Source organism: Manacus vitellinus, unplaced genomic scaffold (genome assembly GCF_001715985.3).
Source record: "Manacus vitellinus isolate BGI_N305 unplaced genomic scaffold, ASM171598v3 scaffold_2_pilon, whole genome shotgun sequence".
NCBI lineage: Eukaryota > Metazoa > Chordata > Aves > Passeriformes > Pipridae > Manacus > Manacus vitellinus.
This window is the reverse complement of record NW_021940208.1, coordinates 13400903-13472991: the sequence shown is the minus strand read 5'-3', so window position 1 is coordinate 13472991 and position 72089 is coordinate 13400903. Positions and strand designations below refer to the sequence as shown.

The 72089-nt window shown below is 36.6% G+C and overlaps 1 protein-coding gene across 1 annotated transcript; it reads left to right on the top strand.

Annotated features, from left to right (window-relative positions):
- The first annotated feature begins 14092 nt into the window (after positions 1-14092).
- Positions 14093-57066, top strand: PSPC1 (paraspeckle component 1). Its single transcript, XM_018071054.2, is given in 10 exon segments — positions 14093-14227; positions 14229-14489; positions 16053-16354; positions 18471-18566; positions 19603-19799; positions 24888-24972; positions 25888-25996; positions 43972-44029; positions 48021-48190; positions 51324-57066. Coding segments are annotated over 10 exon segments (1599 nt in total). The 3' UTR covers positions 51510-57066.
- The last annotated feature ends 15023 nt before the right edge of the window (positions 57067-72089 follow it).

Sequence of the window (72089 nt, the reverse complement as noted above, 5' to 3'; positions counted from 1 at the left end):
TGGCAGCTGTAAATTACTGTTGCCCCAAATCAAACTATATATTTAGAAACTTAAATATGGATAGAAATAGTAATTCTAGATTTCCCTTAGAAAACTGACAATTTTGGGGGGATCTATAATGTGACTGTACAATTACCACACACCAAAAACTCCTTCGCCCTGAGATTAAACAATGGACTTTCCATGTGACACATTCTATTGTGAGAAAGAAACTTTACTTGAAACTGTCCCTATTTAAGTAATTTTCACTGTGCTTTAGCTCAGAATCATTCTTGTTAATAATCTTTATACAGTGCAACTGAAATTGTTACTTGGGTGCTTTCATCAAAACTACAAACCAAACCAAAACATACAAATTAAATCCAGTTGTTGGTTTCTGAAGACACACTTCCTCTGCTTGATTGTCAATGAGCAGACAGAGCTGAGATCCACTTTTTGACCTTTGATGACATTATGCACACAAAGAGGTGCTAGGCAATAGTTCACAGAAGTAGCACCTCTCTTGGAGAGTTTGCAGGCTTTCAGATGAGTCACAACAAAGAGGAAGTCGCTCAAAACTTGCTCATTGGTCAGCTTGACCAATGTCTTTCTGCACATGCCCCACTTGGTGACTAGTTTATTATTCAGAGGCCATCTGATATTAGCATGTCAGGTTCTCTCTCAGGGGTGTAATTTTTACCATGGTAATTAGTCCTAGGTAACCTTCGGGCAACCTTCCCCCCTTCTCCCCCATATCCCTGGACAGGTGGTGATTCATCTTTGACATTAACACACCATTGTCGTTCTTGTGGTATCTTGTGATTCTCCAGTTTGAGGACCATAGTATTGGATCAAAACTGTTGAAGTCAGGTGATGCAGTCCTGAGCTCATACATCCCCCACCCCTCCACCCCCCGTAATATAGAAATAGATCCCTCTGAAGTAGTGGATGCTAAGATCTAGGTACTACAAGGTATTTGGCTGTCACACTGTAGTGGCTATAGTGCTATATAACTTGAATATTTTAGGTTGAAGCAGTTTTAAACCACATACCAGTGCTGCACCAGGATTTTTCTCTCCATCATCTGGAATTCAAAAATTCAAAGTCTGTCCAACTTTTCAAGTCAAACAAATTTAATAAAAAAATACAGGACTAAAGATAGAATATAGATGAAAGCTTAATTGTGCTGCAACAGTTCTACAGCTGTAACGGTACACAGTTTCTATAGGTAAGAGTGAACCAATTGAATTGCATATTTACCTACAGTCAACAACAATGTATTCTAGTGAAGTAATCACAAAACTGGGAGACATGTACCAGCTCCATCTGAGTAATAAAGATGTAATATTCTGCCACTTAACAGTCAATTAAGTAACCACAGTTACTTTTTACTTTGCAGTTACTCCCAGTCAGTATCTGGACGGTGAGTAGAAGTGGTTTGGTAATTGTAACTAAGAAGAAATGTGTAACTTTGAAAGCCATGCTGTCTGGAACACTGGTATTTGGGATACTAGGTATGTACACCAGAGTGTCTTTCTAGTTGATGGATAGTTTCGTGACCAGTTCCATATAGATCTTTAAATCTGTTGAATGGAGACAAATGGAAAGGCAGAACGCATGCTCCTATAAAAATGTCAACGTTGACAGCAGCATCTAGTCTCCAAGAAAAAGCAGGCTGATGAATGTTCTTCCTTCACCATTATTTCACTGTGTAGCACAACTAGCTGACGATGTAGTGGTGATCTCTAAACCACTTTTTACTGTAATTCTTGTCATTCTACATCAAATAACTTTGCATATCAAGAAGACCTCTGTAATTTCTGAAGGTATTTTTTCACCGAAACTTCATTCAAGCTTGATCTCTCTGTACCATTTATCCATTAATTTAAGTTACCTGGAGAGCAAGTTTTGCATTTATATGTCTTTCCACAAGTTTAGAAAAAGAATATTAGTTGCCTTTGATGGCCTTACTGCACTCCTCTGTATAAAGTGAGCTTTTCCCATACTTCTCCAATGTACTCAGTTTTCCTTTTTGTAGTGTTTGCTCCTCTGATCCTCAAACGTATCTGTTAGGAAAAGTAAAAGATTCATACCAGAATATGGAATATATATTTTTAATTCTTTAATTAACCAAAACTTTTATCACACTCTCAAAAGGATTTGCATCTGAGGATGCTGGGATAGGTTTCCCTGGAGTGATTTTGAAATCCACAAATAATGTTTTATAACAGGAAATACAGTGCTTCTCACAGGCAGCTCTTCTCTAGATTAAACATCCACACTGTCTGGATGGACCGCAATCTATGTTCACTGATTTATGTGTATTTTTCACCCATTTTGCACAGTATGGTCTTCTGAAAGTTCACTTGGCAAGAAACAGTTCTTACTAAGTATAAAGTGTGAAATCTGGCAATAAAGTTTTAAATTAAACCCAGCATTTTTCAGCCGACATTCTGGCAACTGCTGCCTTACTAAACACTATCAATTTATAGCCAATATTATGTGTAGTCTTACAGACATGTCCACCACCATTTTTTCAGAGCAACGCACTCCCAGCCACTGAGATACCAGGTATCACAAGGCAACAATGGTTGGGCAGGGATGACTGCAACACCTCTGCTGAGGATATGGTGAATGTGGTCCATAAAAATGAATAAATTGAAAAAGAAATAGACAAATTACATTATTATCTTTCAAATGAATTGTCCACTGGATAAGTGTCCTGTAAGAGCAAATACACATTGGGGAATCCATTCAAGTCACCATCAAGGTAAGTGATGCTTAGTCCTGTTGGCAGAGGGGATCCTGCCTTGGGAGACAGCTCTTGGTCCTGACATGTCCAGGCATAAACAGATGGATCAGTGTAGAGTGAACATCTATTTACTATATACATAAGAAAGAGAATATACTTATTAATATTTCAATGCTCTCTTCTTGTGTACAAATCACTTATAGGATTGTGTAAATCAATTACTTTGCCTACAAGTTAAACTGATTGCATTGAAGGTTATCTATGCCATGTGTAGGCTTATTCCTAAATTCTGTCCTAATATGGAGATGAGGATTGTTCAGACTTCTGCACTGTTGAAAACCACTGGGACCTCTATCACCACATCCTTCCAGCATCACAGGCAGGGATGTGCTCTGTTGACGACCATTTCCCAGCACTCCCAGAGGCGAAGGCACACCCTGTGCAGAGGTTGAAGCTGCAGTGTTCAGCGCCCTCTTTAAAAATGGCATCCAGTTCCCATAGTTCTCAACGGGAATGAAGCCGCCGTCGCCCCCAGGCCTCCATTTGGAGAGTGTGGCGGCTCTGTGGCCGGAGGGTGGGCTGGGCTTGCCAGTGTGGCAGGACTGTGAGCTTGATCCATTGGGAACAATGGCACGGGGCTGGAAAATGGCTGAACAAAACACATCAGCCTGAGACCTCAGGAAGAAGAGAAGGCATTGTGGAAGGGATCAATTATTCATGAGTTTCTCACAGGCGACTTTATGTGCCCGCCTCTGCTGATGGATAAACCTCCAGCTTTAGTGGAAAATAAAGTAATAATTAGACAAGGAGTTTGATCATGAGTGCTAAATAACTATTTTAAAAGGTAACCCATGGTAGCACATTTTCTAAAAAAATGATATGAGCTTAGAATAAAAAATGTGCAATGCTATGCAAGGCTATAGGGATGTAAAATAAAGTAGAGAATTGCACATGTTTTGTAACACACGCATGAAAATGCATGAAAGTAATTCCCACTTCAAAATCAACCTTGCCACTTACTGCAAGTGCAGCTAGATCTCTTGCTGTTTGTGTAGCCCAGCTCCTCCTCCCAGCTCACTCTGCTGTCCATTCCAATACTGCCAATTTTTGTGCTTATTGCAGCATTTTTTTCTTTTAACACTGTTCATCCTTCTGTATTTTATGGGAACATTCACTGATTCCTGGAGTGGAGGGTACTCGTCTACAGCCCGCGCCAGAGAAAATAGCTTCAGCCCTCAATGTATTTTGGTATTTTGGCCAGCCATCTCCCCATCATCCAGCACTCTGTCTTGGGCATCTCCCACTAGCAGCAGAAACCAGAAGCAGTGAGGGTGATGTTGCCATGCTGATAAATGAAGACTTTAATCCTTTCAGTGCACTTGCTCTGCAGGTTGACACATACTGGTTCCTCACACTGGTCGCTGTAAGAGTAGAAGACCCTTCCATAAGATTTATTATGAGGAGATCAAGGCTTATTTTGCTTAGGAAGACTTTCCTGCCTGGAAGAGGCAACTTTCCCAGAGACAGTTTTAGGTGTTTTCTCCTCCTGCATTCCAGAAGAAAACTCTCCCTGGTATGAGAAAAAGACAAGTCTTTGCAGACTAGTTTGAAGGTCCCCACAGAGGAGGGGCCAGGGATGTTAAAAGCCCTAAGAAGAACAGGGGGCATGTCTTTCCCCAGGCCCAGTGTTTGAAATGCCATTAAGGTTAACGTTCTTTAAGTCTAGTGCTCTTGACTTTGGAAATAAATTTTTATACAATCCTTCCACTACCTGGCATTTTGGGGGTACCATGATGTTTTCTTACTTCACAGTCATGCATCTTCTTTCTTATTCCTTCCACATAAGGGCAGATTATGTTGCATTTGGTTCTCTATCATCTGTGTTCTAGACTCGGCCTTATCTGTCTTGATAGGTGGGCTGGATGCCACTGTTCTCCAGTTATTTTCCTTTCTATCCCTATTATTGACCTGTATCTGTAGCTTTCTCCTGTAACTCATATGACAGTACAGCTTGGAAAGATGCCTTTTGCCATTTTTCAGTGTAACAAAGTGACAGTTGGACTCACCAGATGCTTTGTTGTGTGTACCTAACATCAGGTCTGTTTCTCTGATTATAGCAGAGTCCTCTTTGCCTTATCTTAATTGAAATATAATCTTCATGATTCTTCTGCTATTCTTAACTGAAAATAGGGAAACTGTTCTCTAGTCAGTCTTACCAAGGCAAAGCTAATCAAAGCTAATCAGTTTAGTCCCTGAAAGAATGCACCTTGATGGATCAAAATTGCCTAACAGCACTCCAGGTCTCTACTTAGCATTTGATATTCAGTCTTGCAGCTGCCTTTATGACCAATTTTGCCTGTGCTCAAATTCTATCCAGTGCAAAACCATTTACATTCTGCTACAATGTATGGTACCTTGTCTAAGTGTGACCACCAGCCAGGTTTAGGTGACCTAGTCGAGGACCAATCATATAAAGATTCCACTTGGTCATGTGAGAAAGGAAGAGGAAAAATAAACACAAGGAGATGATTATTTCCTAATTTCTTTTGATCTATGAGAAATACTGAGAAAGGATGCATTATTTGACACGGAGAGCTCAGGTAAAAGTCATCAAGTTATTGAGTTACTATAAGCAACCTTCTCTCACCAGGTATAGCAGGCTCAGGGATAGCAGTATCCCTTCACAGCTGGACCCCAGCCAGTCTATTTTCTCTCTTCATTTTAGGGCTTCATTGATGCCTGACACGCCTTAGAAAGTGTGTGCACATATCTGAGGACACTCTCCTCACTGTGTTCTGCATCCATCACATTCAGCACAGTGTGTCAGGATTGGGCTAGTTTGAGAAAAAGTATCTCAAGGGCTCTGGCTGCAGTTCTCCGCTGAGTATCCACCAAATAAGTTCATCTGCAAAAAGCCAAATTAGCGACTGTGACCCTATAGTTTCAGGTTTAATTATGTTCAAAGGAATTGGACACAGGACTTTGGACATTCTAGGAACCTAGAATGCCACTGGGTTCCAGGTGCTTCTGCATCATCACATTATTTTCAAATTTCATGCTATTTCCCATATATACTAATAAAGGCACTCATCCCTAGCCAGTAGGCACACATCCTTGGCTAGGATCAGGCACGTGTGTGTCCCACTGTGCAAACACTCTGGGCTGATAGGTTTGCATGTAGTTTGCTTTGTACATTGTACATGGCAAAGTAGGTTGCGTGGACAATGCTTCTGGGAGGCATCAAGTGGTCATGTGAGCTGATTTGCAGAGTTGTGGTGGGGTATCTACATTTAATTTTTTTTTTTATTCTTTCCAGTCCTGTTCCTACAAAGCAGTATATTTGGTCCCTTGATGGATAAAAAGAAATGACCACAGTGTCCCAATTTTTCTCAGAATTGGAACACCTAATGAACATCACTTGCTTTGGGGATTTGTCCTGCTCACATTCCTGCCATAGGATATCTGGGATTTTGTGTGCGATAATATGCTACTAATCTTGGGAATTTATATTTGAAGAGTTCCTTTCATTTGAGAATTCAGAGTGCTAAAAAGTTAATTCATATTACATTACATTACCCTTGTGAAGCAAATAAACATTTTTCCCAGTGAGGAAACGGAGATATTAAGAAGATCAAGATTTTGCAGTCTGTATGCCTTATAGACACCTATATAAAAAATGGCCTTATTTTTGCAGGTAGTAAGTACTTAAGGCTTCCACTGATTTTACTCTCTAGCTTTTGTCACGTGCTTTTGAAAATAGTCACTTAAATAAATGGCCCTGGGACACAAGATGATGTGTTAAATGTGTTCACATAAAGTATCTACCTTTGTTTGGTCTGACATACAACCAGAAACCCTAGTTTAACTCCCTTTACAGTCCTTAATATCAGGAAAAAACATACCAAGGAAAAAAACAAACCACACCCCAAACCAAAAAGGAGCTTATATATCTGTCTCATCTAGAAGCTGGTAAAATGTGCTGTTTATATCTTAAATTTCTATATGGGAGAGCCCAATTCCTAACAGATTTCTTCATTGCTGTGCAATGAAGCAACCTTGCTACACTACAGATTTAACCAGTGACTTGCAGTAGCTGTCATCCAGTGTGAGTAGCACCCAGGACCTGTGGGAGCAGCTTATTCTGCCCTGTAACTAATCAGTCACTGGTGCGGGGAAGCACTCAGGGCAACAGTTCCTTGCTACTAGGCTTCAATGGGATTCCAACAGGAATAGAAGCTGGCTGGCTACAGGAGGGTTGTCTTTAAGTGCAAGAGGTTTTCTTTGAGACCCTGCTATCACTGCAAGGCTGCCTGACTTGCAGGCATGTAGAGCAGTTTATTGTATTTGCTGAATGAGCTAAACTGCCCTTTCATTTACTTTGAGATTAAAGCTTGCTTGAGAGAATAACCAGGGAGCCTGTGGACTTCTTTATTCTGATCTGAAAAGAGATAAAATGGGCTATACCAGACTATTACCAGGCTATGACACTGGGGGAAAAAAGTGGGTCTACATTAAAGTTTTCACTGGGCTAAAAGATTGTTGTTAATTTTACTATCATGATTCAGTGTGTTACATTTCTCAGCTGCCTGCCTGGTAGCTGAGCTACCTTTCTTGACAAGATAATCTTACTTTAATCCTAAAATGAGCTGGGAGCAAGAAATATGTGCTCCTATCTCATTTGCTTGAGTTTAGCCTACTATTTTAGCTCAAGTCCACTTTGATGGGCAATGTACCAGAAAGCTGGCAAGATTTGCACAAAAGATGGCTGACAGAGGGATAGAAAAATTTTAAACTTCAGCAAAATCTCCTCAAATTCCTCAAGTGAGGGTGTCACAGGGACAGACTCTTTGTCATGCTCATGAAGATGGATACCTCCAAATTCCAAATAGGGACGGAGATAGTACTTTAAGGAGTATTTCTTCCCTCCCTTCAGGTGAAAGGAAGCCTCTAACAGATGCTGTTTGAGATGAGGATGGAATGGTAATACCACATTTATTAACTACCAATGCCTGCTAAATAACCTTTCACTTGCTCCTCTTCTCCTTCTCCCTTTATTCTTTTAGCTGGATTAGTTCTCCCATTCTGTTCACATGTGGCTGTATAAGCAGCAGAGTAACGTGTTAAAAAACCCCTGCAGTAAGAAATAAAACAGGGACAATAAGAAATGTCAGGGGAAAGAATGGAGCAGAGGTTCTACAGACCATTGGAAGTGCTGCTGCTGGGCATAGCCACACTCACACAACCTAGATTCTCAGAGTTTTACAAAAACAATAAATATCTAGCAAATGTTAAAATCTGATCTATGTATGGTATAATTTTAGACATACACCTGAACTAACAAATACCAAATAGCAATTATAGCAAGTTAAAAACAACTTAATGCCAGCTTACGTAATATGAGATTAAACTTAATTTTCTGATATCAATTTTAATTTATCAACATTGAGATAATTGAGATTTTTTTTTTTAACAGTAAAACTGTACATCTGCTATTTACATCTACTTCCTAGACAGGTCAACACTTTTCTCAAAAAAAATTTGGTATCCACTACCTGTCAAAGATAGTACAATGAATGAGACAGGCCTTGAGGCTTCTCTGTTATGCCAGTTCATGAATTCCTGTGTGTTATACTACAGACAAACCATATTCTACCCTAAAAAAAATAATTGAAGTTAAATATTAAAAAGTGTGTCAAAACAATGTTTCAATTCACCAAACTTGTTCATTATTTCATAATTTTTGATTAGGTAAAATTTTTAGGTTATTGAGTTTTCAAGATGGTAAAATATTTTGACCTGTAGAAAATGCTCAAAGATTATAAATACTATTTCTTTTCTAGCTGTAAGAATCATTGACAAATATGAGTGAAATCAAAAAGGTTTAGGTAAAAGTATTACATGAACTACTGAAAACTGAGTTCACACACTCCCAATTCAGTTTAAACTTCTTCCCTTGCCAAACACAAAACCCAATCCTAGAACTGGAAAGCAAAAATAAAGACCACAAAGAATGTTTCATACCTTTCTAGATCATAGTCACTCTTCAGATTACAGAACATTTTCAGCCCCAATGGTATTGTGGAAGAGTGAGTTGATTCACAGAGAAATAGCCTTATGTTCCAGTCTGAAAGGAAAATCAAAAGAAGAAATTACTGCACAAAGAAGAATCGTGTAAGAAAACTTACAGAATATGTTAGCTAACTGAGAGGATACAAATAATCAAATGCAAGAAATGTATTTTGCTACAGATTGTAAGAGAGATGATTTGAAGTAAAAGACAACAAAAACCCCAGCCATTGGCCATCTACCACATCCTACTGAATCCCCAATTGAAGCTCTATTGCCTGATGTGCTGACAGCACATCAAATGATTGTTTAGAGATAAATTAAGGGCTGAATATATTTGGGGAATGCTTTAGGGCTTTAACTTCCTGCTTGCCCTAGTATTTAACTGTCACTCTTGCACAGAATAGGCAAAGACAATATGCTGAAAAATATTCAAAAAGGAATGCATTGTATGCTTTGGTTATATTAGTGGAGAAAGTAGCTTTGGAAAAATCAGGTAACTTTTATCGAGCTTAGAAGTCCATCTGGCAAGTACAATTCCACAGACAAATCTGTTTTCATGTATTTTCAGTCCTTGTTTCCTTGAGAACAATGTTGTTTTAAAGAATAATACTGACTACACATACACGGTTAATTCTGAAATACTAGTCTTAATTCACATTAAAAAAATCTATTAATATGGCATGCATTTAGGTGGCTACTAACCATATTAAGTTAGGATTTATAGATTTTATAAATGTGATTCATATACACTTCAATCCACGTAAAAACAATAAATCTATGTGGTTGAATTATACTATTAAGAAATGAGGACAGAGAGAGGAGGGTTTCTCATCAAGTTTAAAAATAGAAAATCCAAGCCGTGCTGTCCATCTGGGACCAATAAGATAATATTATTGTAGGGTTTTCATCTTCATTTTCGCTTGGATTATTCTATTAAAGTTCTAGTGATAATTCCAGTATTTGTCACCAGATGGCACTGACACGACACTTGTAACCACTCTTAATACTCGATTAGTAACATGATGAGGTCATCTTCAGATGATTACAAAGTATGCATCACTATTTCAGATTGCATTAAGCAATGTTCCTCCACACTGCTATGTTTATACCATCAGGCTCACTGGCACAGCTATGACAGCTAGTATTTTTAATATTCTTAGCCAATTGAACCTTGTAAGAAAAGCTCAGTAGTGGAGACCAATACCTACCTACCAAGCTAAATTTGTTCCGATCCTGCCATGAGCAAAACTGAAGGCAAACGCTGCCTTTAATGGCAAGAGATGAAGAGCAGCAGCAGCTCCCACCTACGTCAGGTCATGCACAGAGGTGTACCTCAGTTCCCTAGCCTTGCACTTTGGAATAGGATCCCAGTCTCAGGCCATCAACCACTACCTATCCTACTCCAATCTTTTTCAGCGCAGAATTTTGTGCTTTCCCTTGTTTCCCTTCTCCTCTCACATGGATCAACCTCTTCCATGCCCTAATTTACCTCTCAGTTCTAGTACTCCCTGATACATTCTGTCATTATCTACCACTGTAGCTTGAATTACAAGTACTGATCCTAACTGTGACTCATTGCAGATTTTAGGAAGCAAAAAGAAATAAGCTGGGATTGCAGAGATGTGTTGAGCAGTAAGCTACAATTGCCTTTTGAGAAGCCATCTTCACCACTAACATAGCTGTCAGGACTGCAGTGTTGGCATCCAGGCAATCACTTTGAAGTTGTTCAAGGGTAAACACAAATAGTTTGGGATTTTTATTGGCAGATCAAGATGTGTAGCATTTACAAGTTTGCAGCATAAAAAGCTGTGATGGTTTTCTCTTTGAGGTCTGATGTCTCCCTGATTTTCAGCAGGATGTTGATATTTGGTAGAAGAGTAATGCTATGATATAGAAAATTAAAAGCTAGGACAATTGCTTCTGTCTGTGTCTCATATGGCACATAGCTAGATGGTGTGTGTTTTGGCAAAACACTCAAATCTCTTGACAGCATGAACACTTTAGCATACACCAAACTGAACTTTTCTCTGTAGTAGACAAAATGAAAAATATTGGTGATTTTCAAAATTTTGCTCCTGTTTTCTGCTCAGATTACAGAGTGAAAACAAATGACCATGTGATCACAATTGTTACTCCCCCACTCTTCTGCAATTACTTTCATGCAGTTCAACTGCATTAAAAGTATTAAATATAACAATAGCAAACTTACAGAGAGTGGCTGGAACAGTCTAGCAGAACTCTTCCCATTATATGAATTGGAATTAGTAAAGTCATAAAAATGTCAGTGGATGTTTACAACAGAAGGAAAGCATTGGAACAAGAACTTCAAGAGTCCCATTTTGTTTACTTTCAAAATGTTTACTTATTAACTGGTGGAAGTGGCAAGGTGTGACAATCATCAAGCCACAAAGACTCTGGGCAGTAAGGGAGATGAACTGTGTGGGGCTGTTCTGATGAATAAGTAAAATGTAAAGTGATATGTAAACGAACATGAGGAAGTGACTGAGCATAGCAGATATCCAGTTCTTTTTGTACATTACCCTTAAATGTTTGACTGTGGGGCATGTGCAAATAGCTCCTCCACAAAAAAGTTTAAACAGGGCATGTAGGTGCATTATGATTATACTGTGAATCTGACTAATGAAGATAACGTATGAATCCATGAGCACACAACAAAATAGACAAATTTTCAAAAACATTAATGATTTTCTTGTTTCTGGGGAATTTTATTGCTCTATTTTACTGCATTATCATTTTCAGCCAAGGAAAGGTAAGAATAGTGTGGAATTTGTAAACACTCCTTGCTCCTCCTATTGACTTTTTTATAATACACATGAATTTATGGCTGTATATTTAGATGGTTACAGCTTTTATTACTAACCTGATTTGGAAATCAGTGTTTGAAAACCATGACAATTTTATTACATGGCACTGGCAAAAACTTATCAAGCAGATAACTTCACATCTCCCTTTTCTCATCTACTGATGAGTATACCTCTACAATGCATAGCCACATAATTTCTAACATATGTTTCACTCCCTTTACATGTTTACCCATTTTAGAAAGTTACTGGTTTGTTGTAAGTTAGTTCTTTTCTGTCTTAACACTTGTTATTGAATCCTAAATATATCACAAACCACACCTCTTTGGACAGTCAAGATGATTAAGCTTTAGGGACTTTAATACCTCCCTCACGTTCCTACACTGCCTGACTTCCTGCCTTTGCTATGAGTAGATATCCTTCCTCTACTGATTTTCAGAGCTTTAAATCTAGGTTTAGCTTGATGCCCTACATCTGTGAGTCTGCTTCAGGAAGAGGTGGGCTGATAAAGCTGGGAACTTGTTTTTCTCAGGGTCCTGGTACAAGATCAGAGACAGAAGGAAAAGAACTGAGATCTTTTTTGTGCCTCAAATGGAAAAACAAGACAGAGGAACTGAAATATTCTCCAATAGACAAGGAAACCCCTGAGCAACAGATTCATGCCTGTTGTAGAATTAACTTGTTCTTGAATATCATGCTTAATATTGGTTTCTCCAAAGAACAGTATATGCCATGCACTAGCTGAAGTAACTATTAACATCATGAGATGGTTTAGACTTTTTCAGTGCTATCATTGTACTAATGAAACAAATAATATGGTTATTTTCTCCTTAAGTCTTGCTCTATTGGCCAGGAGTTCCCCTATGTGATGCAGTGCTACATGGACACCCAAAGTGCTTATGCTACTGTGTTGGCAATTACTGAGCCAAGAATGGATTATCAGGCTTTCTATGAGGCAACTAGCAAACTAATGAGCTCTTTGTCTGATGAAACTATGCTCCCATTGAAATACTGTTTGAAACACACAGATCAAACCAGGCAGCTGGGCATCTCGCAGGTGAGCAGGAGAGCAAACTATAGTCTTGTGCTTCAAATGAGAGATATATGTAGTCTTTGCTACAAGAAGGGGTGCCCAAGGAAGGATACGTTTTACTTCACACCTCTCAGAAGAAAGTCATCCCCTTTACAATGAAAGCTGTTGCCCTGTAAGAAATTGTTCCAGAAGCAGCAGACATAACAAGGCCTCTCTTCACTGAGATTCGTCTCCTACATCTGCCTCAGTGTACATTTTTCCTGTCCTGTCCATCCGCAGGTCCTCCCATGCTCCACTGCAGTGCCCGGGTGGTCCTTCCTGCCCTGCATCAGAAATAGTGTGCCCAGCAGGACTAGGGAAGTGATTGTCCCCCTGTACTTGGCACTGGTGAGGCCACACCTTAAGTCTTTTGTCCAGTTTTGGGCTTCTCATTACAAGAAAGACATTGAGGTGCTGGAGCATGTCCAGAGGAGGGCAACAGAGCTGGTGAAGACTCTGGAGTGCATGTCCTATAAGGAGCAGCTGAGGGAGGTGGGGGTGTTTAGCCTGGAGAAAAAGGAGACTCAGGGGTGACATTATGGTTCTCTATGACTATCTGAAAGGAGTCTGTAGCCAGGTGAGAGTCAGTCTCTTCTCCCGTGCACCTAATGACAGGATGAGAGGACACAGTCTTAAGCTGTGCCAGGGGGGGTTTAGTTTGGACATTAGGAGGAATTTCTTCACAGAAAGGACGATTAGACATTGGAATGGACTGCCCAGGGATGTGTTGGAGTCATCGTTCTTGGAGGTGTTTAAGAAAAGACTGGACATGCACTTAGTGCCATGACCTAGTTGGCATGTTGGTGTTGGGTAAGAGGTTGGACTCCACGATCTCAGAGGTGTTTTCCAACCTAAGTGATTCCGTAACTCTGTGATTCCCAGGGCTGTCCCTCCAGCCGCCTCAGCGTCTCTCGTGTCACGCCTGCCTCCCTCCCAGACACCCCACCAGTGCATCTCACCTCCCTGCCTTTCCCTCGGGACAGACCCCATCGAGGGGCTCCTCTGCCTGGGGACCGGCTGAAGAGACCATCGCTCTAATATAACATGGCTGCGCCAGCGTCTGCTCTCCGTGCGGGCGAGTCACGCACCGAGGGAAAACCTCCGGCGGGTTGTCCCCTTCAGGGACAGCGCAGCCGCTGCCACGCCTTGCCTCGCGGATCCGAAGACGGACCGCCAGTGAGCGATGGGGGACCGACCGTGAGCCGCGGGCGGCCAGCCGTAGGCGCAGCACGGCCGTGAGCGGGAGCGCTGCCCTCTGGGCGGGGTTCTGCGGGGACGTTACAACTCGCCGGGGCTGGCGGCGGCGCCATTTTGAATCGGCCGAGGTCGGAGGCGGCGGCCGCGGAAGCTGGGATCCGCGTCACCCAGAGCAGAGAACGGCGAATGAGGAGCTGGGATATGGCCGCGAATAAGGGAAATTGCAAGCAAGTGCGGATCGAAGAATGTCTCCCCAGCGGGCGCCGCTGGGCAATGAGTGGGGGTGGCGGCGCGGCGGCGGCGGCACTCGAAAGCGGATATGCGGGGCTAGAAACTTGAGGATGAGGCGGCGGCGGCCATGGCGCTGGCGCCGAGCAAAGAAGGTGGCGGAGATGAGGAGCAGGAGGGTGGCTTCACCATCGATATCAAGAGCTTTCTCAAACCTGGAGAGAAGAGCTACACTCAGCGCTGCCGGCTGTTCGTGGGGAATCTGCCTACGGATATCACCGAGGAGGATTTCAAGCGCCTCTTCGAGCGCTACGGGGAGCCCAGCGAGGTCTTCATCAATCGGGACCGTGGCTTCGGCTTCATCCGCCTGGTGAGGAGCCGGGCGAGCCCCTGTGGCTGCCCCGTGACCCAGGGGCTGCTTCTGCAAGCGGGACGCTTCGGTCCATTGCCCCCCGCCCCCTTCCCTTCTTTTTCGACGGGTGTAAAAAATGGCAATGTCTGCCTCTCATTCTCTCCGCTCGCTGCTAGCGCTGGTCCCTCCCCCTCCTCTTCTTTCTCCCCCTTCCCCTGTTACATGCAAGCCAAAGCCTTTCGTTCTGAGTAGCCCTCCCGGCCCCTGGCGTTTCGGACCCCGCCTCACCCATCGGTGCTGGGCAGAATTATTTCGAAATACCGCTGCTCACACATCGTGAAAACAGAACATACAATCATGGAATTGCAAAGAACGGGGGACCTTGGTTTGTTTAAATCACTTGTGCCCAGATAAGACGGGATTTTTAGGGGTAATACAGTATTTGATCAAACATGCTCGAGTTGAGCATGCAAAAAAAGGAATCATCCGGAAAGTTTATGATATTATATTTAAATGTCAATTTAGTATGCAGTTTTGGTTTTCATGACTGCCGTGTCTAGAATGCTCCTATTTATATCATTCTCAGAATAGGTTTAGGGTTCCTTGGGTGTCTCTAAATATGATTTTTTCATATATTTTACTGGCTAGCAATTTTTTTCTTTTTGGTTGTCATCTTTAAATGCTTGTGGCATTCTGCCATACATCTTTTACCCTGAGAGTTCCCTAGCCTGAAATAGCAATTTTCTGGAGGAAGTGTGATGTATTTACATGCCATTATTCAGTTTTGTATGTAATGTAGATCAGATAGAGCTTTTATGTGAACTTCCCTTTTCCATTATGTTCAGGAAATGTTTATATATATATATCTATTAGCTTACCTAGTCAGTTGAACTGTGGAGAAAGATCTTAAGAATAATTTCTTTAAGGGATTGCAGGTATCAAACTCGGTGAAGTGAGGAAAAAAAGCAGTTGTTCATGCACACTCTCTCATGGATGTGGGTGCAGAAAGCCTGTAAATGTGAGAAGATATGAGCAGAGAAGGTGATTTCATCATTTGTTGATGAAATTTGAATTGGACATCCATTGAGAGCAAGTGTGGTATTTTCACTTATGAAAAAGCAAAACAAGAAGCCAAACCAAAACGTCTTAGGTGCTGTAGTGTAGTCTTTGAAAATACTGTTCCTGCTATGTGGAGCTAGGAATGCAGAATATAAACATCTGAGTAGGTAAATATGAAAAAGCATCAAGTTTTCAACTCTACTCAAAGCCTTTATGGGGCAGCACTGTCATAATGGAAATTTGTTAAGTCCTCAAATGTGCAACAAAGATTAGTGTGTGTGTAATTTTTTAGAATAAATCATAGGGGATGACAGATGCCTTTTTTTTTTTTTCTTCAATCAAAGGACAGGAACTTCGGTGTTTTTTTTTTATAATTGGTGAGGGAAAAGGTTGAATGACCCTGATGCTAGTGTGGTCAAGTCAAAGAAAGCAACTTTGCTGCTTCTTGTGGGGGGACACATGAAAGTGGCATCTGTTGTCTTTGAAAATAAAATCTATGAAATATTTTATATCTTGATAAAGGAATCTAGGACCCTGGCTGAAATAGCGAAGGCAGAACTTGATGGTACTATTTTGAAGAGCAGACCACTTCGAATTCGATTTGCTACACACGGAGCTGCCTTAACTGTCAAGAATCTTTCACCTGTGGTTTCTAATGAGCTGCTGGAACAAGCATTCTCTCAATTCGGGCCAGTGGAAAGAGCGGTGGTTGTAGTAGATGATCGTGGCAGAGCTACAGGAAAAGGTTTCGTAGAGTTTGCAGCAAAACCTCCAGCACGAAAAGCTCTAGAAAGATGCAGTGATGGGGCATTCTTGCTAACAACGTAAGTTCCCCGGCTTTTGTTTGAATTTGTGTGAGTGTATCTTTCTGCTGTGAACAAAAGCTGCATTCGTGGGCATTTCCTAGTTCTTAAGAAGACTGAGATTCTGCCGAGGTTTATAACAATAATCTCTGGAAAACTTCTATTTCTAGGGCAAGCAAACTTACAAAGTGCAGACCTTCTCCTACATCTCTTATTTCTGTAAGTGCTGAAGAGAGCTGTTCAGTGCTGTACTTGACCACATTCACAAGTGACATTTTCAAATGCTTTCTGAAAGACTATTTAAAATGATGAATAGTCATGTTTTTTTTTAATTTTTATTTTTCTGATTCTCATTTGGGAAAATAAGACTGTGCTTTCACAGTCTGGAAACTTGCTGCCATTGAATTGGGGAACATGTAGTTCTTTTCTTGCCTTGGCTGTGCTGTTGATCTTTTTATCTGCTTGAGAACTTCATGATATTTCCGTAAGCCTCTTGTGCTTGCTAAAACAACAGAAAAGCATTCAGTTTTTCTTGGGCTCTTTTTGGTCTGTTTAAACACATGATCGTGCTTGCTAATGTCAGGTGCAGGACAAAATGGAGATTGCAGGTGGGTAAGGGGTCTGGAACTCCTATTTCTTGAGATAATCTCATAAATCTCGTGTGCCACTGAGCTGATTTGGTTGCTACATAGTGAATTCATTCTGAATAGGTCTTTACTGTTATCAGGAGGTGCCAGCAATTTATTCTTACCCCTGGGTTTTCTTGGCATTAGTATTTGAATGGAAGCGTGGTGAGCCAAACAAGGGAACTAATCTATTCCAGTGTTACATGAGTGTTATTTTTGGCGTGAGAGATGTGGCAGGGGGAAGAAGCCAGGATATGAGAGGTAGTAGTCTTGTTTTACCAGCTGGATAGATTAGTTGAATTGACCATCTAACTGTGGCCTCTGTGAATAAAAAGCACTTGATCTTTGTCTTGCTTAGGTGGCTGACATGTTCCCTAAAGCACAATTGCAAAGATAATTAACATGAATCTGGTGCCATGCTATTTTTAAGTTTTGCTTCAGAGTCTAAATCACATTTATTAGCTGAAAATTCTTTGCCTGATGAGAAGAAAATCTTTAAATTCATGGGTTAAATGTATCAAAACTAGACATGTAAAACAACGATCTATAGATTTAAAATTGTTTTGAATCATAATTTATTAGCGCCACAGTTCAGTTGCGTTTAAAAAGCAACTGTCATCAATTGCCATGCAGATACCAGCAGAAGAAACAGTTGCTGAGTTGTGCCCTGTGATTCCAGACTTCATCTTTTTAATCTAGACTGGATGCACCAAGCGGTGGGTGATGATCTGCAAGGTGAAATAAAGGTGTGGAACATAATAAATGAGTGCTGGTGTTTCTAGCGGTTTAAAGTATGTTTCGTAGGCTCTGCTCCCAAGACTGATGCAGAGAGTTTTTTACATAGTTCAGGATTCTTATACTGCTATCTCTGGCAGTACTGGCTAGTACTTGCCTCTAGTTACTACATTTCAAGGATGTGATTTTCAAAGATAAATTAGGATTCTGATTTGTGAGTGTATGGTTGTTCAAAGAATGGGTTTTAAACAACTTAAGCAGAAATGTCTTTCTCATTATCACTGGAATATTAATGCCAAATTACCAAGGTGTTTTCAATTGTAGAAAAACTTTCAATAATAAGTTCTAAAAGTCTGTAGAAATATCAAATTAGGTTGTGTTATTCTGTTTTGAATTTGAGGCTTTCTCAGTATAATCATGGCCCCGGTGTTGCCTCACTGATAAAAACCAAAAAGTACAACATACTTAGTTCCTTCCTAAGTATGTTGTAATTGTTGGTAGATGGTTTTGATATTTTAAAAAATCTTTCTTTCATAGCAAACAGAACTATGTGAAGTAAGTTGTGGTTTCTGGGCTGAACAGCTGGTTTTGGGCATAGAAACAATTATTTTCAAAGGTAATTCTTAAAATCAGGATTCATTGACATTCTATGATTTAAGGCAAGATACAGGAATTATAGAGTACGTTTTAGCTTTCTGGAATGTTTCCTCAGAATGCTAAAATAACTGTAACTGCTTGATCTATGATTCAGTTATTAAATTGGAAATGTTTTCCAGAACACCTCGACCTGTTGTTGTAGAACCAATGGAGCAATTTGATGATGAAGATGGACTCCCAGAGAAGCTAATGCAAAAAACACAACAGTACCACAAGTAAGTTGTGGTTAGCTTTATTTTATAAAACATGATTTATGTACTTAGTTACCTTGATAAATATACACAGATTTATTTTTGGATTTGAGTAACAGGAAGTACTGTGTTGTATGTCATGCTGTTTTGTGTCAAAGGATTAAGCACAGCCTTCCCAGAATTTTTTAATCATAGTAAAATTCTGATTTGGCTTGTTGGTTTTACATTCTGTGTGTTTTTTAAAGTAGAGAGATTCTTGACCTACACTGCAGTCAGTGGGAGCCTGTTGCCAGACAAGCTGTAGTCTTTTATGGATTAGGGGTGTGGTCTAATCCTGCAGAGATTTGTGTACCCTCAGATTTTTATGTTCTCTGAACAGTCCCTTAACTGTTTGCAAACTCAGTGGATGGTACATCTTTGCAGCTTCCACTGTTCGGATAAAACTTTGAGCGTGACGTGAAAAAGTGAGTCTTGATCGTGAGGTAGAGAAGTCACCTAATCTGAAAATACTTATTTTTAGTATTGTAGTTTGCCATTAAAAATCATATTGCTTGAAACTAAAATGTGTATTCTGGTAAGGCTGTAGAATAGCACTTCCTAAAAATTGGTGACTGTTAGGTACAGTATTAGTGTTAGAACAGGAAATAAAATGTTGACACCTTTTAATGTGTACAGATTCTGGTTAATATTCTGAGCTGTCTAGTAAGCTTTGATAGTTATCTAAATAACTGGTTTTATGAATTGACTACTTGCTTTAGAAGGCTGAACACAGTTAATCTGGTGTTGTACCTTGGCATTTTGTACTGGTGTAAATATGAATTTTTATCTTAAATAAATTGGGCAGATCTTTATTGGACAGTTTTTGGAAAACTGTCTCTGTTACTTTGTTACTTGACTTAACAGCTGAATTAAGCTTTGTCTGATTTGGAATATAGTCATCTGGCAGGTTGATGTAAGGTCAGATCTGCACTTGAAGTTATTGTTTATACATGCTCTGGCTGTTGCAGCTGTTGATCTAAACGTGTCCTTCTGTACATTTTAACTGCAAAATTTTTATTAGGGAAAGAGAACAACCTCCACGTTTTGCTCAGCCTGGAACGTTTGAGTTTGAGTATGCTTCACGGTGGAAGGCTCTTGATGAGATGGAAAAGCAACAGCGTGAGCAGGTCGACAGGAACATTAGAGAAGCCAAAGAGAAACTAGAGGCAGAAATGGAAGCAGCTAGGCATGAGCATCAGTTAATGCTGATGAGGCAAGGTAATACTGGATAATCTACTAGTATTAAATTTGTTTTGTCACAGATTTTTTTTTGTGTAGCATATCATGCTGTATGTTATACTTAAAGATTTTGCCAGCCACTATTCAATGAAATGCATTTAACTGAGAAAAAGGAGGTAATATTTCTCCTTACACATGTTTCTCAATGATTTGCAGAAATGAATTAAGAAACTGAGAAAGGGGCAATTGTCTAGGTCTGTTTTCTTCATTTAAATTTGTCTAGTTACATAGTTTGTGTAAAATAATTGAATAGTAGCTTCACACTCATCAGTAAAGATTATTTTCCACTTTTGATGTTCCTTATGGTACTAGATAGGACTGAGTACTATTTGCCGGTCATGTGCAGGGAAAAATAAAATGATAGCTTGTACTTGTAGCTGTTTTGCACACCTCTAGTATGATATTAAATGTTCCAGTAGCTAATGTTACATTTTTTCCTTTGAAACCCAGCTGAGAAGTCTGATATGTGCCTAGTATTATATGTGTGTAACAACTCAAAATAGCACACAGTTGCCGTGAATTTCTGTTGTTGTTCAAATTTTAAGATTATTTATCCCTTTTTTGTGATTATTTGAACATCTTGTCTTTCCTAATTGGGGCAAAAGATTCTTTAGCAATTGCTTTCAAACCTTATCTTTATGAATGGAGCAGGGTGAAGCTTGTGTTTCTTGGGCAGAGAGAACAGTAGTAGCGGGGCAAGTACTAAAGGTTTTTGTTTTTTAAATCTAAAGGGAGATCATGGCTGCCTAAAAAAATTTTTATCCCTCAGAGTGTTAGATCATAAGACAGTACAACGAGTAGTTTGATAGACTGAATAAGAATGCCTTGTCATTTTGAAGTGATGTGAACTTGATGAGATTTTAAGTAGTGGATGCATTTCGAAACCTAAACCCAATTAACTGGCAGAAGTTGTTTGCTGCAGTTACTTGGCTTTACTTAAAGCTTACACTTACAAAGGGACATTTTTGTTAACAGTATGACCTCCCTGTGTGGGACTGGTCTAATTTTTTTCCTGCTTACTTGGAGGGAACGTTGAAAGTATATGGGGTAGATTAGGTTAGTCACTAGACTGGTGGAATTAGAGAACCTAAATGCTTGAATATATTGCATGTAAATGCAGAGTCTTCTAAAATAAGCTTTAAAACATTTTCGTAATTGGGAAGGAGTTTTAAAGGAACGTACTTCATTTTTTATATAGTATTTTTAAAACTACTGCAACTGAAAGTTGTCATTAGGAAAAAGTTTATTTAGCCTTTTTTTCCTGACTAGGCACAAATGCTTTCAGTGTGAAGCCATGCTGTTTTTATAAGGTCTTATATAGAGCATAATTACTAAAAACATAATTTATATATATAATAACATATAAAGCGTAAGATCTAATACAGAGCGCAGTAACATCATAAACTGTTTTGCAGCACCTGAAATGACAACTGTCATGTTGTTTCTTGGTTTACTTTCCAAGAAAAAATGTTAAAGTGTTTACTTTGTGTGTAAGCATAGCTGTATCTTACAGGTGAGGAATGTACATGTTAATGGGATATAACAGCAATGCCTATAATACACCATACAGCCCTCCCTTTTCAATTAGACATATATTTTTAATTCTGTGTGTATATGTGATAGATATTTCCTAAGATGGTTCCATGCTGAAGATACAGGTTGGATAAATTTACCATTGACTTACCTAATTGCTAATATTTAACAGTGTTAATGGTCCAGTTCTAGAACTTGTGCTCTTATATTTTCTCAGAATTCATTCACCTGTTGCCTGTATTTGAGGGCAAGATTAGGGATTACTTTTTCTTAAATTATCATGCCTTAATTATGTTGAGTGAGACAATATGACAGTAGCCTATTTATTAAGACAGAAAAGCTCTGGATGGTAAAACATGGGAAAGCAGCTTAGATGTGTTTTGTAGATACTGAGGTTTCTTTTAAGTACAGTGTGAAGGAAAAGATATTCCTCTTTTGAAATAGCTGTTAAGCCCTGCTTTTATATGGAAAAGGAAGAGAATTACTGCTCCCATTAAAGGGTCACTAGAACATAAATGCATTTGGTGCTAATATTCCAGTGAGGAAATGTGCTTTCTGTTAGTGTGGGAGGAGGATTTGTTTTCCCCTCACAGTTCAGTTAGCAGAGTACTTTCTTGGTACCAGATAACTTGGAATTTTGTTCAGCTAATTAGATTTCTGCTGATTCACCCACAGATGTTTTCCAAGATCTAGGGGTTAGTAAGTATTCCTTCTGTTTTAAACCCAATTCTCCAGCTTCAATATGTATAAAAATAAGGTTATGTTTTTGTTTTTGTTTTTTTCTTTTTAGAGATTAGCTGCCTCTAAATGTTATTGGTCTAAACAGTGTCTGTGGGTCTAAGTTTATACCATGCTGAGAATATTAGTTTTATTAATGAGATTGCATCACAGGGTTTTTAAGAAAGATGCAATGAAACTTCTAAGGCATCAGAACCTAGAATTAATATTTTTGTATACCTGATGCACTAAGTCAGATTTAAAGATGCATTAGTAATTATAAAATATGAAATGCAATATTTTAATTATGTAGGAGCTAAAAAGAAGATGAAATAATGAGCTTACTGGTCCATATACTCCCGCAAGTGAAGGTTTTGTAGAAACTGCTTTGTGAGAGTTGGTAGGACTTGAACTCTAGAATGTGTTGGTTTAAGTACTCAGATTTTTGTGGTGTGGTATTAATACTGAAGGTAGATTTCATTCTTTTGATATGTGTAATTTTTCACTTTTAAGTGTCATGTTTTGACAGACTGAGTCAGAAGTAATTTGTAAAGCAGAATACGTGTTTCCATGTGTAAGTAAATTACATGATATTTCTGGTCTACATACTGTGGTATGTGTCAAGCTTTTATAAATATTCTCTCATAATGATGGTTAAATAGATTATGAAAATATTGGGAAGCGTGACTGAATTTAAGCAGAAGCTTAATTTTTATATCAATTAGTGGAAGCTTGGCATTTATTTTCCATTTTTAGAACCTGAAAAATCAGCAGCTAAAACTGCTTAAAAGTCTTTGTGGAGTTGGTATTCCAACTTGTAGGATTAACTTCTGAGATAAGAGTACACTTTTACCTTCTTCCATCTGCTGTGTGGAAGGATGAGGATAAAATGAAGATGTTGTCCTTTTAGAAGCACAAGAAAGTGCAGAGGCTTTTTGGTTTTTTTTCCACAGTTGGTTTACTGCAGATTTTTTCAGTTCGGAGGAAGAGCCCGTGTCCAACATATGTCAGTAAAGAATTACCATAATTGCAGAGCTTTTAATACAAATGGCTCTTGTGCACAGCCCAAACCTGTATATCAGTATTTTCCCTTGGCTTGTAAGGCTTTGTGCCAAGATTCTGCTGTTGTCAAATGCTACTGAATCATGAATTGCTATGTTGAACTTTAAAATACTAACAATTTCAGCAAAGGCAATAATCACAGCTATACAATGGAAAAAAAATTAAGAGAACAGTGGGAAAAGTAGTGTGCTACACCTTAAGAGCAAAGGACAGTAAATGATAAATTTGTAGCAATTACTAATGGAGAGAAAGTAGGAAATCCTGTGCCGGTGTGCACGAGAAATAGGGAATGCTGCATAAAATTGAAAGAACAAAGAACTGAAAAGGAAACATCTTGTCCCGCAGTGGACAGTGTTGAGTATAGAGTGGGTCAGTTCTTAATCTCTGATACCCTGAAGCAACCTAAAGGTTCATTTTAAAAGAAGAGTACACTTGCACTCTGAAATATTCTAAAGGTTATTTAAAAGGAAAAATAGTGCGCTTGTGACATTCCTGAAGTATCAGGATAACAGTGGCCAGGCCTTTTATGGCAAGCACTGTTGGAAAGAAGTGGCCCTCAGACTTTGTGATTTGAGTGAATCTTTGATGTAGTCATATTCTGTTCAAGTGTGAAGTGTGTTAGTTTTGCAGAAGAGATTGGAAAAGCAATCCTGCAAAATGTGCTTGAGAAAAGACTTCTAATGTCAATAAGGATGTTGTGAGAGTAAAAATCTGATAATCTTTGTTAGAAATGAAAACAAATACATGATATTTGGACAAAATATACTGGTCATTGTAGTTTCGGGATATCAAAGTAAAATTTTAAGTTATGATAATTTATGTTGATGCAATTTTGAGGAAAGTGATTTGCATAGCTAAAAAGATTTTTTAATTAGTATAGTGAAGAAACACATAGAGAAACGTGCAGAATAGTTGAACTAAAACATAAAAGGCATATAATAGTTTGTATGGGTGGAATGTTCCTGGTGGTGTCTATAAATAATGTCTTGTGACCAATGTACTCTGAAGATAGAAAAGACAAAGAACTACTTCCTAACAAAAGGTGGAATTAGTATTCTTTGAAGAAAGGATAAATTTCCAGGCAGGAATCAATAATATGGCTGGTCAGCAAAAGTAATAACTATGAGTTGTGCCCTGCTATTTAAGAGCATTTTAAGTGCTTCTAAAGAGGCTATGGCTCTTCCTTTGTGGTGGGGTTAAAATACGAGTAATTTCTAAGTTACTATAGAGTCATGTGATAAATCTCCATGGAGGTTTGAATTTCATGCACAGAAATTCATATAATTTTTTTTTTCTGATGTATGCCATTATAGTGGTCTGCAATAGATAGTGGAGAGTATGAGTAAGTCCATATATATTGTACTAGTAGTGTACTAGGTGTAGTGTACTTCATAATTGGTAGTATGACTTTAGCAGTATACGGCATTGTGAGAACACTGATGCCCTGCCCCAGATGTAAAACCAGGATGTGATTTAAGGGATTGTGAGGTTTTTCTCCTTTTCTTTGAGGACTTCAGATTTCTGTTGTCATAACCTGCTGTGGAGACTTTGCCCATCCTGTACCTTTCTGCCTTTGTGAGCCATAGATCCAGTGTGTTTTTTCATAGCTTTATGGGAAGAAATGAGTTAAATGCATTGATGAATTTGTTTAAAATTAGAATATTATAACTGTAACCCTACAATAATAACAATTTTTATGTTGCCACACTATTAATTGACAGCTTTTATATTTAAATACACTTTTGATCCCGGTAGATCTCATGCGTCGTCAGGAAGAATTGAGGCGTTTGGAAGAACTTCGAAATCAAGAACTTCAAAAACGCAAGCAGATACAATTGAGGTATTTTGTCTTCTACTGTGCAAAAGTGTGGCGTGCAGCTGCTCTAGGCCTGTGTGAATTTAGATACTTCAGCTTGTCGAGCTTGCTATTTATACCAAATAGAAGTGTTTCTGCTGTTAAAAATTTGCTTTTCAAAAGCATAATATGTGCTGTTTCTGATAATGTTAATATAATGCTAAAGTAAAAGAATGGTTTCAAGTTTTCCTTGAATTTTTTCATTTGTATCAGCTCTACTAGTTCTGTTGTAAATTTCTGAGATTTCTAAATAGTGTAGAAATGTTTTAACATAGTTTTTTTATTTCATATTTATTTTAACCTTGTCACTGCAGCATAGCTGTGATAGATGTGAACATGCTTCTAAGATTTATGGGCAGGGGATCTGCATATAGAACTGTAGCATTGCAATTTTATAGTCTGACATGGGATTTTGGAGGGTGATTTCACTTTATGTTCTGGTATATTGCAAATACTGGTTTTCGTGTCTCTGCTAGAATTTAAGAAAATAGACATAGTATCATCATGCTGATTAAGTTTATACTTTTTGTGTTAAATATCACAATAAATGTTAAGAAAAAAGAACAACACAAACTCAGAGTTAAAAATGTGTTGGCAGTATTGAAATGTTTTAATCCATACTGACTTGTTAAAAAGTTTTAACCTGCTTACCAGTATGTACCTGAAAGACTACATAGTATATACTGGTATTGCAATTACCTGGATTCCAGTTTAAAAAAATTTAAAAATACTTCAATAATATTCCAACTCATCAAGTGGAGTAGATTAGTGCCTTACACTGTGTAAAAAAATAAGTAATGACCAGTTTTGTTTATACACTTGATCTTATGTCCCGAGACTGAGTAGCAGACTGAACAGGTGAAGATACTAAGTTGACATAATTTTTGAAAAATATTCTAGACATGAAGAAGAACACAGACGTCGTGAAGAAGAGATGCTACGTCAGAGGGAACAGGAGGAATTACGACGTCAGCAGGAAGGAGGATTTAAGCCAAATTTCATGGACAATGTAAGTCAAAATCTATGATGAAAGTCCAAATTGCAAAATAATTTTTTTATTGTATTATTTGTTGTATTAGCTATTGAATTGCCATCTTCATGTTTACTGTTTTTAATTTAGAATTCCGTCATTCTCCTGAGAGAAGTGGTGCATATTCAGTAGTGTAGTTATTCTCTTGTATGATGACATCACTGTTATTTTTCCTACGAGCTGGTGATGTAACACTTCAGTTACCTTAAGGTGTTTAGATAATTTGTCTTTTTTTATTTGGGAAAGGGGATGGGAATCAATGATGTTTCCATGAGGAGGTGCCTTAGTCTACTTGAAGGTTTAAATTTGAAACCAGTTTATGGTGTTAAGCTTGTTTGAATTGCTTGTTTTGGTTTATGCTTACCTTGAGAATAATATACTCCAGAAACAAAATGGGCAGTGTTAATTTCATATGGAGCCTGAAATCACTCTTCTTTTTGACCCTACTGTAAAACTAGATGAAGAAAATATAAAAATCTTTACTAAAGGAGACTGAAAGATTATAAAGGTGGGGAAAAATTGTCCTCTTCTATAATTTCTACATTATTTATATTAGTAATTTAAATATGCTCTGCCTCTGCAGGACTAGCAAAATGGTGGTATCAGAGGAGTCAGCTTCTAAATTTTCATGATGATCTGTTTTGGTAAAGGAATATGGCTCTCTACCAGCCAAATCAGTTAAATGAATGCAACCTGTGTTGCAAATGCTTTAGTTTCATATGAGTGGGATATCTTTTACTGTTACAGCTATTCTTAGTGAGGAAGCAATGAATAAGCGATTCACACAATGCTCTTTTATGTTATTATAACAACTGTAGTCTGCAGGAGGGAAATTTGCTCCCCTTCACAGATACAACTTGATACATGAATCAGAAATGAACTGCTGATTTCTCAGCTACTTTCTGTTTTTGTGAAAGAAATACCTATTTTACATTCTATACCTTAAAATTTTCTGTGTGGTTGCAAAGAATTTATTACATATGTTCTGGGACATCCTAAGAGATGCTAGAAAATAAATGATTTCCTGCTCTTGGCAGGACATTTTTCCCATCCTCTGCCACTTAGTGTTTTTAGTAAAGATTGGGAGAAAGCAAAATAGTTCTTTTGGTTTTACTAACAGCTATCAGTTGATTTTTCACTCAGTGTTTTGAGGGACTTGGATCAGAAAGCAGTTAGTCTTTTATTTCTGTAAGTGCTCACACTGTAAAAGAAAATTGCTTTCAGCATGTCTTTTTTTTGGGCTGATGAAGACCAGGAGTTCAAAACTCATACTGTCCTTTAGTGTGTTCCAAATATTATTAAACAGACTTTGGTAAATCGCATATAACAGTTGCCTGACGTAATTTAGAAATAGTACTTACTGATTGTGACTTCTGTACTGCCAAATGTGAAATTTCATTTCGCCTTAATATCTTAATGTAGCATCTTTTAGGGTCACCTGACTTTCTGACCCTGTAAGCTACCTGTCAAAATGCTCCTCTGCCTGTTGTGTGAGGCCCGTGCTTCTTGCTGCAGAGAACTGCACCGGCTGGAAACTGGGGAGCCAACCCACAGGCTTGGGGTAGCAGTAGCTCCTGCAGATTCCATTCCTGTTAGGAATTCTGCAGCTTGGAGTGCTGGGGAAAACCAGATAACGTTGGCCACCACAGCCATTAACTTGCTTTTCTTCTTACATCTGTCTTGAGAAAATGTTATTTAGTCTCTGTGCTTGAATTGCTTGCCACAGTTTGGCCATCCTCATTGCTTATCTACGTTTTAAAATTCCAAACTCTGTGTAAATAGAAACTATTCCAAGTTGCTGTGCTGGACTTGGCAAAAATGTCGGGTAAGAAGGGAAGAGGAGTGGTTCGAATGGAAAGCACTTCAATCACTATGCACAATTTTTGTGACTTTTATACGTTGAATTTTTTTGGAGGGGAAAGGCAAAGGTGGAAGAATGGTTTGGAAGAATGTAGCCTCCCCACTGTGTTGGGTTCATCTAGAACTAATTATGCACTACTAGAATATATATTTGTAGCTGTGCAGTAACAGCCCTACTGAAAGTGCAGAAAGTTATATGTAAAGGAATATGTAGTACAGGTGTATTTTTAAATGTCATATGAAGTGGCATATACAATAATATATGACAAAAATCTTTTATCTAGACTAGTCTTTAGTATTCTGGTCATGTTTTGACGTGTGTTTTACTTCTGATGTTCTTTGAGCCTTAAAAAAAGGGTAGAATGAAACAAAATTGAAAGTTACGTTTTTACTTACTTTCTTTAGCAGCAGTTTCTAATCAGGGCAGCTCTGTGACTAAGCTCGCCTGTCATTTTATAGGTGTTTGTTACAGCATTTTTTTAGATAACTGTACTTAGGTAGTGTGAATGGGAATTGAAAAAACCTTTGCATTTTGCAGCAGACAAAAATTGTGAACTATGTCTGGAGATTGCAAAATGATACATCAAATCTGTTTTCAACTTAGAATTTCTTATACAACTGATTTGTTTTTATTTGTTCTTACTAATACTTGTTTACTGGGAACAGATTCCATCTGGTACTTACTTCTAGTCTCAGATTACCATTGTACATATACTGAAAAAGTTATTCTCTATTTTAAGAGTTTAAAAGTTGACTGTTTGTAAGAATTGCATTTTTTTATACTGGTGGATAGTTTTTTACCATATCAGGTCTTGATAAACTCTTTTGGCATAATCCTTATAACATATTAAATTCTCTTGCCAACCATTTAGAAGGACAATAATAATTGTTTCTAATCCTTGTTTTTGTTTCTTAAAAGCTTTGAAAAGTAAGCTTTCTTCGCTTATATCCTATCCCTTTTTACTGTTCAGTCTAAAAGAGGAAGATAAATGGTAAGTGCGACAACCAGAAATGGAATCTCTCATATAGGGCTGCAGCGTTACACTTTCCTGTTGAAAGTTTCTATCTCTATCTTTTCCCTAAGTCATTAAACTTTGATTCTTTTAAGTATAACTGCTTTTGAAAAGCATCTTGTAATCAAGTTTAATGCAGTGTCCAGTTACTTTGTTTAGTTACAGATGATAAAAATATTTTCTGTGGGGGGATTTCTTTTCCTGAAGCATTCTTGTTTCTGTTGATGTACACTAGAAATTTGATTGCATTGATTGTTAGTCTAATGGGCAGCCTAGTGATGCCTAAAGAATTTACTAATCTGGTTCTAGATAAGTTATTGATAAACACTTCCATATTGCTTAGAGATTTTCCCTTGCTTTCTAAAAGTCGGTTAGTTAAAATCTGTTGTTATATCTCAATATATATGCGTTCTAATTTCCTGGTATCTTAATTGGGAAATTTGTTTTCCTGTAGTATTTTGGTAATTTTTATTTTGTGTACATTCCTCTGTCTGAAAGAGGATCTTGCTGATGGTGATTGAAAACAATATTGTATTTTTCAACAGCACAAGTACTTTTTAAAAAAAAGTACTTCTGAGTGCTGGTTAATACATTAATTGTTCAAACATGCAGTGGTTACTATCCAGTTGCGAATCACTTGCTTAGATTTACACTGTTAAATCTCAGTTGGAACCTTTTTACCAAATAATTCCAGTGTCAGGAAATACTTTTATTCATGTCACCAGCTTAGAGTGATGTGGATTTAGTATATTAAAATAGTTTTCATGTATCTACGATATGTAGGAGTTGTAGTCTTAGTTTTATGATGTACAGATTTAATTCTGTAGTAACAGTGTGAAATAGGTGATTATTGTAGTTGATGAAACAATAGTTGCAATAAAAACTTACAGGTCATCTTCCTGATAGTTTAAAGATTTTTGGATGTCCTTGCCCTCTTCCCTCCGTGGAAATTCCTCTTTTTCAAAGTGTAACTTGCATACGTAAGGAACTGATTCCTGTGAAATGAGTTTCAACTTCTGAATGCTTCGTGTTCTTTCATGTAAGACTTCATATATTAAATACTTTTCTTTTTAATCTCATAGTCTTTTCAGGAATTATTTGTAGATGTTTTGCTTTTCTTCAGTTTTTCTTGCAGGAGCACTGCTGCTCAAGTGTGTTGTGTAAGTATCGGCATAAAGTGGCAGCCACGAAAGCAGTGGAGATTGCTTCAGCAGTGGAGATTGTAGTGGACTTGTATCAAAAGCTGTAAGACAGATGAGGGCAAGGGAGTAAAAAAGCACATTGCAAAACAAGAGTGAAGTTCATAGCTTCATATTCCCACCATATTTAGTTTTTCTTCTAAGAGTTTTGTCCTTCTTTGGAGCATTTATAAATGTAGCTTTCCATTTCTTACTGTTTGGAGCCTACTGAGACGTGTCTTATCCCTCACCTCTACGTTAACTTGCAAGTTAAGCCATTAGACATGTTTGAAACAAGGCTGTCAGATTTCCTTGGACTTCTCTAATTCAGGAGTAGTTTTTTGCACTTTGTGCCTCTCAGGTGAATGGAACTGTATTTTTATCCCGTCTTCTGATAGTGTTATGCTCAAAAGCTCTAGTAGTGTAAGCAGTTTGAATTGTTCACAGAATCATTTCCTACCTTACTCTAGACTAAGGCAGATGCCCAGTGAAATTAATAAAAAATTTCCAAGGATCTTTTCAAATTTGATCTGTTTTCTAATAATGTTGGTTATTTTATCTTGACAGCTTAGTATACTTAGTGAGGCTGATGCTGGTGAAGTTTTGAGAGGTTGTATAAATAAAGTCTTTGTTTCTTGATGCTTTATAAAAGCTCTTTTTTATAGAGAGAGACATGAATTACCTTCTTACTGCAATCCAGCATACATACTTGTGGAAGCAGTAGCTCATGTTTGACACTTTAAAAGCCTTTTAAGGTAAAACAAGCTTGGAGAAAGGCAGATCATTAAACATAGAACTAAAAAACACCAACCTGACAAAACATTCCTGCTTTTCTTGGCAGTGGTTTTACTTCAGTGATCAAGTTTCTTCCTGTGCCTAAAGCAACTTGCTATAGGCCTTTGAGCAAGCAGTTTATAAATATGCAGTTTGTGGTTTTGTGGGTGGTTCTAGTTTTGGCAGTAGCATTAAATTATTTTTATTTTTGCAGGAGTGCAGTGATATACACCAGTGGAGCAATTCTTAAATCATGCGTTTCTTCTATTCCTTTGTGTTTTGGATGCTAAATTTGTTCCTTTAGGCAAGAATAATACTTTCTTAACAGGCCTTAAAATATTCAATTCATATTATTTTCAGAAACTACATACATTATTTTCAGCCTTTAATTACATTGTCAGGTAGGAAAAATTATTTTAACTATCATCTGCTTTTAGTATGCAAAGACACTGCATGAAAACAATGCAGAACTTCAGCCATCTTTTTGTGGCATATTATGAGCTTATATACATAAACTGAAGCTATTTGTGGAATAAGATATCTTTGGGTTGTAAGTATTCTATGACCATTTTAGGATGGTTCATAATTGACTTTCTAGATTAAGTTTTTGTGTCTCAAGGATGCTGCTTAAAGTAATTTTTTCAGTAATTACTTGGAGCAAATTCGAGCAAATAATTGTTACAATGTTTAATTTATAATTTTGTATTTCTGTATGTATGAACTGTGAGTATTTAGGTGATATGATAAATTTTTTGTGCTATATTTAGACTAATCTTTTACTCTGTTGCAGTCGTTTTCTAGTGTTTGCACAAAGTGCTTTAGAAAATACTAATATGTACTTCATGTGAACTTGCAAACAGAACAAGTGACTATTCATAAGTAATTTTTGTACCTTCATGTGCTATCAAATGTGCATAAACCTCTAGCATGAAATTAGGTGTTGCAGTATGCTTTTAAGCATTTCCAGATTTGTTCTCTTCTACAGTAATTGATAAGGAATTTTTCTTCTGTGTTCTCTAGATTATCTAGTTTTGTTTATAATGTTATTTTCCCTGAGTAAGACTGATGATCAAGAAACTAAAGGCCTTTCAGATGTTTCAGATATTTCATATGTAATGGCAAAATGTCATCTGTCTTTGTCAGTCTTGGTGTTTAATGAGGCCTCAGCTTTAGCAGATGCCATTTTTGTTCAATTATTAATAGAAAGACCTCAAATGCATCTGGTATGCTTGTTTGTAAAATACTCTGTTTGCATACTTGGCTTTTCCCTGTTTCATAACAATTTTATCATAAAATGATAAATGATTTTATCATAAAATGATTTTATCATAAAATGATAAAATCTCTTAAAGCGCAGATTTACTAAGTCTATATTCTATATTTTAATATTATTTCCAAAAATTATTACTGCTCACAATTTAAAAAAAATTGCCTATCCAACTTAAGTTCCTCAGATATGGAGTTCTTCAGTTTTTTATATTCTGACAAGTAAGAATGAGGCTTTTGTAATTTGTTTGATAAATGCCATAGATATTTTGAAGAAGCTAAAATTAATGTTTGCCTTAATAATTTTCATTTTTTCTTCCTCAGCTACTGCAGTTAAGTTTGACTTGGAGTTTGTACACGTATTTACCCAGACTAAGAAGAAACTAACTCTCAGTTTCAGTTGTCTACTTGGTACCTATTTTGGACTCACCCACCTGTCTGAATCCTGAGATCTTACTTGGTGGCATTGAGAATTGCAACCAAAATAAGTTCCTCCAGTTAGAAAAGTCTGTCTTTATTCAAAGGGTCTATGTTTAAAGAAAGAGGAAAACACCCAAGAAGCAATAAGTGAAATAGTATTTTTTGGTGTGAGGAAACCTGTTAAAGGGTCTGTTGCGTAGTGTGAGGAAAGCTTGTTTATAGATCTGGTTTGTCTCTTACAGATAGTACCTTCTGAGTATTTTTTTTGTGTGACCTTTTGCTTCACCTCTCACGTTTTGCTTCAGTAGCTCTCATAGAGCAGAAAATTTTAATAATGATAATGAAGTAAACTGAGACATAGAAATTAGCTTGTCTTAGTGCAGTTCCTTGTCTATTGATACCAGCTAAAGGTTTTTTTAATTAAAATATTTATAATTTTTCTCCTGAATATTTCATAGGCCTTTTTGTGAGAATAAGTTCATCTCATTACCAGAACTAGTGCCCTTCTTGTGTCTTACCTGAAGAAAATGGATTTTAAATCTGATACTTCTGTCTTCCATCAAGTACACTTTAATTTTCCAGAGATTAGGTGTTAGATTTATTAGCATTTTTAATATGTAGTGATTTTTGGTAAAAAGATCGGTTTTGGTAGAGCTGTTTTGTAACTGTTCAGATGGGGAGTTCTATAGAAACTAACACTTAAAGAGTCAATTAAATATATTTAAAGTTTGCCATTTAAAGATGAGTTTTCCTGAACGTTATCTTAGAAACATAGGTTTGGTTTGGAAGAGACCTTTAAAGGCCATCTAGTCCAACCCACTTGCAATGAGGAGCGACATCTTCAACTACATCAGGTTGCTCAGAGCCACGTCCAACCTGATCTTTAATGTTTCCAGGGATGGAGCATCCACTGTCTGTCTGGGCAACCTGTTCCAGTGTTTCATCACCCTCATTGTAAAAAAAATTCTTCCTTACGTCTCTAGTGTGAATATACTCACTTTTAGTTTAAAGCCATTACCCCTTGTCATGTCACAACAGGCCCTACTAAAAAAATTTGTCGCCATTATAATTTCCTAAAATGGCTACTGGCTCACTAATTTAGGCCTAGAATTGTGTAGGATGAAAAAGTGTTTGTGTTAGTTTTGTTTTATACGTGGCACAAAGCACACTGCTTTTAGTAGAGTTCCTGAATGCAGTTTTGTGTATCTTTTTTTTGGCACGATAGCTTGTAGTTGTCTCTTCTAAACATATTAACATAAAAGATCCAAAAAAGACATGGAATTAGATTCTTCAGGCTTTGTTTCTCTTCTGTACATGGTGCTGGTTTTTATAACTTTCTAAGTATTATTTACTTATCGAGTCTTCTCATTCATTTCCCCCACTCTTTCTGAATTATTAAACATTTGTTTAACTATAGGGGAACTTTTATGTTTAGGTAAGATCCAGCTGTTTTTGTTTGTCCCTAATGATTGTGATCCCCATTGTGTCCCTAACATGATTCTGACCTTTGGGTCTATACTACATAAATAAATACTAGTCTTTGTTGGATATCTTTTGATGAAAGCAGACACTGTAGCTGAAGAGTTACTGTGTGTGGACTTGAGTTAGGGTATTTAACTAGAAAGCAATGTTTCTTAATATTTTTGGATTTGTTTAGATGACCACTTTCTTAAACTTTGCAAATACTAGAATTGCCTGGTACAGTGTATTGTTTTCCTCAGTCAGATCTTCATTTATTCAAATGAATAAATGAATGAAGATCTATCTTTATTCAAGTCTACCTCATGTTGCTTCAGTTTTACAGTAACTGGCCTACAGGTTGTAAAAACTACTAGCTGGAAAATTATGGAGCCTGGTTTCATGCCAGAAAGTTTCATTTATGCTTCTCTGTTCATGTTTTTCTATGTTTTATGTGCTGTATTTGTGGACAGGCCAAAAGTTTATTGGAAAAATCTTAAACTGAACTATTCTGGTTGTAAGCAACGTATGTAACTATATAAAAGAGAGTGTTTGCTTGTTAGAAGTTTCTCCTACAGGACCTCTTTGTAGCATTAAAAAACTTCGGCTTTCAGCTTCCTTTTGGCAAATACTTGCATGTTCTCTTACTTGGGAACTCAGATGAGTTACAGGATAGCAACTACAAGTGGACTGGATTTTTTGTTATAATTTAGTCAGCGTATCTAGTATCTGCTTGGTGAGGAAAAATTGTTAATACAGAAGTCTGGCAAAGAGTCAGATTTAGTGCACTGTGACTATAAGTAGTGCTACTTTTAAAGTGTTTTAAGTTGATTTTGCTGTGTTATCACTGACACTTCAATTAAAAAGTAGGTAAGATTTTTACAGAAATACTTCATGATAAAGGATATTCTTAGGTGATTAATTTTTCTTCTAAGTAAACATTGAGGACTTTCACTACATCTCATCTTTGAATCATTTGGGGAAGGTGGTTGTTTTGAACCAATCCAGTGTTCACTCTTTTTTAATATTTGTATGGATTTGTTTTTTGTGCAAGGAAAACTTAACATTTGGGAAATCTAAAATGCAGCATTCTTTTATGACACCTGATTTTCATTTAAGTATTTTAGTGCATTTGTGCATGATGGTACAGTTAGCCCAGTCTTTGTTATCAGTTAAGCAGCCCTTCAAATCCTCACCCACCAGGGGAAATTATGGAGTGCATCTTAAATCATTTGCAGTCTATTCTGTGAAAGTAAGAAATGCTCCCATGGAAGTCTGTTTTGATACTTACCTGTTCTCATGACATTTCTTTAGCTCAAATAAAACCAGAATAATTCTAAGATGCAGCATAAAATTCTCTAATATGCCCGTGAAGTTGTGAACATATTGTGAATGTAGCGTAAGTGTATTACATGTCTGAGTTGGGAACTTGGTGATATGATGGACATTTCTTCCAGAGAGTAGTTTTATGGGTAAGTAAACAGTAAAATGCCTTTGAAAAAATACTTGTGTTATGTTCAGTTCTTGATCTGTATTTAATTTCTTTACTGTCATTGAAAAAAATAAAGCTGACAGAAATGGGAGAAATTGTTTTCATATGTTGGTTCCATGGATCTAAGGTGGCTCTTAGCTCCAGCAGAACCACATTAATTGACAGAATGTTGTAATGAGAAAGTTGCTATTAAGAGAATTAATATATTCTTCTCTCTTATTTTTCAAAGGATTTCCAGATCTGTTAAAAGTGGTTACCTTCTAAGCACGTTTGTCTTGTGAAAAATTATTTCTGAATTTTGCCTTAAAATATTTGACAAGAAGATTTTGACCTTTCTTGTGACTGTTAGCTGTTATATCAAGTGTAAAATTTGACAGAATATGTGTTTCTGTTTTTCTCTCAAATAATCAACAGCAAAGGTATTTGGAAAAAGCATCCTTCTTCGCAGTTACATCCTCTGAGAGTGCTTCATAAACAGTGAGGGGACATGGTAGGATTTTCCTTTACCTGGATGTAAATGATTTGAAGGTGATTAAGTAGAGGCATGGAATTAAAATACTTGGATTTTTTTTCCTAGCTACTGAATATATGCAGTTTGTTTGGGGCCTGATTCTGCCTTCTGTATACAGTTAATCTTTTTGTGTGGTGGATAACATTTTCCACAGGTTATGAGAAAGTGAGATACTTTTTTTGTCAGTTTTATTTTGTAGACACTGTATATACAATATTTTACTGTATTACAGCAAATGGAAATGGGAGAGGTGGGAGAAAAGCTCAGAAATAATGATATATTAATGCAGTGGTTTAAATGCAGTATTAAAGTTCAGAGAAGGAGCAAGTAACTGCAAGACAAAATAATGAAGCAGGAAAGACACAAATTTCAATATGGGACCAAGTTCTATAATCAACAAACTAGGTTCTGTGGTAAATCTTGACTTATTTTAGACTATTTTCTTTTTATTAACAAGTTAGATTGTAATTTGAATTTTTGACCTGTAATACAGCATTCTGAAAGTATGAGTTCTGTAAAAACAAAGCTGCTGCAGCTTATGTTATAAAAAGTCTTTAAAAGGCACATAAGCTTTTGAATGAAAATAGAGTTATTTGTGCTTTTATTCTAGTTAATGGCTTTTGTCTATTTACTGTACAAGATTGCAATTCTCATGTTTAACAGTTTGAGAGTTGCAGATATTTTGGACTGTTTTCCCAATCTAGTTTACTTTCTATCCCAAACTTCAACTTAGAAAAAAACAACAAACAAACCTCACAGTTTTTGAACAGTTTTATGAAAGTGACTTTTTACTGCAGATGGATTTCACTCTAAGGTATTAGCCACTTGCAGTCGACTGAAACTTTTGAGTTGTACTTGGCCCTAGTGAGGCCGCATTTGGAGTGTTGTGCTCAATTCTGGTCTCCACAGTTCAAGAAAGACAAGTTGCTACTGGAAAGGGTCCAGCAGAGGCCACAAGGATGATTAGGGGTCTGGAGCATCTCTTACGAAGAGAGACTTGGCTGTCCTTCAGTTTAGATTTTGAGGAAAACTTAAGAATTTTACAAATCACATTGAAACTAATCTTAAGAAAAAATATTTCTTGCAGTAACATATTTTGAGAATAATAGTAATGTAATGATTGTTCATTCTTTAACATTTTCAACACTTGTAATCAGATTGTGTTAATAGGACTTGGCACCTGCTATAGATGAGTGCCAACTTGTACAATGAGATTTACATTATACTGTTCAGTAAAAATGTGTTTCAGTTTCTGGAATCCTTCAGTCGCCTTGATGCTTACAAATTTGAGGGGCCTCTAGGTGGGCTTACCGCTTTAAAATATTAGCCTAGTGGCTGGCTGTTGTGTTTTAAATAGTATTTTCTTTCAGGAGATTGTTAAATGTTGCTGATTAGTGAGGTATCCCCTAAAAGTCTTTGTAATGTGAGTAGTATTAGTGCAGTTAAACTGCTTCCTTTTCCAAAACTGTCAGTGTAGACCTGACTGAAACATCACGTGAGGATTAATGTATTGAAAAGAAGTCGGCTTTACTTCAGATTGGGTTTTACATCCAACTGTAGGAGAATGGCAAAACCAAAGCTTACCGGGAGGTTCACAGTTGTTCAGCACCATATTGTCAAAAAAAAAAAACAAACCCCAGCAAGTTGTGTGTTTTGGCAAGTAGAAGGTAGCTTTGCCTAAACAAAGATCCTGAACTGTCTTCCATTTTCTAAAGATCAGAAATGGCTGGTCTTAAGGTGAATGTGAGAGAAAATGTAACTTTTTGAAAATGATTTCTTCTAAATCTGTAAAATAGGAATGTTGAGTGTGTGTGTGCTCTCTATCACACACAAAACTGCAATCCATTTCTGTCTTTTACAGTGTTAGTGTCAGGTGATATGCTGAGAGGCTTTTCAGTAGTTAATGAAGTTATATAATGGAGTACTCTTCTACCCAATTCTTTATTAATCTGTGTAAAATACACTAGTATATGTTACAGGGTATATTGACTGATGATTTTAATATGTTGTGGTGGCTGTTTTGCACATTAATATGAATTTAGTATTAGTTTTTATTAAAATACACCTGTGATTTTAAAACATGGTTCAAGGTATAATATTTTTTTGTATTTTTAAAGAATAACTTCAGCTTAGAATAGTCAATATTTTGAGTAGTTTAACGACATTTGTTTGGTTAGGAGTTTTTTTTTCTGTGGGATTTAGATGCTGAGGACTATCCTCAGCAACTGATGCAGGAGGAAAATGAGGCCTCACAGAAGTAGGAGACTTTCTGTACTCAGAACTAAAAGCAGAAAGTGAAGATGTAATGCATGGAGGTTTTTCTCAAATACATTCCTATACTTTTGCTGTTAATTAGTTTTAAGAGAAATTTCCCTGTCTTAATAAAATTGATGCTTCCTTTGCAATCTTATTGAAATAATGGAAATAATTATTGCACTGGACTAATATATTTTTTTTTCTGTAAGGGAAAATCAGATTTTTTTTTTTTATTGTCAACAGCTCTAATTATAATTGTTACTACCATTAGGGATCTCTTTCCAATTTGTAGCATTTACTGGAATATATGTATCTGTGTGTATGTCATGTAGTGTGTATTTGTGGTTTTATCAATGTGATAGATTTTTTTATGCTTATGTTGTAACTTAGTGAGTCGTCTCCATCAGTTCTTTTGATGACTTGAGTCACTAAGGAGTAAATTTCCTTTATCTCCTTAGCCCTCTTAGGATGTTTTTCTTGGAGGTTGAGTCCTGATTGAATAGTTGACAGCTATTAAACCTAGTGAAGATTCTTTTCATTAGGCTTCCTATTTAAAAACAGAGCTCTGTAGTTTACTGTATGCTATATGTTTTACAGCTACATTTACTTTAGTTGTTACCTAGTTTAATATGTTTGTTCTGCTTTCTGCGAGGTAAGAGAGCTTATGTTTTTCCAAACTCCTGGGTGGGAGCTATCACTCAGTTCATAGAGTTTTTGAGTCCTTAAGGCTGGAAGACATCTCTGGAATCATCTCGTATGATGCCCAGCTCAGAGGAGGGATCAGCTCTGCATGTAGACTGCAGTGCTCAGGATTACACAGAAATCTTGGATTTTGAAAGATCAGTGGTTTTAATTTAAAATTACTGTTACTGTATGTGATGGAATAAACTGAACTGTTTGGGGATATTGTAACTTTTGGATCTTACATACAAATCTTAATTGAAGGACAAGTTAAAGAGGGAAAGGTGACAAGAAGGGTGGATGGAAGAGGAGATGCCACCACTTTAACTTCTTGGTGGCAGCTTAGCTTCCAGTGAACTAGTCACTGGAGTGAAATAGACATTCTGAGGAAAAGACAAATAATGCACAATCAAAACTATCCTCCAAATTCTAGTTTTGATTGCCAACTAGCAATTCTAATAACTTTTATGATTTCTGTCATTAAAATATAGGTATCTTTCAGTAAATTACAATTTGTGTAAGGTTTATGGGCATTCTACCTCCTAAAGAGGTCTTCAGAAATAATTTTTCTTTTCTAGAAAGAACTTAATAAAATAAACCACACTAGAAGGGAGTAAGGAATTCTAGTAAGAGGTACAGAAATGTCATACCTGTTTTGACAGATATGAAGTCTGATAGAGACTCAAATTTCGTTTCCATGTTAATGAAAACAAGTGAGAATCAACAGCACTGTGAATTACATTTTGCTCTAAATACTCAGCCTAGATAAAGTGCTAATTAAACTACTCCGTGCAAGTTTGTAGGGTAAGTGTTCTTTTTTTGCTAAGGCATTTTTTGGATGCCATGTCTTGGCAGTACTGTGGTCACCATTCCTTAGCTGAAAGGTGAGTAAATAGTCCCGTATTAATTGAGAAGTGTATCTTGTGGCTACAAACACTTGTAAACTGTGTGATCTGTTATCTTAATATTTCATTGGTATCTTGCTTTTTGCTGTTCTAAAATATTCCATACTATATTTATTTCATACCATAATTTTTGGATAGCTTTGTTACCATGACTGTTGCATCATTTGGAGATAAGATTTTTAATTTTCTCTGGGGTGCTGCAATTGCAAAGCCTGTTTCTTAGGAAAAAAAGTAGTATTGCTTTGTCTATTAAAAAAGGTCAGTTTTATGACTATTTGTATTTTTACTTTTGGTGTGAGAAGGGATTTGCATCTGATACATTCTCTTGTATCAATTCTTAGGTTTCTTTTCAAAACATTTGGTTTCATGGTTTTGTAGAATGAATTTAGCAAAAAACTAATACATTTAAAAAACTGAGAAGAATCATCTTGGCAGTTCTCTGTGTACTTACACTGCTGTATCAGTGGTGTTTAAGGTATAAGAGCATTGTGCATGATACACCTCAAATACTAGAGAGACCTGGTTTCTAATACTTGTAAAAGGGGGAGAATCCATACTGTATGAAATGTAAAATGTATAATTTGAAAACTGAATTCAGTATTTTTGTATAGATCTGCTTTTTACAATTGACATTAAAATGAGTTGGAATTGTGAGGGAATACAATTTTTCATGCTTGTATCTAAAGCAATTAGCAAGTATAATTCTGTATTTGCCATCATAGCAATTTTTCTAAAAGCAAATTGCTCAGATAAATTGGAGGATTGTTTGCATTAATGAGTTCTGAAGTATTATATAAGAATCCTGCAACAGAAGGAATTTGGAAAGCTTTCTTCTGAGTTGTGTAAACAGTGCTTTTACTATAGGACATTTTTTGGTGTTTTTTTGTTTGGGGTTTTTTTTTGTTTGTTTGTTTGTTTTTCCTGACCTTCTCAAAAATTACCACACACTTTCCTACATGTTCTTTGTCTTATGGCTTTCTTTTCCCCCTGTATTGCATATCATCCGTTTTTCTTGTTCTCTTCCAATTAAAGTTGTTTTCCCAGGTACCAGGTGACTTCAGAGGTTCTTAATCGCCACATATTTCTCTATTAAGAGTTTAAACCCTGCTCTCTTGCTGCTCAGTTTTAACTCCCTCTTATGGGTAGTTATGGGTGGCTTTTGGGAAGGGACTGATACAGCTACTACTCAACTGAAGAAAGGGCAGTCATATAGTGAGGAAAAGAAGCTCTGAGAAGGTAACACTCTCATTGTTGAGTTCTGCAAAGGGCTTGATTATCCAAAAGTGAAGCTCTCAGGTGGGCTGTAATTACCAACCAGTACTGGTTCAGCTACTCTGTCAAACTGCCTGTTGGTACTTCTTTCTCTGTCATCTTTTGGGCAAAACCCATGGACTAGTTGACCTAACTTACTTGCAATAACATGTTTATGCTCACATAGTAAAGAGTTGTCTAGGACATGATTTGTGTGTGATAGGACTAAATTTTTGTTATCGTCTGGACTCCTGCAAATACAAGTTGCTGGTATGTCGAGCATTTAATGACATAATGATACATACTATCAGTTAACATTTGAAATTGGGTATTTTCTCTGACAGAAAATTTGTGAATTCTGTGTTTAACAGTACAGAAGAGTTTTCCTGTGCTGAAAATTCAAGGAACCATGATAAGTTATGAACATGCAACAGTAGGAATAATAATAATAATTCTTGCAGGCACATTGATAAGCTAATGGGCAGCAGAGATCATAAGGTACATTTATGGATCTTGATTTTGTTGCTGAAATACTTTTTATACTGTACTAATTCAACACCAAAGTTAAAGCTACAAAAATGACAAATAATTAATTCATGGGTTTTGTTACAAATGTTAGACTAGACAAAAAAAAAAGTAAAAATTGCAAGTTCTACCTGTCTTGCTGTACTTGTGGTTAACTGAAGACTGGTAACATTTCAGGCTGAGAAAAAATGGTTTATTGCTGGGTGGTAATGTGCTTTTTAAGGAAAGTGTACATTAAAGCTTTACAGAGCAAGCTAGTGCAGCTTTATAGCTTGGTACTTAACATCCTTAGCTAACCAGTGTTGTACTTGGCCCTGCCTTATATGGCACTTGTCATATTAAAAAAAGACCAAACACTAACCAACTTGCAGTTGAATCTGACATGAATCAAGTAAATTATGTGCACTAATGCAAAATCTGATACTTTACCTTGTAGCTAAAGAGTATCTCACAACTGTTTGTGGCATGTCCTGTTGCATGTGCACATATACCTGTATATGTGCACACACAATCTAACGAATATAAATTGATAACCATGGTGGTTTTCTGTCAGTTTGGGCTAGGGATTGTTATTAGGGATGATATACCACTTTCCTTTTTGCTTCCTCATGTCAGGGCTGAGGTGTACAAGCAGACTAATATCAACAAAGTTGTATCTGATTTCATGACGTTGCTATCACTTTATGGTTTGATCGATCCTAGTGGGGGTGCTGATTTTACTTAAAATGCCAATGGATGTTACTGTGAAAGGTCTGTCCAAGTAGTTGCATGCTCTGTTAGAAATTTTTAACATGGGTTCTAGGGTCAAAAGAAGTGATCCTCCTTAGTCTTCCATCAATGGCCTTTCGTAGCTGGACCTTAATATCTGCATCTATCTCTTAGATACCAGGCCTTATTTTTCCTCTCCACACTAAGTCATATTCTGTTGAAAATAGTGTGTAATCTTCTTATGTTAAGTACATTTTCTAGGTTAATATGAGCTACTAGAAACAAAGTTGTTAACTTGAGAGCTTTTTGTCGTATATCTTATGGCAATTTCCCATAACAGGATATTTTTACAAAATTATTGATTCTGTTCTGTCAAACAATGGTGTCTGCCACTTGAAGTGTGTGGAGATAGAAGACTCATGTTTGGCATCCCAAATATGATTGACCAAAGTGGAGTTTTGTGAACCTGTAATAATCCTGTGAATGTATTTTGGTTTTATTAATATTTCCATGTAAAAGTTGATTATAAACTGATTAGTTGCCTAGTATATGGATTTGTTTTCAAAGTGCATCTGTACTTATGCTCTTAAATCGTAAGTGGAATGATGTTCAAAATGAGGTAAATTGTTTTGCATATGCTTATTCTTAGCACACGTGTGTTTGCTCAAGCAGAATACGTTACCATTCTTGTAAAAAATTAAGGAGAAAATTTTCAATTAAGGAGAAGATTTTTAATTAAGGAGAAGAGTTTCTTTAGCTTTTGTTTTGAACTGTGAATTTGTTTCTATTTAATCCTTTTGATGTAATGAGTAATACTGCAATCGTTGAAATTATCTCTGATAGTATAATTTGTTTTCCTTTAAGTGATCATTTTTTGCCACTGGGTACTATCCTTTGAGTATTGTTTCACAGCAGGCCGTGGTTCATGGTTAGCAATGTCAGAACTCTTCTGCTGTTGGGTGACTGAGCGTCAATTGAATCTGGATCACTTTGACTTACTTGTCCGTTTAGTATAAATGCATGTTATAGTTTCTGCTAATATACTACAGTTTTATGCTGGTTTCAAAAGCATGGTCGGTATCTGAACTAGCATATCAATAGCATAGTATCATTTATCAGAACATGTTCTGCCACCAGGTTAAGTCAAAACTATTGGAAAAAAGATGATCTGGCAGATTGAGTTTATATGCCATAATATAACACATCAGAGCTTGGTTTCCAGTCAACACAAACATTTTTGAATCATGAAGCCAGATTGACTATTATTGAACCACGGCCTTTAGGCAATACTGTAATAAGACTTTTTTATTTACAGTTAAATTGTAAATATACTTATTAGTGAAAAACACTGCGTGAAGATGGATTATTTAAAGTTGATCGCATAACTATTTGGGAGCTTTAGACTGCTGCATATGATGAATTAAACTTGTGATATTTAATCTTTAACACACAAAAATGTACAGCATTGCTATATTGAACTTCCTAATCCATTTGATATTATAAAAACAAGAGAGTATAGTTAACTTCGTTCCTTGTACTATTTTTAATCGATGGAAACTTTTGAAAATTTTAACGTTTTTATTTTTATGGAGTAAATGGGAATGTTTTAAGTTCTAAGAATGATAGGTTGATCATGAAAACTATGTTTACTTTCAGAGAGAACAGGAAATGAGAATGGGTGATATGGGTCCTCGTGGAGCAATTAACATGGGAGGTAGGGATCTGAAGGAAAAAGGCTTCTGTAATGTAATTTTTTTTCTTTGGGACTGTACATGTTACTCAAGCACTATTAATCAGTGACAACTACTGGTAAAAAGGAGTAAGCAATATTAGGAAGTAAAAAATCCCACATATTTTGCTTCCGAACAGCTTTCCCTGCCCCCCCGCCAAGGTGTATCTTTATTTTATTACTTTGTCTGTACATGGGAAAAAAAATAAGATGTACAAGTTAAGAAAAACAAAAATCAGGGAAAGATGATACTTTGGAAATTATCTGATACAAAAGAGGAATTTTATGTTCAAAAAATATTTGGCATTCTTTTGGAGGGACTGTCTATTCAGAGAAGTGATTACATGCAGTGAAATGATGGAGCGGTCAAAATTGGCAAGTTCTTGATGAGATTAATGAATAACGTGGTTGGTGTTCTACTAATTTACTGCAAATTTGTATTTGCACATATTCTCAGTTTGCTCTTGTGACTTTAAGTATTGTCACTGCTAAGAACTGTTCCTGTGAAATCTGGAGAAGTATGATAATTAGTGCTTGCTCCATATATGCAGACCAAAACAGTTTGAAATCTTACGTATCCAGTATATCTGCTTTTAAACAAGACTGAAACTTAGAGTATTTCTCCAAAAACACCAAATCTTTCTAAACTTTATTAACTGTCAATATATATCTATCAGAAACTTCCTAGTGTTAATTTAAAATAAATTAAGATGGTAATTTAAGGAAAAGTAGTAGAACTATTTTTCTGTATTTTAAACTTGAAATTACATATAAAACTTAGTAAACATTGTTGCTTGACCTTTTTGAGTAATGAGAGTTTATAGACTAATGAATAGACTAACAAATCTGCTTGGTTCAGCTTTTAAAATATATTATTCACTATTTCCTTGCATTTATTAATTGAGACACATTTATAACTGCAATATAGAAATAGGTTTTTTCTTTCGGGGATGATGAAAAGCTTTAAAAATAATTCTAAAGGAAGACATTGTGAAGTTATCTATAAGTAATGAAATGAAGCATAAATTGTGACTAAATTTTTTATTTTATAGTTGTACTTTTGCGTATCGTTGCCGTATACTTGAAAACTTCATTTAACTAAGAGACTTTGTTGTGCAGATCCACAAGATACACTTTTTACATCCAGATTTTAAGTGTGTATTTACTGCAATTCTTGCCAGGTTTTAATGCTTAACAGTGATGTTCATGGTCTTGTTTTCTAGCTTTTAAACCTAATACTTTTAGAAATAAATTGCATAGTTCCAAAAGAAGTTATAGTAGCACTGAACAGCTATTTTAAAATAGCCATAGCAAATAGTCTAGATTTTAGGTTAGCTGACTATAGAGATTTTGGTTTTTCTCCAGTATTTTAGCAACTCCACAAGTACAACCAAAATAATCTGACCTCGAAACCTTACAGTAGACCTTTACATAGTAGATCTTTAGTTACTGACCTTTGCATCCATTCTCAACATTGCTGTCAGAATTGTAACTTTATTTTTAACTGACCTTTGCCTGTGCCATTTGCAACATTTCATCATGTGAGACAGTAGAGAGCTGGAGTATCTTCACTAATGGAAACATCTGTATTATATTAATAGAAGGCAGAGTACCTCTGTGACAGATTTAATAAGTGTTGGGCTGACTTGGGCAGAACTGCTCCTTTTTGTAGTTTTCAGTGAGAAGTTCTGGGAGAATCTGTATGCCTCATCATAGCACTTAGCTGGATCTGTAATGCTAAGTGCAGCTTATAAACTTCAATATGGAAAAAGGGAACTTTTTTTGGGAACTCTCTCTGCATTGATGAGGATTATTGACTGGCGTGTTGCCAACTGTGGCAGACTTTGGTATGTGCAGTTCAGACATTTATAGTGTACTTTTTCAGCCTTCCAGTTTGCAGAAAAAGACTTTTTTTTTTTAGTGTCTGTGCATTGTTGCATGAACACCTGTGATGGCTTTCCATCTGTTACTAAACCTGGTCCTGTAAATTAACTGCTAACATCAGTGTCCCACCAAAAAGAACGGGCAATCAAGTTGTTAGGTTTTAGCGTCTTTTGGGCAACCTCTGAATTAAAGCTAAAATACTGTAGTGGCCTCTTGCTGAAAGTGTGCAGGGCCCCACTCTCTCCTTGTATTGCACTGTGTAATTTTCCTCCTGTTAGAGCTGACTCTGCCTGAAACAGGATTAATATTACAGATGTCATAGTATAGGTTGCTATATGTCACCCTAGAAGCACTGTGGATGCATTTGTATGATACGGAGCATGAGAACTTTGTTGCAGTTGACAGTGAAGTAATGCTACCTGTGTGTGGCCAGCTGGCTCAGTTTAATTAGCCTGAAAAGCCAATAACAAGTAATTTAGCATTTAGGTAATGGCGCTGCTGCCCGCACTGATCGCTGCCAACGTGATAGTCCTGCAGAGTAGGAAGAGCATCTGAAAAGAAAAGGTTCCTTCTTATATTGGCAGTTTAGACTTCTCCTTTTCCTTCTCTACTTAGCCACAGAATAGATGATACTAAAAGACAATTTAGGGGTAATTCTGTTGAATTGTAGCATGATCTTCTACCCACTTCCTGAACTAATCGTGTGGGTAGGTAAGAAGCATCCAACTTGAGCATATCTTTGTTTTCAGTTAGTGTCATAGGGAGAGGTCTGGGAATTTCTCATTACTATGCTCAAAAGAGTTCTGCTTTTCAAAATTACAGGATTTTTATCTCTTCTGGTAAACTTGTTTAGCATTTTACAGGTGCTACTGTGTTGCATGGATTGTTTTTGCTAAACAGTTTGCAGTTGACATAATGATCAAACCCAGCTCTTCAGTTTCAGCAGCAATATCTTGGATGCCATGGTTTCACTGACTGTTTTGATATGTGTAATCAAGGCAGGTAATACAGATGTAATTTTGCATACTTGCAGATAGTAATAGTACTCTGTCTGTACTGAATGGCCTGCTTACAATGATGTACATTTATATATTCGTTACTGAAGAAGTACAGTTGTGATGAGAAGTGAGAGGGTTTATTTTTAAAATAACAAGCTTATTGGTCTAGCAACATATCCAACTTCTTTGTATTCTTATGGTGTATACTTTTAAGTGTAGGCTAGGTTCTGAAGGTATTTTCATTGAAAAGAATGGATTATTTGGGGCTGGGGGAGGATCACCAGTCTTGATGATATTTCATAATGGCAGATGTGAGCTATATAATCAGACTTTTTTCTTTCTTACCACAACAGGAGAAAATGTTATGAAGGCATTTTTACCTACATGTTGAGTATGTTAATGAGTACTGGCAGAGTGGTGTGTCCTAGTGCAATATTATAGCTAAATGATCTCCTCAAAATATGTTTTCAAACTTTTTTCTACCTCTTACTTTGAATCAGAATTTTGGAGGAGACTGTTCTGTCACTTTGAGTTCTAGCAAAATTTCCCATAGTTTTCTGGTACTTTTCCCATAATAAATTACAGCTGTATTACAAATAATTTATTGTGAAGCTAAGTACCATCTCTGGTATTGCTTTTACTGTGCACTATATACAATTAACATAATATTGATAGAAGAGTACTTGTGAATGTACATTTCATGTGTTAGGATCCCCAAAGAGCCAAGTTGCCTTATAGCTGGCAATATCTGTAAAATGACCTGAGATTTTTTGCTAATTTGTGCTGTGTATACTGCATATATATGCTGTATGAATGCTTCAGTTCCTGCACAGAAACAGTACACCTGTAAAGCTATAAAGGTTGGGATTTTCAAACACATGAGGCAAATTATGTAATGCAAAATACTAGGGATTATTGAGAATCTGTTTAAAAGCAGATGATTGAGATAAATGTACAGTCTCAAAGAATATATATTTTTTTTTATTTCAAGTATTTGAAGTCTTGTACATTTGGCTTTTTAAATATTGTAAATTGTTTGTTTGTTCTTGTAAAATTAAGCTAGGACAGCTCTAAGTATAGATTGTTTTGCATAGATGCGTTTAGCCCAGCACCTGCTGGTAACCAAGGCCCTCCTCCAATGATGGGTATGAATATGAACAACAGAGGAACTTTACCTGGCCCTGCAATGGGTCCTGGTCCTTCCATGGGACCAGAAGGAGCTGCAAATATGGGAACACCAATGATGCCAGATAATGGAACTGTGGTAACGTATCACAAATTTAATTACTTTGAATAGCTGTCATGTCTCATGGCCCATTTTTGTTACCAAAGGTATTTTCACGCTGAATAAGAACGTTATAGATTTTGAATCTGTTAAAAGTAATTGATAAAACCTGTTCATACAAATAATGTACAGCACAGAAGGGCAGTGGTTTTTTGACATTACTATGAAAATCCTACTTCCCTTAGGAATGGTAATCTGTAAATTTAGACTTTTGCTGTTCTTTTCTTTTGTAAAACTAAATTCTATGAATTAGCTTGTCAGAGGTTTTGAAGAGCTAAATGTTGGAAGCTATGTAGTGTGAAGATATCTTTGTGTAAACTATTTAATTTTTTGAAGCAACTTTAGTGTTCTATTTCTTTTCTAACACTGTAAAATGCATGAGAATTGTGACAGTAATTACACCACTTAGAAAACCAGTATGCCAACAGCTGTTGAGCATAACTCTCATATCAATACAGGAAAACTAGTATTGCCGAATTGCCACGGGTGGTAGGGAGTATCTTGTATATATCTGGAATTTTTAATCAGAAGCTATAGGCCATTGGGATGCAGTTAAAGCACTAGCCATTTTTGGTTTGTTCTCATAGCCAGATGGTTACTTTTCCTAGCTGTAATGTCTTATGTAGAGAAACAACTATATCATTTTAAAATCTGATTTTTACATATTTTTTCAATCCTATTCTGTTAATAGATATTTGGGTTACTGGTGGTATGATATAAAGTGATTCTGTTATAGTTTTATTGGAACACGGAAGCATTTTGTAGCTGCACCTTTTTATATATGCCTTCTCAACAGTAGCTGTCTGTGACTGAGCAATCTGTATAATGAAGTTTGAACAAAAAATTTTGTTCCTTAGAGGAAAAATGAGATTTTGATTTTGCACTAAATATATGATGAGTCTGGTCTTTACAAATTAAAAAGGAGAGGATCTCACTTCATGTTGTAGGAGCCAGCTCATTTTATCAGTTGTATAATTTCTCATGAAGGAAGGAAGATGCTATTCACAAAATACTGGTTTGGGAGATGCTTTTGCTGTAGACCACTGTGTTATTGGTCACCTCTAGAACATTCTCTTGTGATTATACAGACGTTGAAAAAGAGGGGTATGGAAAAGAACACGGTATCGTAAATCATGGTATTTAACTTAAACTGTTGTTTTTCTACAAAAAGTCATTCCAGGTATGAAAATGTAGGGAATGTACTGACACTTCAAAATGCATGTTTTAAAAAATGTTTCTTTACTTCCATTTTCTTCTGCATGCTTCTGAAGGACAAATTAGGTTTTATTTTTTGCTTCATTTTGGACTTTGAGTGTTTTCAGTTTGGAGGACAGGCCCCTACAGAAAGGCGTAGCCTTATTGTATTGTTGCTGTTGGAAAGACACTTTAAAGATCCTGTGAGAGGTCTCTACTAAAACACTGTAACAGTTAATTTCCAGTGAGGGATATGGAGACCATGTTTTATAGACCAGAAATAAAAATTTAATTTTTTTAATTTAATGTTTTTCTGAAGTCTTAAGAGGAAAGTTGTAGTAATCTTCTTTTTGTTCCGCTGCAGTCTTTTGAACGACAGATTGTCTTTGAACATAACATTTTCAAAGTAGCTTCCCCCATGTGCTTTTTTGGAGGTTGTTAATTACTGAAGTTTTCTCATTAGCTGGAGAGAGGTTTCCTTATTGGAAAGAGGACTTTACTTTTTGGCCAAAAGTCAAATGGTAAAAATTATCAGGAGTACATGATAAATTATTTGTTGAAATTCAAATCCATTGCTGACAAGCTGGCGTGAGTTAAAGATAATTTTTAAACAGATTTATCCAGTGCTGCAGATTTAAAGGTTCTTTGGCTCAGTAATAGTTCTTTATGCAGCTCTTGAAGTAACATTTCTCTTATTCAATGTCAAACACATATATACAACTATGATCTAAGTTGCATATATTTTTATATTTATAGATTTAATGCTGTTTTTTAGCAAAATATATGTGAACTAGCAGACTTGAGAACTGCAGAGCTCTGCTGCCTTTTCTGGAGTTAGGCTTTCAGAAGAATTCTTTTCTGATTCAGGCATACAAGTAAAGTGCTGGTCTTGAATGTCCTTGTCGAACTCTGAATACCTGGGCAGTTAACGTAGATCTCTATGCAGAAGGAATTTCTTCTGAAAGCATAACTGTCCTCACCAGCTGAATGATGAGTTATTTCCAGATCTGATTGTACCATGTATCTGTGCTTTTAATGGTTTATGTTATGTTGAGTTTAAATTTCACCATGTGGGGTTCTATTTTTAAACACTTATATAAATACTGAACTGTAAGTGCTCAGATGCACGTTTTCTGTTTTAGATCTTAATTGCTAAGCAAATAAATTTGTGTAAGGATATATAACATTAGGCACAGAGCTAAGGAAAATAAATGTGGAATATTAACTGGATTTTTATCCTAGATTGATATTTCAGAATAAGCTTTAGATACATATGAAGTTTTTTTAAACTAAGCATAGTCTAGTTATGCGTTTTGTGACTAATGTAATTTTATTTGGATAGGGTTTTAAAAGTCTTAACTAAAGATTTCTTAAGTGCCATGTAAAAGACTGACTCCAGGTAGCATGGACTTGAAGTATCCACAGATATATGGATATAGAAGTCTTCATGTTATATTGCTATTAAAAGAATAAATGTGCTCTATCTGGAAATAAAAAAGCTGATCCTCCCCAGCCCCCAGTTTGACAATGTTTCTGTGTCTAATTTTTTTAAGGGAGGAGCATTGTAGTTGGTATTTAAGGCAGAATAGCGCTCAGGTATAAAACTGTTTGCTGTCTCCTCTGTTACATAGAGAATATATATTGCTATAGATGTGCTTGTAAAGATGAAGTTACTTTTAGCACCAGAGTTGATCTTAAGTATTGCTTTTAATTTTTAATTTACTTTACAAAGTTGGAGCATAACATTAGCACTCTTTAATTTCCAGCTCTTTTCCCATAATAACTAATTGAATTGCTCCTTTCTTCCTTCTATGTGTGATCCTGATTCTGCTGGACTATCTGCTGAACTCCATGACAACATCACTTGTGGTTTTTGTTGTAACTCATATTTGGCATGTTCCAAATGGACTTGTATTAGCATAATGAGAGATTCCCTCAAGGAGGTCCATCACAGATGGGTTCACCTCTGGTTAGTAGGACGGGCTCTGAAACTCCTCAGCCGCCAATGAGTGGTGTAGGTGCCGTCAGTGGTGGACCTGGTGGCTTTGGTAGAGGAAACCCGGGGGGCAACTTTGAAGGACCTAACAAGCGTCGCAGATACTAAATCTGAATTCATTCCTTACTGTTTTAGAAATTCCAGTAAAACTATACAGTATATGCCTTTATAATTTTAGCTGTTATCTGGAAACGGTTCTATTGTTATTGTAGTCTTTAAAACAGTTTCTTTTGTAAAACTTTTTTTTGTATTCAGTCATAGGCTTTGTAGTATAGAGCAGAAATGATGCGGATCATTATGTAAGGCAATGTGTTTGTGAGTAGCAAAATACGATGTGTGACTATGCTGTAAAACGTGCAGTTATCTGATAACAATAAAAAAATCACTGGAAAGTATTTTGAGAATGTTATTACTAATACTGAGTGAGAATAATTTTATGCTTAATTATAAGTGGCATCATTTTCATTCTTACGTAGTTCCTACTGTGTGTCAAAAAAGTTCCATTCTTAATAGTGAATCTGTTTAGCTAAACTGCGTGGTGCAGTACCTACTATGAAAAACTTATAACACAGCTGCTTTTGTTTTGACTTTGGAAGAGCATAAAATTTTATACCAAGTGTTCTCAAGGCTACTGTGTCCTTGCATCTCAGTGTACCATTGCAAACTTAGTCACAATAGGTTTATCAACAGAGTATATCTGTTAAACACATTTTTAGAAAATTTAACCTGGGAAAGAAAAAACTTTGGAAAGGAATCTGTATGTATGCTTTACTCATAACAAATGAATGAATTTGCCTAAACCATACTTATGCAGAAGAAAATTTGTTGTGACATCTGTGTTCTGGTGATGGTTAAAGTATCTTGCCATTGTGAGGAAGGAGACATTTCTGCAAGCTGGTTTGAAGCCTTGCACTGTGTAGTGCATCATTATTAAAAAGTATACATTTTCCCCAGAAGTTGTTTTGAATAGAAACACATCTGTTATCAATGTGTAACTATTTAATAAGGAAGCAAATATATGTTTTCTAGTGAAAATAAGTGTTCGTTTATAGTTGAGTAATATGCATTTAGAAGGATTGCACTAGTGTTCTTCATAAAGGTTTTACAGAATGACGAATTTGAAAAATACCCAACTCAGGATAGACTTGCTGATTGAGCTGTAAGATAAAACTGATGGTAAAGCTGTTAGGAAGCTTACTGTGATTCTGATTTTGTCAGTCATGGAAGATGATGGAAAAGACCTATTGGTTCTATTCCTGTAATGGCAAATAAGTAGGGATGTAAGAACTGTTTTTATCAGTTCGCTCACATTTTCAGAGATAGAAATGACTTAATTTTATCTGCATGAATACTGATACTAAATTGATTAAAAACTGATTTGAGATAACCTGGTGCCCTAATTATATCAAAACGGTATATACACAGCTGAACATGGAATGCACATAGCAGAGAGGGCATGTATGTGTTACTTGTTAATGTAGCAGCAATAGTCTTGGTGGCTTTAATATTGAGCAAATGGGTAACAAGAAAATTGCAGCATTGCTGGAATTTTAGGAGTACCCTGTTACTTAAATTGCCAGTGTGATAGGACTTAAGATAGCTATCGTTTTCATAGAATGCAGGAGCTATATGTAGGTCCTTACTTGTGATATCTATAACTAATAAGTGTTTTGCTCTAGACTGTCTTTAGTGTTACCATTTTTTGCTTGATTTGAGATACATGCTACACTTCATAGTTTGTAATACAACAGCAAATTATGCTCAGAGTGTGAAATACTCTTTCCCCTACTTGATCTATGTATCACATTATGGCAGTCATTCTTAAAATAAACCACAACCAAAACTGCAACTGGTTTTGCTTAGCAAGCTAGTCCTAAAACTCAACTTTTGGAAAATTTCTGTTTTTTCACTAGTGTAAACCAGTGTTTGCATGTAGCAACTACTTAAGCTCTCTGCTTTGGTATCCTGCATTCAGTTGAAAATGCAGTTTACATTGATGTCAAGTAAGGTTTCTAAATATGAGATTACTTTTTTCTCATCTTTCTGGCCATGTCCATGACATTTTTTAGGGGATTGAGAAAGCATCGGTGTGAATTGGTAGTTCTAAACTGTAAAGCTGTACAAGGAACATGTTTTAAATATAACTTGACTAGATTCAAGAGATTTGTTCTTTTTTTTTTTTTTAATGCAAAAGACTGTGTCATTCAGGCCTTTTAGCTAACTTCTGTGTATTTGTTTATGATATATAACCTCCTCCTTGTAGTGTCTTGAGTATGTTTCAGAAATACATTAAACATACCAAATCTGCAAAAGTGGTTCATTCTTTCCTTGCAGCTTCATACTATTTTAAATGCATGTTTATTGCACTGCATTTTTGCTAGCAAGTGGAGGTATGTATGTGTTTGAAAGTTACTGTACATTTTAATTAATATTAATGGTTCCACAGTTGTGAGCTACCCTTCCTGTAAACCTCTGCATGGTAGCAGTGGATTTGTCATCTGTCCTTACTGCATGAAATCATCTAATCTCTTACTTATCCTTGAACCAAGTGCTAACAAATAAATACTGAAGTGTTGACTTTGGGCACACTAAAGATTTCATGAAGAATGCCTTTTGTAGCTGATGACACACTGCCAAATTCAGCTCTTAATAAAAGCTTTCTTAGGACTGCCTGGCTGTGTTGATTGCACACAGCTCAACTCTCAAGGGAGGGCTTCTTGTTTTGCTGAATGTGCTAGTAACTGATTCTAGCTATACAATAAACACCTAATTTCCTTAAAAAAGGAATGGTCTCAGTTTGTTTCCTGAGCAGTGTTGTTTCTTAAAGGTTCTGCCTTTGCACTGAAGTGATTGATTTTTCTTGCTTCTCATCTGGCTGATGGGTTTATAATTTTTTCTGTGTACACATGTACTTAAGTTGAGTACCTTTGCTCTGTTTGAGTAGAAAGCACAGTGGAGTCCTGACTCTCTTTGCTGTGTGCTGTGCTAAAACAAATAGGTTTGGAATGGATATGAAATTGATAACTACAACACACTTGCTTTTGTAACGTACTTACTGAGCTTTTACATTATTCCTGAAATTTCCATCTAAACTGCTTAATTTTCATGTGGGATACAATTTTAATACTGAAAAATAACAAAGCTTTATGATTCCATTTAAGTTAAAGAAAACATGTCGCAACCAGACTCTGGCTTGTCTAACTGCATTTGCATTTGTCACTGCAGTCATTTGAAAGGGAGCTATTGGGCACTTAAGAAATAAAAAATTCATTTTGGTTTTGAGTTACTATCTTCGTAGTTCTGTCCAGTGTGCTCATTAGATAGAGCATGTTGATATCTTAGGAAACTTTGTGGTGATTCAAATATACTTTACTGTATTTATTTCCTAAGAAAAATACCAATTACTATGGATTACCTAGAAAGAAAATTTCTGTCCTTAGTGTTTCGTTTATTGTCCATTTATATTTTACCCAGTTGTACATAAAGACACTTATAAACTGGAGATTCGTACTGGAAAAGAAGGCAAGAAAACTATGAACTAAATATTGCATTAATTTAATTCTAACCATAATCCGTTAGGATTTTATAGCATGCCACCTTTGAGGAGCATTCTGATCTAAAATATCTTGTCATATTTTAAAATGTTATACCAAAATAATTTTCTCCCTTTTCCACTTTTGATGTCAGGTGTAGAATAATCTTTAATTGCAAATCTTTGAAAACGCAGTGACATTGTGACCGTTTAGCAGTGTGTAGTTCAATTTGCCTTGAGATAACTTGGCTCAAAAATGCTGAAATAACCCATCTAAAGGCAGATTCTCAAGTGAAAACTAAAACCCATTAGGCCTTTTAAAAAGAAAAAAATGTGCTTGGAGGTGAGATGTTCAGCAGATGAGTGGTGTGCTCTGATGGCATGAAGTTCGTTTTACTTAAGCATGTTGCAGAAACTAATTTTTTTCATACTTTATATATATTTATAACAAGTTGGATCATAATTTTTTCCTTCACAAGTCAAAATAAACTGTAATTGAACTATTTAAATGGCAAGGAAAGCTGGGTAGTGACTGGAGTCAGATTACCTTGAAGACAAATGTGAAGGGATTATTCTAAATCCCATTCCCAAGACTCGAAGTGGTGCATATCCATAGGTGGTTTTAAAGTCTGCATCCAGCATCTTTTGTTAAGCTTGTGCTTGTGCCCAAGGCTGGGGGACTTTAGAGAGCACATACTTCAAATGAAATTTGTCTTCTCAGGAGCCCTGAAATTATTAATATTGGCACTGTGCTGTCATTCAGATGCAAAATTATCTTGGGATTTGGTGCTTTCTTTGGACTGTTAGCTCGCTTCTGTAGCATGAGGGAATATCCGTCCAAACTTCCCTGATTCATGAACAGTAAGGAGGGAGTGAGTGTGATCTGTGGGAAATGGAGAGGCTGGACGTTACTATTCCAGATGATTCCATTCAGTGCTAATTTAGTGGAAAATGTTGGACTGTAGTAACCCAAAAGTATTTGCTTTCTTAAAAATTCACGTATTGAACTGTGAGGACTTAATAACAACAGGGGTCGACTAAAAAGTAGAAATACCCAATGTTAGGTATAATTTTCCCCATTGAATTGGGGTTTTATTGCCTTTTGGGATATACTGCGAAATAGTCTTAGTAGGTAGTCTCACTAGTTTGGTGTTTTGTTGATAGTTTTGTGGTTTTCCCCATAAAGTATTTTTTAAAAATCATAGTTGTAGGCATTTCAGGTGTGTTTTCACAGTACTCCATAGAATACTGAAGTTTATAAAAATTAAGTTATCTATGTCTAAAATGTTACTTGTAGAATAGATAAAACAGAACATTTTCATGAAAACAGTACTTTTGATGATTTTAAATGCATGGAAACAAACCCTTAATTGTTCACTTTTAGTGGGATAGATTTAATAGGTCTTTTCCATCTTTAACTTCCTTAAAATACTATGAAAATTTATATAAGATTGTAATTTGGAGGTATTCTTATTAATGACCTCAACCTGACTCTTAAAAGCAATGAGAGATGGGTTTCTTCAGAAAAGAGTTTGGAACAGCAACCATTTTTCCCTAATTAAAGGAACTACTCAAAAAAGTTTAAATTCAGAGATGAGCGTAGCGTACTTGCAGGTAAAACCATTAGAAGAACCCCTGCTTTCATATAACAATTATTATATACCCAAATCACATTAAAAGAAAAAACCCAATTTTGTAAATGCAAGTAAAAACTTAACTGATTTGTATGTGGTCCCTCGAGTAGAGAACAAAATGCTCATAATGAGAGGTATGGGATTCAAAAGGAACTTGACTGTGTTACTACATACATGTGTTGATAAGGTTTTTCCATTTGTTTTGGTAAATGGTTTGTCTAGCGTTTCCATTGTTCCTAGTTTTACTAGTGTGCTTTTTTATCTCAATTTCTGTAGAGTAAAGCATAGCTGTATAATTTGATTGAATTTACATGCTAATTGTATGTGGGACATTAAGTGCTTGACTTAAAAGAATTGCAGTGAGAATAAAGATACTGTTCTTGCCTTTAAGTGAAAAAACCTGTGTAGATCCTGGAACAGGAATAAGTGTGAAGGGTCCTGTATGTAAATTGAAAAAAAAAATGGGAGAGAGGGAATAAAGTAATGTAATAAAATGGGAGAAGTGTGGTTCAATTTTATATCTACAGCAGATTCACAAAAGTAACTTGAAATCTTGTTCTACGTGAAAACCACAAACCAACTAATTTTTAATGTAAAAGATGGAAATACCGGGTACATTCATGCTTGGATTTTTTTAAACTGAGTTTAGTGTTGTGGAGATGGCCAAGGAATAGCAGAAAAACTGAAATTAATTATTATTCTAAAAATACTTAATATTTTTTGGGCGAACAGTGGGGTCACTGCAGTTGGCTGTGTTTCTTCTATGTTGTTATGAAGTTGTTCTGTAGGGCTTGCTTTTGCGGCTGAATACAGCAACTGTATACAGCACACACACATGATGTTGTCGTAAGTATGAAACAGCTGATTTTAAGATTGATAGCCTCTCATCAAACCAGTGAAACTCCAGTCTTACATCTGTGTCAGACAGAGAAGCACCAAACAGAAGACCGTGGTAAAGAAAAATAAAATAGTACATATTTGTTAGTAATGATGGGATGGGATTAAGGTATTTTCATTGATTTTTTTTGCCTTGCAATCAATTTTTTATTTGTGTGACAGGGAATGTAATTTTATTATCAGTGAATATTTGAAAGAAAAAAATCTTTTCCTAAACAAAACACCTCTCTCAAAAAAAACCCCAAACCCAAAAAATCTCGGTGCAAATCCCACCCGTGAGCAAAACAGGTCTTCCCTCTTTAAATGCTTAAGCAGGGTGGAAGAGGAAATGTAATAAATGTAAAAATATGTAAAAACCACAAGGATTTGTTGTAATTCTTTTTGCATCTGTTTGCTCTTGATGTTCTGGGCATTTTAATGTGTTTCTTTTTTAAAAAAATGTTCTATTACTGTTCATTCTTAGCTCTAAAAGGATTTATTTTGCAGTGCTGTTACTAAGCATTAAGTATTTTATCTAGTGTAAAATTGCATGAAAAACCGCTGCTGCATAAACCAGCTCCCACAGTACTGTAGAATGCAGTCTTTGAATTACCAGCTGGAATTAGTCTTTCAAACTGCTTCCAAATGTTTTAAATATTTGTTTGCTAATGGGAAATTGGAAATATTTTTGTGCATATTTAAAATAATTCAGTACATGCATTGCTGCAGATATGAATAAGCCCTTTGCCCTCCTTGCTGCTCGGTCCTGCTTCTTGCCTACCCTGAGTCCCCCTTGCATCCCTGTGCCCAGGCAGTGAGCAGGGTAAAGGAGACCCAGTGGGAGTTACAATTCTTCTCATTTCAGTGTGGAAGGAAAGAAGAGCAAGGAGCGGGCAGTAGAGCAGGACTCTTCATAACTGTGCAGAAATAGCTTAGTTTGTGCTGTAGACACAGAATGTAATTTTATATATGTTCTCATTAAGTGACTTTGGTAGGATCTTCAGTACTTCTAAGAAATATATATCTTAGAACAAATAGATAAGAAGCATGTTGAGGACTTTAGATATATGAATAACATGGTTATGTTTTATATTCTGAGTGATAATTGGTCTAAGAAGGAAAGTATTTGAAGTAATGAAGAAAAAAATGTGCACTAAAATGTTGAGCCAAATTTTTTGTGTGAGCTTGACCTGTCTGTTCACTTTCTGCAGTTGCCAAGAAGGTTACATGCAAGCCAGTAAAATATGGAAAATAGTGTTCTCCGTGATTTCTCCAGAAAAGATGCTATACACAGTTGCTTTAAAGAAGCAAGACTATTCACATGTACTTTTTCTTGGAAGAAAATATGTAAACTGCAATTAAAAAGATGGAAATACTGTCTTTTAAAATGCTAACGGTCTTCATTCTTTGACACAATAGCACTGTGTTGTTCCATATATTATGTTTCGCTTTTAAGGGAAAGAGCATGTGAAAGGTAAGCCACAGCTCCAGTTCTAATCAACTTCAAATCAAAAGCCTTTTCCAGAAGGCACAGAAGGAAAACAGTAATAATGAAACAGCAGTTCATTTTCAGTTTTGTTCCAGTTTGGAGCATTGTGCTTCTAGAACTTCCAGCATTGTATCAGTAGCAGTTCCACATTTTCAGAACCAGAGCCGTGCCAAATAATGTAAATAAAGTTTCTGCCTTAGTGTGTGAAGAGTGCAATTACTGCATTTCAAAAACTGAATGTTTATAGAGTTTTTAAAGAAAATGTATAAAAACATTGTTGTATATTGAATTGCTGGTTTAAAAGTGAAAATTATGTCAATTTGCCGGTTGGGATGGCTGTGCTTTTAGAACCATTTTTGGATATGTGTCGGGTTATCGTTGCCATGTTAGTCTTTGTGCAGTTTTTGTAATACCACTTCATGCGAGTTCACCATCATTCTTGCATCACAATTGTGTAGTTTCATATTTTAGTCGCATTGATGAATGCAAGTGACTGTAGAACGGGGGTTCTAGAGCATTTGTTTTGTAATATGTAAGTTGTTTAGGAGAATTTTTCATTGCTAAGCTTGCTTTCTGTTTGGTGTTCACTCTGCATGTTTTGAGCAAAATACATTTTTTCTATTGCATAGGGGGAAAAAGTAACAAGTAATGAAAAAGTATTTATTAGGAGAGTAAATGGAAATCCTGTATGCCTCTTACAGCTTCTAAAATGGCAACTGATTCAGGAGAATAAAATCACTTGGTATACTTCCTGCATCATTACTCTAGACTTTTTCCTGCTTAGGGCACACTTCAGTATTTATATTAAAGATAAAAAAATAAATCTGTTTAGTTTCCGTCTGCTTTTAATCCCAAGTATGTGTACAAGACAGTAAATTAAGTCCAAATGTCTTGGTGTTTGCTCTGAATAGTACTCCAACACCCCAAGTTGCATAAAACATGAAAAAAAATCAGTTTGAGTTTCATAGTTTTTAAAACAAAACTTTTTAACTAATAAGTTAGAGTAAGCCAGTCCTCTGGGGCCCTGAGAAAGCACAAATCTATGGAGAAATCATGCTCTTGTTTTGAGTTGCATTATGTTACTGAGCATGCATTTTTTATTCTTTGGGACTATTGTGTGAAACTGTGTTACAAAGATTTAATAAGAAATATAATTTGTCTTATTTTATCCAGTTATAAGTATTAATTCATTACTAGCATCCTAAAAATAGAATTGGTAATTTAGCTACATATACTTTACTGCAGATGATGGCATGTAGTGTATCAGAAACAGGGTAATTCAAGTGTTGGTAGTTACTAGTAGTATGTTGTGCTTTTAGGCCTAGGTGGATAAAAGCTGATCTCGAGCATAGCAGTGTTTTGCCCAGAACCTTGAAACTATATTTGCATTTCTGCTTTATTGCCGTGGTAGTCATGGAAGTACTCACAGGTTTGAAAGTGTATGTCTAGATATTTGAGGGAGAAGGAGATAAAGGATTGATTAATGTATGTTGCTTAATTCTTGAGGCATTGGTTGGGAGAACTGGTATTGTAGAATCTTCTTTGTATGATAATTTTTTTAAAAATCAAAATTTTTTAAACAGTCTTGTCTATTCAAAACTACCAATGTGGAGGTGTATCATTAAAGAGGTGGAAAAACTGTATTTTACTAAAAGTCTTATTTGAGTTCTTGATCTTTCACTGATTAGACATTGAGGATATTGTGCCTCGACCCTAACCTTCTGTTACGATTATGGTGAAAATTCTGCAAACTTCTGCAAGGCTTTAAAAGGGGTGTGAGGATGTAAGGTGACATACTGACTACAGGATTGGGCCAAATCATTAGTCTTTGAAGCTTGTTACTGGCCTGCTCTGGTTATCCTAACCCATTCCATTTAAGACGCTGTTTTCTATTGTGTATTCCAGGTTTTCTTCTGTTGTAAAAGCATTAAATTTTCTTTATGATGTGGAAGATATGAGCTGTATGAAGTTTTATTTGAGGATTCTAACACTGAACTTGATGGAAATGGGTTAAAGAAAAGCATCAGATGTCAGATGCACAGTAAAAACAGTTCTTTATACAATTTGGCAGGTTGTTACGTATCTCTCCATGTGTGTTTTATAAGTATATGAATATCATTTATGTATTCATAATCTGTTGTGTCGTTAAAAAGAATTTGTCTCTTCCTAAGGGGGCAAAAAAAAAAAAGGACTTTGTTCTGGATTAATTAAATTTCAAAGTTTCTCTTTTGTGTAAATAAATACACAATAAGTAACAGAATACATGAGAACTTAATAGTTATCCTTTCTAAACTCACAGGTGTGTGGAAATACTAATATGGAAAAGTAAAAGTAGATAAGTGCTCTTCATAGATTTACAGATGGGGAGATAATATTGTGGAAAAACAGGAAGATGTGGTTTGACCTCATCTTTCACTTTACTGCATCTAAAAATTTAGAAACTCATAGAATTAAAAACCCCAAGTAATGACTCTTAGAAACTTCATCTAAAATTCTTAAATGTTGTTTCAAAATTCTGCTATAAATAAAACTAGTTCAGCGTAAACATAAATAAAACTAGTTCAGTGAGAACATTCAAATAAAATACATGTTTTAATGGACAAAGTAAGTCTGAAAACCTGTGTTTCATTAAGATGTGGAGAAGAGTTAACGTTATTAGGGAGTTGGCTATATTTTCTTATATTTTTAGTTTTTATCTACATAACCTTAAAGGAAAAGAGGTGAAACTACATTAGTGACATGCAGGGAAAGGTCTAAATATACAAGACAAAACTGTGCTGGGAAAGGGCTGAAGTCCAAATATGTATAACTTATGTACCAATGCATCCAATAGAGGACTTCAAGTTCAGAGAGCTCCTGTGTAAAATCAGGTGCTACCCAAATCTGGTCCTGCTCTTACTGCAGGAAAATGTCATCTTTGCCTTGGTTGTGACAAAACAAGAATAGGGTTATCAGGATTCAGGTTTATGAAGAACATAATTATCTTGCCATAGTGATAAATCTGAATGGTTGAAGAGTTAGCATCTTAGGTAGCTTGTCTGATTAGTGGGTGTGTGTACAGCTGCATGATGGTCACAGCCTTCCCACTACTTGGAATATGGTAGTGCCTTTGGTTGTTTCAGCAGTTGCTTCATGTGCCTCAGTTAATGAAGCTCCTTTATGGCTACAAGGATGCTTTTCAAAGTCTTCATCTTTTCTGCTAAGCAAATATCAGTTACACAGTGACAGCCACCACAGATGGGGGTTTGGAGTGGTATAGTCAGGAGGTGCTTAAATCAGCATTTAGCTCTTGCCAGCTACAGTTGTCTTAGTTTACACCTTTTCAGTCATTGCAGTGCACTTCCAAATACTACTTTTCTTTAATTAGAAATGTGGTATTCTCAATTAGGCATTGATCTGAGCAAGCTTGAGTAGAGACTTAAGAAATATCATAGAAAATTTTCAAAAAATACAAACTGTTTATATTTTTACTGTCAGTGATACAAATTCCTTTAATAATTCAAGGTTTGGTACAGAAACTGAATCGTTGAATGACTCTGATTCCCTAATTTTGTAATAAAGATATGAAAACTTCATTCTCTCTCCATTTTCTAAGGATCGCCTTTAAACTGTGTGCATATCTGCTTTTATTTTAGCTTACATAGCTTGGTGTAAACTACAATCGCTCAAACTTTATGAATAAGCAAATCCTGTCAGAGCATACCAAGTAGTTAGATGCTGATCAGATGCGAGATTTTGCAGAGCTCAGAATGAAAGTAAGTTGACCAAAATAAGTTGTTAAATAAGATGGAAATAAAGTTACAAGAAGGCAAGAACAAAGTTGAGCAGAGTGTGGAAACAGAGTTCTGAAGGTGGTCTGTGAGAAGTAGTGTGAAAGAATCTGATAATGGGTAGCTATTCTGTTAACCTATCAAAGAAATGGATGCATCGGTATGCAGAACTTCAGTTTGAAATGTGGACTGCTTTGGAGAAGCTGCTTCTTGCTTACGTGGAGTTTCTTTTTCAAGACATTGCAAATAATGTTTGTTGTGTGTTGGAATGGATGTTTGTTCGTTATGTACATCAAAAGTCACAAACAGGTAACTGAAGTAAAAGCTTTTATGTTTTAGTCTGTATTTGTAACCGTTGTCTTATTAATGTGTTGATACTTACAAATTTGTCATCTGAAATAATTTTGATAATTTAGTTTTAAATTAATATTTTTAATGTAAGAATTATAGTATGAGCTTCCATCTTGAAATCTGAATGAGCCATTATGAAAAATAGTACCAAGAATCAATCTCTTTGATTAAAAATATTTAGTCTTGAATATGATGCCAACTGACTGCCTTTGCGTGTGAGATGATAACAGAAGGAAATTACCTGTTTTTTACCATGTGGTCTTGGCTTAGTCCTGTGCAAAGGGGTTTCATCACTGAGGCCTTTGTAGTCTGCTCTGAAGTGAAAAAAATGGTACCCAACTGGAGTGTCTTTTAAGGGGGGTATATGGCAGAAGGGTTAATAGTATTCTTAACACTCACTGAAATGCCTGATCCATTATTCAAACTTGAAATTATTGCTAATACAGTCCTTTTCAGTCCTCTTTGTTACATGTTAGTAGGTGCTTCCTCTGCTCTGTGTATGAGACCTAAGGTTTAATGCTTTTTAAAAAATATTTGATGTTCACTTAGGAAGCTACTTCATTTTGGGTAGGAAGAATAACTTTATCTTGCAGGTGGTAGTGACTTCCACTAAAATAAGGAATGTGAAATGGTACTAGGAAGCTGGGATAAATCCTGCTTTAGTGCAGCATCAGCAGTATGTCCAGTTGTGCAAGGAAAGGACAAAAAACTAAGTTCAAGTCACAGCTTACCAGAAGATGGAGCTTGTACAGTAGTAGCAAGTAGAGAATCTTTGCTCTTCAGTTTTAAGCAGTTGAGTTCGCCACTTACCCTGTTTTGAAAATTTTCACAGGTTCCTTGTTGGCATTATGCTCAACTTTTAGCCCTGGTCTGAACTGTCATCTGCTAGACTAGGCAAGTGCAGGCTTGGTTTGTTGCAAGGTCTAGTTATGTCATGTTGAAACAGATCTGTAAATGCTTTCTTCTCCCCAAGACAAATTTTTGTGAGAAATGGTTCTCTATTCAACATTGCTGTGTGGTTTTGTTTGTAAACAGGTAAGTCAGTGGGCCAGTATGTGATAGAACATTTGCAGGATGCTCTGCAGTTTGTTATGGTTACTGCTGTTCCCTTGTCTTTGTCTTGAAATAAGATTCCATTTCCTGTATATTTCATATCTAATGTAACACTTTGTTTCCTACCAAATACAGCTTTATTGTGGTGGAAGCTAGAAATTGGTGTTCTGCTCTTGTTATGAAGTAATCTGAGTTAGAATTTGTCACCCGTTACAGTTAGCACAGGAAAGATGTTACTTAATTCCCACAATGAAGTACCAAATCTTTTAGGTACAAACAGAAACACAGGGGGTTCCTTCTGAGCATCAGAAAACACATCTTTACTGCAAGGGTGACGGAGCACTGGCACAGGCTGCCCAGAGAGGTTGTGGAGTCCCCACTCTTGGAGACATGGTTCTGGGCATTGGTTCTAGGTGGCCTTGCATGAGCCAAGATCAGAGGATCTCTAGAGGTCCCAGCTGTAACCCTTCTGTGATTCTGTCATCTAAATAAAATTTTGACTGTTAAACTTTATATGCTAAACCCTATTACATGCCTAGGTATTTGAATGCTTCCTACTAGGTTTCATTTCAATACAGATGTATGTATTGAGTAGTGTTGTTAAATTTCACATTTTCAAATGAAGCACATCAAAGATGAAAGCTCTTTGAGTAAATCTTGAGTTGTTGATAATAAGGACTGTGTGACCACGTCTTGCCCTACCCTTCCCCCAGCACAGTCTTATGGCTTCAGAGATTTTAGCCCCACAAAGTTAATCAGTTCTGCTGTCATTATTTTGGAAGAGGAGGTTAGGACACTGGCCTGACTTGGCACCTTCTGCAAAACTGACAGGTAAGGAACCCTACAGGAGGGAATGGGGAGCATTGTGTGAAATTGTGCCAAGCAGTATTGCTAACACTTCAGAGGCTGTGTATCAATATGTTTCACAATTCCTGAGGAATAGTGATCTTTTAAATTAGAGAAAATGGGATTATACACAGGCTAGGAAGTTTCCTGTGAAACTAGATTCCCCCTTAGTTTTTGGAAGATGCAAAATGTCCTCAAACTAGTGAGGTCATCACATCCCAACTATATCTAAGTATTTTTCTATAATACAAATATATGCTGGTTTTTTGTAGTCTTAAAACTGTAAAATCTGAGAAAACTATATCAGGCTTTGCCTATACTAATTTTTGATACTTTAAAACAAAAAACATTTTGAAATTAAATTGATATTAATAGAACCATGCATATTTAAATGTCTCTAAAATCTTAGTGGTTCTCTTATCTCAGATTGCATAATTGTAGACTTGTTTACTCAGTGTGTACCACAATGGTATCCTGACTTATGTTAAAGTAATAGACCTGTACTGATACTACTGAATTCTTTGCTAGCTGTGCTGGCTTAACTTGTTTACAAGCAGACTTTTCTAAATTTGTTTCAAATTCTATAAGTTTCTGTGATAGGTGACCTCAGAGTTTACAGAAGTTGGCAAAACAAGCTCATGAAATTTTAACTGTAGCTTCCAAAGCCGAGTGATGCAGCAGTTTCAGATGCTTTTGATCTGAGTTTCTTGAGTTTTCTTTGTTCGTGAAGTCGCATCTATACATCATTATTTTTAGGTGAAAGATGATGAGGGTTAAGGGTTAATCTCTTGCTTCCTTAACAATTTTGTACTTTTTAGCTGTTTGTGACAATGTAAAGCATCACAAAATGCTCAGAACTTCACATCCATGTAACAGGGCATGTGAGGACTGAATGGAGAAATTTATACCGTTCCTTGGAGGTTTTTCCAAACTGCTCAGCATGGACGCAGTCATTGAAAGTAGAAATCTGAACATTTGAAGATATTTCTGCTGTATTAATAACAACATAGGTAGAATGGATAATTATGAAAATCAGTGATTAGCCAGCTATTCTGGTGCTGAAGTTTCTTCAATATGGGAATGTCAGCAGTATAGGGGAGGGGGCCATTTTAAAAAATACAGGATTGAGTCGCTGTTTTATATAGGATTGTCTTAGTGACTTTGACTACAGCTTGGCAGTGCACAAGATTTTGCAAAAAATATAATGTATACATTTATATATATAATACTTAAATTATAGTGTGTGATAGGAGCCTGAGTGATGTTAAGAAGTTAAAGACTTCATTCCCTTCTGCTGATCAAACCCAAACTTCTTAGAAATCATGAGGAATCTTTTTTACAAAAAAAAAAGGGATCCTCCTTTTGTTTTAAATGCATGGCATCTAGGAACATAATGACTTGTAAATGAACAATTTTTATTAATTTTACGAAGTACTTACAAATGCCAGTATCTTTGAATTCAGACCTCACTTAAGCTGCTCAGTTGAAATCTTTGTCCTATATGTTTAAATACTTTCAGACATGGTCATCATTCCCTAAATACTGAAGTCCAGCTTCTGTATGGTGAAATATTGCAGTCCAGGCAAAACAAAAACAAATGTCCCTTAATTACAGTATTGCCACTGGCATGGGTTTATTGACTGGCTGCTAGAAAATGCCACTGTTCGTTCTTTTTTGAAATCTAATTCCAGAAGAGGAATATCACTACATTCACATTCCTCATTCTGTGTAACATGCTAACTTCAGGTACCCTACACCTTATAATTGAAAGTTGTGAAATAGATGTAAAATATTTTTAATAATCTTGTCAAGGGAATTGAATGCCTTGCTGGCTTGGTTGAAGTAGTCTTTGCCCTTTTGTTTCTAGGAACTTAATACTCCTTTTGGTAATGTTAATTTTTTTCCCTTAAATGCTTACTTGCTTCTCCTACTTTTCTGCAAATATATGCTCCTACAGGGAGAATTTGGCAAACATGAAATTGGGGAAAATTACATTGCAGTTTGTCTCCTATAATCCCTGGCAGCCATGCAGTGATGCCAGGTGATGACGTATTCTCTGATTGATCTATTGTCCTCAGCAGGGGCTACTCACAATTGAGGTGAGCAGGTTTGGCCAGACTTAAGTTAAAACTAGATGAATGGGGAGGATAAGATTGCTTGACCATTTAAGAATGTCTGTAGCAATGTATCTTTTGTTAGTATGTCAGCAGCAAAAATTGTTATCTGTTACCTTTTGATAGGTAAACCTGAACAAAAGGAAACACGAACACAGCTCTGCGGATCATCTCGGGTTCCCTTTGGAAACCCCAAATAAGTGGCCACAAGGGATTGTGTGTTTTCCTGAGAACAGCTCAGCATTGGAGTTCTTCCTTTCTGTGTCATGAATAGTGGTTCTGCTACTCTCAAAATGATACCTTATGCCCGCTGGTGCAAAATGCCATATGGTCACTTGAGGGGAAGTCAGAATTTACCCACGCTGCTGTTGTGTGTTGCTAGGTAATTTTTAAAGCAGACCTAAAATAAAGGGGGAAATGCAGGGTAATTTAGGGGGGAAGCCCTTTGTTATAGTGGCCACCAAAAATCCTGTTAATTAAAGAAACAATATCCAAAAAAACCCTAACCAAACAAATCTCAAAGCCTGTTGTGTCAGTCAAGCCAGTGAAGCTGCCCAACATGAACGTGCAAGGTAAATGTAAACTGTCCTTGGGTGTTGCACTGTCACAGCTGTTCCTGCTCAGTATGCAGCGCTGGCAGCTTGGAGCTCGTCCTGCACAGCTGTTCTCTATTGGAAAGACAGTAGTGCAGATACCCTGTTATGCTGAATATGTGTTATTACTTGAGATAGGAGAACTTAGGAGTGGGTTTTCAATTTTCCTTGATGATGGCACAGTATATGCACAGTATCACTCAGTTCATGTGTGATGCATCTGTTTTCTTCAGAATAGCCATGTGTATCATGCTGTTAGCCTTTTAGACTATTTCAGATTCATTTTGCTTGGCACCATATGCAGTTTGAGCTTTAATTTAAAGAAAAGCTTTATCACATGAATTAAAATTCAGAGTCTGTTACTTTGTAAATAACTTTTTGCTGTGTTCCTGCTCACTCTTAGAAATCCGCTTTTCATCACTGGCTGCGAAGATACGTTCAGGTCTAACAAAGTCATTGCTGTTAATCATAAACAGTAGGGTTTATATTGGTTAATACAGGGTAGAGAGTTTGGAATAATCTTAATTTTTTGTAGAGAGAGAATTCTGAAGAAACGGCATAGAGGCACAGACCCGGTAAAACCCACACATACTGTAGCACTACCAGCAGTCTTACTGGCTGGTTTCAGGGCCTGTCTTCAAAAACATACCAGATTTATGTGCCTACAACTTTTACTGATATCTACTAGTTGCCAAGAATATGGTTCACTGCTTTCTCTTCAGTAAATCTAGGTGGCCAAGAGCAGGTAGTATACACTGGCTGTTACAGAAACTGGAGAGACTGTGTTAGGCCTATGGTTGCCTGTTGTTAATAGGGGGGGAAAACTAATTATTGTGTTTTTTTCATATTAAAATAGAGACTGAAAGATGTGCAGTTTGTAATTATAGCTTCCCTTTAAGATGGGTACATAGCTATCAATAGCTGCATTAATTTCACCATGTGAAGGTAATGTCCCAGGACACTAAATGCTTGTCCAGATGGCAATTACAGCCTGGACCCTGTGACTGACAATTTATCACTGTGGCCATTATTGCATTTGACTTGCCAAGTGATTTTAATCCTGTTACTTGCAAAATTATAGCTGTAGTTAGAAAGGGTTAGTGAGCTATACTGTGTCATTTTTGCTTTAGGAATAAGGTAACAATCTTGATTAATGTACAGGACAGAATAGATAATGGAACTTTTGAAAAATGATAGATAGCAAGCTGCAGCATGGAAGCTGGAGGGTGCAGTAGATGAAAAGAATCAAATGGGAGAATTGATAAATTGACAGCACTTATATAGGACTCACAAGTTGTGCCAGCTTTGTATTTATTCTGAGCTGCAAGTCTCAGCCTGTTTTCAGCTGTGTCTGATAAGGTAAATGTTACTTTTATTGTAAATGTTTGTGGCTGTGTGCTGTAATTTACATGTATGTCACTTCTGAGTTGCTTTTTGGGGGCTGTTCTTGAAGCTAGCCTGAAAGGTGCTACCTGTGTGTGGCTTTCCAAAGGAATTCTTTCTGTAACAAATACTTTGCAGGGTGTGCTAAGTTTTATGATCAAACAGGACCTCAGGATGTTGGTAAATTAAGAAGTCTTTATCTGAGAACATACAAAGTTCTTCATTTCTTTGTGCTGCTGTAATTTGGATCTTTCCAGGCACCTTTCTGCAGGAATTTCATTAGGGCTCCTGGGCTCCACAACACATTCCTATGCTTGAGTAGTGGATTGTGTTAAGCCTGTCAAACATTGCAGTGGTCACATGTTCTTTTAAGTTGGAGGTATTTATGGAGAAGAGGTGATTTTAGCTGGGGGAGGAGGGAATGAATGTGTGTGTATAGGTGAGAGCTGTTTTGAAGCCTGGCTGGGGCATGGAGCTGTTGAATTTTAAACACTTTGGATAATTATTTGCACATGACTCTGTGAGGAGGCACACAGAGTTCAAGATGCATACCCTTATTAACACTTTTATTTTGGCATTTTTAATAGAATTACAGTAATTTTAATTATGATTTATTAAATGTAATAGGAATAAAATAATATTCTGACTAGCTGTTTGTTCTTCCAACTGTACTTACTGCAAATACAAGCAGATCTATTGCAGAAGTTGTAAATTTACAAAAGTCTTAAACTTTTGTATCAAATGCTTGTAGTATTAAAATGTATTTTAATGATACTTGTATGCAGTTCTCTTCTGAGATGTTATTATATAGTGGGACATTTCACTCCAGTTTAGTTTAGTTGTATTATTATTTTGATATACAGCTTTGCCCCTTATAAATGTCAGTAACTAAACCGACAGGAGGCTGTGGAACAAGGAGGCGGCTGCAATGAGAGCAGTTAGTTCTCAATGACTCTGTGTTGTGGGCAGGGATCCTGATTATTGTAGTGGCACTAATATGACAAAGATGGAATGTCACTTTGGCCAAGTGCATTGGCAGGCCTAGAAGACAACATGTGGTATGTCTTCTGTCACGTGAAGTATGTGTGTTTTAGAAAACCTCCAAAAAGAAAAGACTCGGGACTCTTTGGAGCAGAACTGCACTTAATCTACTCCAAGCAGAAGTACGAGAATCTAGGAACTTGTTAATACTCTTGGAACAGCTGTTGTTTAACTGCTAAGGCAGTAAAAATAAAATTGGGGGACAAATCTGTGTAGTAACAAGTGGTAAGAGTGGGTAGAGAATAAATGGATTTTTCTATAATTCTATAATTTACGGGTGTTTGAGAAGAGTATTTTCTAGTTTGTTTGAAGTGTCATAGTTATTTACTGTCTCCTTATTTTTTAGGTTACTATTAAAATCTTAAAATGCCGATGAAGACTGCCTTGTGCAGAATCCTCGTGTATCTTAAGCACACGAAAGAGAATCATAAACCAAGTTTTAGTACAAGGTATGTATTAGGATACATGGCTTTATTCAGCAGTTACTGAAATTAGGAGCCCACTTTTTGTTCAGATTGTGATTTGACATAGAGTAATTCTGCTTCCACACTTCAGCTAATACTTTATTTGAAATAATGTAGTTCCTTGCATAATTCCTGCCACGTGTTAACATGTTTTTAAAGGACTCGAAGTACATGTACACAGCCTCTAGCAGTCAACTCAAGCTCTGGCTAGCCATAATGTGTCTTACATCCAAAACTCATAGTGCCACATTAATAGGATGCCAAGTCTGAGCTACTGGATGTTACTGATACACTGCACTCAGAATCCAGTTTGCTTGTATGACCAATATAGTACTTGTGGATTTTGAACAGTCTTTGGCATGAGCCAGTAGGCTTGATCTGGAAGGCTGTATCCACGTGCTCTGTAAAACCTGGAGTAGAGTTCAGAGTGTGGTGCCATCTGCCCTGGCTGTTGGCAGCATCTCAGTGGGACTGACAGATAAGAAGGCTTTAAAGGGAGTTTTATGCAGCTTGGTTCAGTAGTTCTAAAATACCAGTTTTAAACACTGATGGGATTTGACCAAGATGTGCAAGTTCTACCGGTAAAGCAAGACAAATTTGGGTTAGTTCTCCTCTCTGTTTGTTTAGCCTAGTAAAAGGACTCAGATCTATTTTTTAATTATGTGTAAAATGTCCATGGCAGGGCAGTCAAACTATGTGATCATCTCTCTGTAAGCTGGCATCTGTCTCTGTAGTGCAGTGCAGGATGCCACTGACCACCTTTGTGGCCAGGTCATGTTCTTTGCTCTGGTGGTTCTTGGAGTTGGTGTTCATCAGGACCACCAAATCCTTACCTGCAAAGCTACCTTCCAGCTAGTTGGCCTTCAGCCTGTCCTGGTGCCTGAGATTATTCCTCCACAGGTGCAGGATTTTGCATTTCCCTCTGTTGAATTTCATGAGATCCTGAGGGCCCATTTCTCCAGCCTGTTGAGGTATCGCTGGATGACAGCGTGACACTCTGGCCTTAGCAGCCACTCCTCTTGGCTTTGTATAACCTGCAAGTCTGCTGAGGAAGTGCTCTGTCCCATCACCCAGGTCATAAGTGAAGATGTTGAAAACAACTGGCCCCAGTACGGGGATACTCTGCTACTCACTGGCCCCCAGCAGGATGTTGTGCCATTGACCACAACCTTCTGGGTCTGGCTGTTCAGCCAGTTTTCAGTCCACCTCACAGTCCACTTACTGAGCCTGTAGTTCTTATCTGTTTGTCAGTGGAGATATCAGGGCAGTGTCAAAAGCTTTCCTGAAGTCAAGGCAGACAATATCCACTGCTCTCCACATGTCCAAGGAACTGGTCACGTCATCACAGAGGCTAGCAGGTTAGGATCCTTAAGAGTTTACAAATTAACTCTTTGTAAGTCCATGCTGACTGCTGCCACCTTCTTGTCCTTCTTGGTCTGGAAATGATTTTCTGGAATAGCTGGTCCATCACCTTCCCAGGGCCTGTAGTTTCCTGGGTCCCTTTTCCTGCCCTTCTCAAAGACAGGAGTGACACTTGCTTTC